This window comes from Rhinatrema bivittatum, chromosome 8 (assembly GCF_901001135.1).
Source record: "Rhinatrema bivittatum chromosome 8, aRhiBiv1.1, whole genome shotgun sequence".
Classification (NCBI taxonomy): domain Eukaryota; kingdom Metazoa; phylum Chordata; class Amphibia; order Gymnophiona; family Rhinatrematidae; genus Rhinatrema; species Rhinatrema bivittatum.
The window spans coordinates 240,500,494-240,571,898 of NC_042622.1; the positions used below are offsets into that span (position 1 = coordinate 240,500,494).

At 45.9% G+C, this 71,405-nt stretch overlaps 2 protein-coding genes across 2 annotated transcripts; one reads left to right on the forward strand and one right to left on the reverse strand.

The window, feature by feature from the left end:
* Positions 1-1,835: 1,835 nt before the first annotated feature.
* Positions 1,836-9,217, forward strand: RAX2 (retina and anterior neural fold homeobox 2). The gene is made up of 2 exons (XM_029614031.1): positions 1,836-2,078; positions 8,786-9,217. The coding sequence occupies exons 1-2, from the start codon at positions 1,836-1,838 to the stop codon at positions 9,215-9,217; spliced, it is 675 nt and encodes a 224-aa protein (XP_029469891.1).
* Positions 9,218-23,377: 14,160 nt separating this feature from the next.
* Positions 23,378-47,669, reverse strand: LOC115097622 (mucosa-associated lymphoid tissue lymphoma translocation protein 1-like). Its single transcript, XM_029613561.1, has 17 exons — positions 47,598-47,669; positions 47,191-47,404; positions 42,567-42,733; positions 41,582-41,712; positions 41,283-41,433; positions 40,681-40,859; positions 40,350-40,446; positions 40,119-40,160; positions 38,540-38,581; positions 37,387-37,590; positions 36,486-36,663; positions 35,361-35,435; positions 28,847-28,974; positions 28,601-28,750; positions 27,638-27,795; positions 26,910-27,044; positions 23,378-25,870 (listed from the first exon to the last, which is right to left on the reverse strand). The coding sequence occupies exons 2-17, from the start codon at positions 47,328-47,330 to the stop codon at positions 25,487-25,489; spliced, it is 2,361 nt and encodes a 786-aa protein (XP_029469421.1). The 5' UTR covers positions 47,331-47,404; positions 47,598-47,669; the 3' UTR covers positions 23,378-25,486.
* Between the last annotated feature and the right edge of the window lie 23,736 nt (positions 47,670-71,405).

Sequence of the window (71,405 nt, forward strand, 5' to 3'; positions counted from 1 at the left end):
AGGATGTGGCTGGAAATTTCTTTTTTTGGAATTGCAGTTTGCTTATTCTTGGTCTATAAGAAGAAAATCAGAATTTTATTTTTTTTTAGTAGAAAGACAAAGCTTTTTCTAAGAACCAATAATCAAAATAACGAAATTCTAGAGACTGGTGACGCTTCTAATGTGATAATCATCTAAGCCCCCCCCCCCCCCCCTTTTCCCTCTCCAATTATCTCTTGTAGAGAATTTCCACAATGCTCTTTGAAACCTGTAAGACTAAGCCCTGGGCATATCTGAATATTTAATCTAGTTCTGTAATTTCCTCCAGACTTGGTAGCAGTTCTCCAAACAAAATGGATTGGATTCTGTGACGTATGTAATATGTAGTAAGAGACAGCAACATGAAACATGCAATAATTAATCAAATGAAAATATTTCCATCTCTCTTAAAAAATGAATATTTTTCTTTTAAAAAGGGTGTGCAAATCCTTTCAAAAATGTCCTGGCTTGATGCATTTATATTTTTGGATAGTTTGGGTCTGAGGAGCTTTCTGTCTATGGTTTCCAGGTGTGCAGGTTTTCCTTTCTTTTACAGGGATTAATTTTTATTGGGGGGTTTTTTTTTCCTTTTCTTTCATTTCTCTTAGAAATGAAACACAAATCATTTGAAAAGGCAGCATAAATAATGACAATAAAAATCTTTCTCCGAGCCATGGAGATTTCATAATGGTGATGTAGACAGACAAGCTGATCACATTTTACTGGCCGAAAGCTCCCAAGATTAGGTATTTTGGGGGGGTGTTTAAATGTTCCTGGAGACTTCTGAAGATTAAAAAATATTTGCTAATCCTCAGATGCAAGCGGTGAATAAAAAAGCTGAACTGGGCTGCCAGGCACCAGGCTGAGAGAGGGCACTGGCCCCAACTACACACGAAAAAAGGCCACTGGCTTGCTTAAACCCTACGTCTGCCCATGGCTACGCAGTGTCCTCTGAGCCAGAGAGTCTGGTCAGCCTCACTCCATGCTCATCTGAAAGCTGCCGTCCTAGCATGCTGCCCAAAATCTGTTTGCCTTTTGTCTTCTTCTCAGGTCTCGTTTCTTCTCTTTTTTTTTTCTTGTCTTATTATTATTATTATTTTTTTTTTACAACACAGCTTTTTTTTTTTTTTGCCAAAAAGAAAAGCCGTGCATCTATTATTATGGTCACCCTTTTATTCGATTTAATTAGAAAAGTCTCCCTTCATAAACTAATTCTTCAGCTATTTTGGCTGTATTAATGCTTAGCTTTTGATGGCTTGCAAAGGGTGGATGGAGCAGCGCCTCTTTCGCTCCTTCCCACCGCCATTCTGCGCAGATTCTTCATGCTGGGAGTGAGTTAATGGGAGGCGTTTGCAAACTCTTTCGACATTTAATATCTCCTAAGAATCAATGAATATGATAAAGGGGAACTTTGATTATTTCATTTATACCCCAGCTGAATTGCTCTAAATATTGTTTGACGGTAAGCAAAACACTTGGCATGTGCAAAACAGCAAAATGGAAATTGGTGCCTGCTTGGGATCACATCCCTGTCCTGTCATTGCGCTCAGATTCGAAATGATGCAGGCATGTAGCAGTTAACATCCTCCAAGCTAATGCTGCATTTCAAAGGGAAGATGACAACTTGGTTTCCTGCAGCTAGGCTGGTTCTGCAGAGACTCAAACTAATGTTAACATGCTTTAACTAGGAAGGTGCCTGTGTATTGTCGTGAGAGAATATATTTGTGCTACATCTCTATGGAAAGGTGATTTCTACAGATCTAGGTTGGGACTGGCCTATGAGCTGTTCATTTCTTCTCCTTTGCTCAGACTCCACCATGTTTTTGAGTAAATGTGAAGGAGAACTGGACGTGCTGAAGAAGTGTGTGGGCACCGAGAGCCTCACCACTGACACGGTTGAGGAAGAACAGCCCAAGAAGAAGCACCGGAGAAACCGCACCACCTTCACCACATACCAGCTTCATGAGTTGGAGAGGGCCTTCGAGAAGTCCCATTACCCGGATGTCTACAGTCGGGAGGAACTTGCCATGAAGGTTAATCTACCAGAAGTCAGGGTGCAGGTGAGAACTAAAACTTTCTTCACCTCCATGTATCAAGATGCCCTCCTTGATTTGGGTTTATATATTTAAAATTTTTATATACCGCCTTCTGGCCAAAGACCAGTCAAAACGGTTTACATCTATTTAAAAATAACATCTAACGTATCAGGGATTGGTATATTTCCAGCTCACGACTGGGAGAGTTATGATGTTATGTTCTTAATCCAAAGAAGTGTCATGCTGGATCGAGGGACCATCGAGCCCAGCATCCTCTCTCTCGAGTGGCCAATCTAGATCTGTAGGAAGTACCTAGCAGATCCCAAAGAGATGTATTTCATATTGCCCACTCCAAGGATAAGGGGTGGCTTTTTCCAAGGCCACCTGGCTAATAATTATTTATGGACTTTTATTTCAGAAACTTGTGCAAATCCTTTTAAACTCAGCTATGCTATTTGCCTCGACCACATCCTCCAGCAAGAATTCCATAGCTTGACTGTGCATTGAGTGAAAATATATTTTCTCCAATTTATATTAATCCGCTACTAGCTAGTTTCATGGTGTGCGCCCTAGTCCTTGCAGCATCTGAAAGAATATCCCATACCTGCATGGTGTGCCTGGTAGTCGGGAGCATATAAGGGCTTGCCTTCCATGTTTTCCTCAGTTGCCAAGGGATGGCGTCTAGAGGCATTTCAGGCATACATGACTGCTCGATGTGGGCCCAATGTTTAATTTCTTGTGTATTATGCCATGTTACTAGAGGTCTCATCTGAGCAGCCACATAATACCAGAGGCAGTTAGGGACTCCAAGCCCGCCTTCCGATTTATTTTGATAAAGAATGCACCTGCGTCGTTTCCAGATAAAACTGAAGTTCCTCTTCTGCCAATTTTTTTGTGTCTTGTTCGGAATGGATATGGGAAGGGATTGAAATAGGTATAGCAACCGGGGCAAGAGTTTCATTTTTATAGTGGCTATGCAACCCAGCCAAGATATCGGTAAGTTGCACCAGTTGTCCAAATCCAAAAGAGGCTCTATGTGTTAATGGGGAATAGTTCAGGCTAAATAAGTCTTTGGGGTGTTCAGACAGATATATTCCCAAATATTTAAGTTTGTGGGTAGCCCAATGGAAGGGATGTGTGTGTCGCAACCTGTGCACCTTATTCTGTGAGCATGTAATATTGAGAATTTCCGATTTCTCCGTTTACTTTGAATCCAGAAGCTTCACTAAAAAGGCATAACTCCTGCTCTATCCCAAGTAGTGATTCATAGGGCCTCGTAACTGTAAACATGATGTCATCGGCAAATAGTGATAATTTAAACGATTCATTGCGAACATTAAAGCCTTCTAGCTGTCGAATTCACCTTATATTGATAGCCAAGGGTTCCAAAAAGAGGGCAAACAGTATGGGGGACAGGGGACAACCTTGTCTGGTATCCCTACCAATGCTGAAGCAGTCTGAATAACCCCCATTAATTTTTAGATAGGCTCTGGGTTGCTCATATAACCTAGTTAGCCATCTGCAAAAATATGGTCCAAAACCCATTTTCCTCAATATCCCAAACAGGAAGGGCCAATGCACCATGTCTAAGGCCTTTTTGGCAGCAATAGATAAAAATACAGACTCCTTTTGGTATTCATGGGCCAACCACATGAGGTTTATAAGTTTGCGGATGTTATCTCCCGCTAACCTCCCTGGAATGAACCCCGCTTGGTCTTGGTGGATCAGTGTTGTAAGGTATTTATTTACTCACCTCGCTAGGATTTTAGCCAAAATTTTAAGATTGATATTGATCAGAGCGAGAGGGCGGTAGGAGCCACATGATGTCGGGTCACGTCCTGGTTTAAGCAACACTGTTATGCCCACCAAATTGGCATTAGGTCCAAGGGAGCCCCCCATCCATAAGGGGTTGTATACTTTTTGTAGGGGTGTGACTAAATAGGGACCAAATTGTTTATAGAATTTTGCAATGAGGCCATCGGGGCCCAGGCGACTTCCCCTGCTTAAGTGATTTGATTGTATGCAGGATTTCTACTGTGGATATCTCAGCATCTAGCTCAATCTTAAATTCCTCCGTTAAGCTCGGCATGGAGACCGAGGCAAGGTAACTGTCTACCGTCTCCTGAGTGATAGTCTGGTTGGCCCCATAAAGTACAGAGTAAAAATTAAGGAATCTATTACGAATATCCGTATTGTTTGTGAGAATCAAATCCCGTTCATTCTTAATTTTGGCTATGGCGTTTTGATATTGGAGCTTCTTTAATTTGTTGGCCAAGTTTTTACCTGCCTTGTTACCCCCCCCCCCCCCCTCAAAGTATTCCTGTTTTGCTAAGTGCATCATGTGTGCCATTTTAGTGGACTCTAGATGTAAAAGGTCTTCCCTGGCTTTGGACAGTTGGAGCAAGGCCTTCCTGGAGCCTGTGCATTGATGCGTTCTAGTTAAGTTTAAAATAGTTTCCCTTAGCGTCTCGTATATTGTGCTTCTTGACAAATGTGGCCCTTGATATTAACAATCCCCGTATAAAAGCTTTTCCCTGTACGTACCCGGATCAGTTCAGACTCCTGGGTTTTGCCCCCCCTCTAGCAGATGGAGACAGAAGTTTACCAAACAAAAGCTCCGCCTCATATAGGCTGGTGCTACCTACAGTCTGGCAGTATTCTTCTGTCTCCAGCAGGTGGAGGAAGTGCAAAACCTACAGTCTGTGCTAAGGCCTAATTTGTATTTTGAGACAGGGTAGTTAGATAATAAAAAAAAAAAGAGATAACACCATATCTGTCTAGAGCACTGGAGTGCTAGGGATCACAGAGTTCGCCTGCAGGTCACAGTCTTCGCCTCCCAGGGGGTTGTGAGGTCCTGAGGGGACTATCCCCCCTGGTTTGATAGGCAGCTGAGGTACTGGGTGGACAACCCAGATTGCCAGCTTGTGGAGGTCACGGGGGGTGATACCGGGGAGCCCGGCTCAAACCCCCCCCCCCCTCCAGTTTGATCCAGGACCTGGAGGCTATTGGTCAGGTATTTTAAAAAAAACAATTTTTTTAAGTTGTTTTAACTTCAGGGCTCGACTCTCCCTTCTCTCCGATTGTGTTGGGGGTTGTTTGCACTCCATTTTGCCATTTCCTGTAGGAATAAGGATTGTTTGTTTAGTTGCAGCATGCCGCGCAGGCCTGCGTGTAGAGCCTGTGACGCCGCACGAATTGCCTTCCAGGGGGAGAGGGAGCCTCCACGACCCATGGTAGGGTCTTTCTTCGGGTCCAAACAGTGACCGGCACCTTGGGGAGCTGCAGACCCCGGCCTCTGGTCCATTCTCGCGAAGTGCGGGAACGGGCGCCATCTTGGCTCCGCTTGCACCAGCGGCTTCCGCGGCACAGACGGCACTCGGGGAGGAGGACCTTCCACCACACTTGTCACCGCAGCGCAAGATCCCTGAGGGGGACAAACCTGCGGGACCTGGCTTGCCTATTGATGTGGACCCTGATGTTGATGGGGATGATATGTCCTCTGATTCTTATTTCTCATCCGACTTCATTTTGCTTATGAATAATGCCTTTAAGGCCCGGAAGGCGGGGAAAAAAGAGGCCTCACAGTCATGTGAGGAGGAGGAATAGCCTAGTGGTTAGAGCAGTGGGCTACAAACCAGGAGACCAGGGTTTGAGTCCTGCTGTCGCTCCTTGTGACCTTGGGCAAGTCACTTTACCCTCCATTGCCTCAGCTACAAACTTAGATTGTGAGCCCTCTGGGGATAGGGAAATACTTACAGGGCTGGATTTTAAAAGGGGTACGTGCGTAAGTCCGGGGCTTGCAAAAAGGGGCAGTCGGGGGCATGGCCAGGGGGGTGCGGTTTTGGATCGAGGGCGTGTTCGGGGGCGTGTGGGCAGTCCGGGAGCATGGCCGAGTGCCCTGACACAATGGCCTGTGTCGGGGCCTGCTGCGCCGGCACGCATAAATTACTACTGCCCAGAAGCAGTAGTAACTTTTCTGATAAAGGTAGGGGGAAGGGTTAGATAGGGCCGGGAGGGTGGGTTAGGGAGGGGAAGGTGCGGGGGACTGGAAGGAAAGTTCCCTCCGAGGCTGCTCTGATTTCGGAGCAGCCTCGGAGGGAACGGGCAGCACGTGCAGGGCTCGGCGCACGCAAGTTGCACAAATGTGCACCCCCTTCCATGCGCCGACCCCGGATTTTATAAGATACGCGCGGCTACGTGCGTATCTTATAAAATCCAGCGTACTTTTGTTCGCGCCTGATGCATAAACAAAAGTACGCGCGCGCGCTCTCTTTTAAAATGTACCCCATAGTACCTGAATGTAAACCAATGTGATATCTCAGATCAAATGTCGGTATTAAATAAATAAATAAAATGACTCCCTGCCCGGGCCCCAGAAGTGAGCAAAGTCCGACCAGGACCCAGGTCCCTCAGGGGGACAGCATCCTTTTAGCTCACGGACTCCGGTGGTGGATCCGGATACCTCTTCCGACACGGATGACTAGGACGACCAAGATTTGCCTGCCCAGCCCCCGAGGGTCCTGGAGGGGGATGCCGAACACCTGCAGGGAGGCCTGCGGGATCCCATGGGGCGGATGGCGGCGACTCGAAGGTTATCCGTCTTTTTAGGGGACAGGAACTGGTTCCACTGATTCCGGCTATCCTTGGAGAATTAGTTATCCAGCTGCCCCAAGAAGAGTCTAGGTTAGGCCTGAGGGGTCCACCGTCGGCTTTCCCTTTCCACTTTTCGGCAACGGATTTACTCTTCAAGAAATGGGACACCCCGGATTTGGGTCTTAAAGTCGCAAAGGCAATGGACAAGCTTTACCCACTGCCGGAGGAGGCCTTGGAACTGTTAAGAGTTCCTAAAGTGGACACAGCGGTGGCTGCGGTCACAAAGAAGACTACCATAAAATTTCTTGATGCTAGATTACCTGCTCAGGTTCCTAATCTCGGCACTGTAGTAGAAATACCATAAGTTTCCTAAAAGTTATTACTTGTAATTGCTCAAGAGAATGCTATCTTGGTTCTTTAATTTCTTTATAACAGGGAATGTTCTTATTTAAGGAGAAAATAGGTTTAATTAACCAAAATACTTTAAATTGTTTGCTTCTAAGATTTATTAGCTTAAACTTAAATTCTCAAGTGGTAATTTTCCTCTGTTTTGCCTTCACCTATGTTTAAATGGCAAGCTGTAATTGCTGTCTGTATGTAAAAAATTATTGGCATAAATAAAAAATTAAAAAAAAAAAAGAAGACTACCATCCCAGTTACAGGGGGGACGGCACTTAAGGACTTGCAGGATCGCAAGCTGGAGGTTCAGCTCAAGAAGATCTTCAAGGTATCCACGTTGGGGATCCGTGCGGCAATGTGCAGTAATTTCTCCTTGCGCGCAGGTCTTCGCTGGGTACAACAGCTGCTAGCCAACAAGTCACTTTCACAAGAGGAAGCACTCCAGGTAGGGCGACTTGAGTCTGTGATTTGCCTACAGTGCAGATGCCTTTTATGATTTACTTCGCACATTGGCCAGATCCAAGGTGTCGGCAGTGTTGGTGAGGTGTTTATTGTGGCTTTGCAACTGGGCAGCAGTTGTTTCCTCAAAATCGCAGCTGGGATCTTTGCCATTTAAGGGCAAACTACTGTTCGGGAAAGAACTGGAGGATCTGATTCAGTCCTTAGGCGAGAATAAGGTGCATCAGTTGCCAGAAGATAGACCAAAGTCGAGAGGGTCCTTTACTTCCAGGTCTCGATTTCGAGGAGCTCGGAGGCCTCGGACTTCCAGGGGGTCAGTTTCGTCCTTTCGACACAATGCCAGCAAGCAGCAAGCGTATTCTCAATCCTTTCGAGGCAGACGATTCGGGAGACCTGGTTCCAGTCAGACTGTGTTGAGTGGTAAGCCCTCCCAATGATGTGCGGCCGGTCCATTCCTCGGTTCCAGTGGTGGGAGATAGATTGTCTCTTTTTTATGAGGAGTGGGCCAAAATCACATCAGATCAGTGAGTCCTAACGGTGATAAGACATGGTTACGCATTAGATTTTGCATGCCGACCCCACCAGTGATTTCTGGTCTCCCTTTACGGTCTTGCAACAAAACGCCGGGCAGTAAAGGAGACTCTACAGTGTCTTCTCGATCTCAGCGCCATTGTTCCGGTTCTGTCAGCGGAGCTTCGAAGAGGTCGGTATTCCATTTACTTCATGGTGCCCAAAAAAGAGGGAACTTTCCGGCCCATACTTGACTTGAAAAGGGTCAACAGATGTCTACGAGTTACTCGGTTCCGTATGGAGACGCTGCGCTCCGTAATTGCGTCGGTTGGGTAGGGTAGTTGTCCTGTCAGTTCATTTGCATGCCTGGAAATAAATGTCGGTACCTGAAAAAATTAATAGAAGGTGATCCCTTTTTATTGAACCAACTTAATACATTTCATGACTAGCTTTCAGGAGCTAAATACTCTGCTACCACTTATCACTTCTATAGCATGACCTGATGTACTATGCAGCGCTGCAGAAAAACACATAAGAGGCAGCTCCTTCTCAGTAGAGTTTACAATCTAATCAAGACAAACTTACAGGGAAAAAGAGACTTTGGGAACTTAATGAATTTGCAAGTGAAAATCATGTAACATTAACTTTGCTGATTCCACATGGCCTATAACCATGAATAGTCTATCATCCCATATTAACAAAATAATTCCTTGTGATTTTTTGGCTGCTTATAGAAACCTTTAATCATATCTGAATATATTTCATCCCAGGTATGGTTCCAGAACAGAAGAGCCAAGTGGAGGAGACAGGAGAAACTGGAAGCCAGTTCCATGAAACTACATGATACCCCCATGCTCTCCTTTAACAGGCCCCCAGTGCCAACCAGCATTGGACCGCTGGATCCTTGGCTAACATCCCCCATCTCTGGGGCGACCACAGTCCATAGCATTCCAGGTTTCATGGGACCTGCTCAAATTTTGCAGCCTACCTACACTGGCCATTCATTCCTCAACACTCTGCCTCCAATGTCTCAGGCTATGCAGCCCATGGCCAGCACCCCTTACCAGTGCACCACCACCACTACTTTTGTGGACAAGTACCCCCTGGAAGACCTGGACCAGAGATGCTCTAGCATTGCTTCCTTACGCCTGAAAGCTAAGGAGCACATTCAGACCATTGATAAAACCTGGCAACTTATATGATGGCTAGCCAGTCCTTCATGCTCTTGATCCTTGGGCTAACCAATCCAATTCTCCAGCCGCTTTGGATTCCATATCTGAAGAGGCTCAGCACGCAATGAAGGGACAATGGAATAAACATGGGGGGGCTGGGTGTGGCTGAACAGTGTCTCAGCGGAGGAGCTGTGAAATCCAAGAGTGCAGCAGGAGCTTGAGGGAGCTTGAATCCCTTCTGTGCACACATGTGGTAGGAGGATCTGTGTGTGCGCCAATCACCATCAGCAAAACAAACGCATCATGCAAAAAGCATCCATGTTGAAGCTGCTGAGATGCAAGTTATACGTCAGAACATGTTGTATACTTGTTTTCCTGTGCGCTGTGGGGGGTACTCCATTTCAGTATGCACAAACATACTTCTACATGAAAAAGCAGGCACACTTACCCACTTAATCACATCTACACTTATACAGAGGGAGTTACAAATCCACTGAGAGAGAGCCATTTAACTACGCACCTAACTAACCAAATTTCTTGACTGGTTGATACTCCCATCTCCTCACTCCCGAGCTCTAATCTTTGGATGATATTCACGAACAGTTGTTCTATTCCTCTGTGGGCTGGGGAGGATGGAATTTATTTTTAATTTTAAAATAAAGAACGTGCAGTGCTGTGCAGCACTTGCATTACTGGCCATGTCTCTTACTTGCAAAATCAAATGTGAACAGGATGATATTCTTATATAGTGAAAGGCATGGCCAATACTACTATTAACCTTGTTCATGTAAAGGTCCGCACAAATATCTATACACACCCACCACCCATACACCCATACTATAGTTAATGTGCCCTTACAAGAAAGCACACTCCTGCCCAAAGTATATCAGTGTTTATTCTGGGTTTAAGATTATCTTATTTTCCTAGTATTGGCCTTCACCTTTACTGTATCTATCAGAAAGCATCAGCAGCACACACTGTGCTGTAAAGGGTTGTCCTCCACTTTAAACCAGCCTATGGAGGAGGTGCAATGCCAGACTCTGTACACAAGCCTATCTCAATGCCTCCCTATAAAGCAGCCTTAGCCTGCAAGAGAGAGATTGCTAGGAGATAGGACTTACCTAGCCTGAGAAGGGCATACATGCAGAGAGTGAGAAAGAGATCAAGAGCTGTCTGAAAGAGATATGCAGAGAGACAGTGAGGGCTGTGAGAGAGAAACAGGGAGGGTGAGGGCTGCGAGAGAGATCAGCAGGGAGAGAGAGGGAACTGTAGGCAAGACACAGGCAGGGAGAAAGTGAAATCTGTGAGACAGGCAGGGAGAGAGTGAGAGCTGCAAGAGATAGGCAGGAAGAGAGTGAGAGCGGCAAGGAGAGAGTGAGAGCTGCAAGAAATAGGCAGGAAGAGTGAGAGTTGCAAGAAATAGGCAGGGAGAGAGTGAAATCTGTGAGAGAGGCAGGGAGAGAGTGAGAGCTGCAAGAAATAGGAAGAGAGAGAGAGCTGCAAGAATTAGGCAGGAAGAAAGAAATCTGTGATAGAGGCAGGGAGAGAGTGAAATAGGCAGGGAGAGAGTGAAATAGGCAGGGAGAGAGTGAGAGCTGCAAGAAATAGGCAGGAAGAGAGAAATCTGTGAGAGAGGCAGGGAGAGAGTTGCAAGAAATAGACAGGAAGAGAGTGAAATCTGTGGGAGCTGTAAGAAATATGCAGGAAGAGAGTGAAATCTGTGAGAGAGGCAGGGAGAGAGTGAGAGCTGCAAGAAATAGGCAGGAAGAGAGTGAAATCTGTGGGAGCTGTAAGAAATAGGCAGGAAGAGCGTGAAATCTGTGAGAGAGGCAGGGAGAGAGTGAGAGCTGCAAGAAATAGGCAGGAAGAGAATGAAATCTGTGGGAGCTGTAAGAAATAGGCAGGAAGAGAGTGAAATCTGTGAGAGAGGCAGGGAGAGAGTGAGAGCTGCAAGAAATAGGCAGGAAGAGAGTGAAATCTGTGGGAGCTGTAAGAGATAGGCAGGAAGAGAGTGAAATCTGTGAGAGAGGGCAGGGAGAGAGTGAGAGCTGCAAGAAATAGGCAGGAAGAGAGTGAAATCTGTGGGAGCTGTAAGAAATAGGCAGGAAGAGAGTGAAATCTGTGAGAGAGGCAGGGAGAGAGTGAGAGCTGCAAGAAATAGGCAGGAAGAGAGTGAAATCTGTGGGAGCTGTAAGAAATAGGCAGGAAGAGAGTGAAATCTGTGAGAGAGGCAGGGAGAGAGTGAGAGCTGCAAGAAATAGGCAGGAAGAGAGTGAAATCTGTGGGAGCTGTAAGAAATAGGCAGGAAGAGAGTGAAATCTGTGAGACAAGCAGGGACAGAGTGAGGGCAACATAGGGAGTGAGAGCTGTGAGACTGGCAGGGAGAGATAAGGGCTGTGAGAGAAAGATCCTAACCTGCTCTCCTTTATGCCTTTTCCATTTTATTGGTACAGCACTCCAACTTCTGACAAGTAGATGTGTGTGTGGTGGGGTGAGAAGGGAGGGGGATTGGGGCAGGGAGAAAAATTTAGCACTCTACCCCATAACATTGATGGCCCCCGATCTAAAGTAACCCAAGAGAGTTCACACAATGAGCGCCCTTTGTTGATGATGCTGGGAAACTCATGATACTGGAAAGGCAGTGCTTTCCTTTTACTAGTACTGAGATTTGCAAAATCATTGTATTTTAATGTAAATAAACAATCGATTTATTACATATTGGGAATGTTTTCTCTAGACCCTTTGTCATTAGACTCTCTGCAGGGTAAGGTACAGGGACTTCAGTTGCTTACCTTAGTCTAAACGTTTGTATATTCCGTTGTAAATCAGAAAACACCTCAGATCAAAATATCAACTTTCCTATTTCTCTTACTGCCTCGTTTACTCGTGTTTCTTGGTTTCCTTTGTCTTAATACATGTTCCAGTACTTCATCTGTCCCATGTCATGCAATGTCCTCTCTAGAAGAAGAGGATACAGGGCCATCCTATCCCCTTCTGCAGACTCCTTCCTTGGGCAGACGATTGACAGCTTAAGAACTTAGCTGATCCCCATGGAGTTAATATTGGCACCTGCAGTTTGCATCCCCCATCAAAGTGTGTTTTTTAAAACATGCCAAGCCCCTCCAAGCAGGTTGCCTAAGGAAGCAGACGCCAAACTGAAATAGATAATAAAATAGATAACGTACAATCACGGAGAAGCTGGAATGTAGGCTGGACACAGGTCCCTAGGCCAAAAGGCTGAGCCCCCAATAAAGACGGCTAGAAGCCGATTTCTCTGCCATCGAGGGGCGGCCCCTTATTCAAATCTCACTCAGTTCACCCGTATCTCCCCCTTACTCAGTGGGCGCTGATCCATGGCAGGAACAGACTTCCTGAAAGGGGAACCCCTCCAGGCTCTGAGAGAGGCTGAGCTGAAGCCCAGACTCCAGCGCGCCCCCCAAGCTTTGCCCCGGTCCCCTGGGGCCTTTGACTCTGCACTGGGGAACCTGAGCTGGGGGGGGGAGAGGGGCAGCTCCCCCCAGCTCCCGATTGTAAGGGACGCTCATTTGCAGTGGTGCTGCCCGGTGGGGTTCTCGCCCCCTCCTTCCCCACGCGCTGGGTGCACCCCGAGGCCTCTGCTTGCACCATAGCAGCTGGCGAGTGCTGCGCCGGCTGAAACAGCTGCAAGACGGGGGGGGGGGGGGGGGGGGGGGGGGACCTGCTGGGCCTTCTTCCTCCCCATCCCCCAAGGAGCTGTGTGAAGGAGATTACAGGGGATAAAGGGTTTGTTTTTTTTTTACCGGAGCTGAGGAGCGGCTTCAAATCAGGTTGCCAAAGCGTGAGCGGGAAACGGAAAGTCGACCTGGACACAAAGAGCTGGCACGTGAAGCAAAGATTTCAGCAAAGCACCACACAAACCTGTCTCTCTCTCTCTGTCAGAGCCCAAAATGCAGGTGAAAGACCTGGGTTATGAGGGCATAGTGCGCTGATCCGTTTCCCACCTCTCCCCCTAACCATGGAGAAGGTCTCAGTGCAGCGTCTCCCCCGCATGGTGCCCTCCCCTCCCAACCATGGCGCTTCTATGTCCCATGCATGGCTGACTCCATACGAGGCTCTCCTAGGCTCTAGCATCTCAAAACCTACCTTTTTTTTTAAGTCATGCTGCATCTATGGTGCTTGTCGAGTAGGATCTGGACCCCAAACAGTTGGAAGGCAGTGCTGGGGGGAGGGGGCTGTGCCAGGGGCCTGGCCCCCCCCTGCCTAATCGCCGTCAAGCAGTGACTACTGGAGCACATGTTGGCTATCACGAATCATGGTAATTGCTCTGCTGGGAACAGGCCAGTGTCGAAAGGGGGGGTGGGGGTGATCCACAAACAGACGAGGGACACAGAGGAGATGCCCGAGGCCAAGGGGACTGGGATTCCCAGACTGCAGCAGGTGCTCAGCCTCAGGCCCAGCTCTCCATGGGGAAAGAATGAAGTGAGCTGCTCTTAAGGTTCAGATTTTAAGAGCCGGTGCAGAGCTTCCTGACCATAAGCACGGGGAGCTGAGATTCTGAAACTAGCTAGGACAAAAGGACAAAACCTATGGGGTGGGCAGACACCACAAAAACCCACCAGAGGCGGGGGCAGCAGATGGCAGAATAGCAACTTTTAGAACCAGGGAACTGGGACTCCAGAGACCACCTGGACACGAATTCCTCTATCCACTGGGCGATCCTGGGCTACTGAGCTTGTAAGCTCTAGGCAACAGGGACATCGCACCCATTTGGATACTGATGGTGTAACCGTCTCTTTTTAGTCAGTAAGGAGGCCCAGACAACTGATCCGTAAAGATAGACTTTTATTGCCAGCAAGATGCAGCTAAGACAAAGGCTCAGTACAACTGCATGCCACGCCCCCTTAGGAGCAAACTTTTATGCACTTTACAACTCTTATCTTTCACACATGCGTTCTGGTTTTTGCTGAACAAACATTTCACAAACTGCTGAACAAGCATTAGCTAGCGTGGTCCTCTAGTAGATGTAGCTTACGATCAGACTATCGTTTCGTCATTTAATTGACGTGTTAGACATTTTACAGCGGCGTTCGTATTAATACAATATAAATTATTATTCCAAAATGGAGTTACGTTATGCTAAAGGTTAGTGCGCAACTGCGTCACTACGCATTACGTGTCATTTGCGTTGCAAACATTAGTACGTTCAAAATGGCTGTGCGTTTCACTGCTGGCATGGTTAGTCGGAAGACGTTCAGGTGTTTCATTCTTCAGGGGGTCACGAAATTGAACCCCTTCATTCCCCCCTTTGATACTTCAACTTCGGGTAGAAGGCAGAAGTATCACTCATTATCTGTGAAGTAACTGAAACGACAAACAAGAATTAATACCTGTGTCATATAACGTGAGCCCTAAGGTGTTGCTAGGTCGTTGGTTGCTTCACGGGTTTGAGACGGGTGTACCCTATTGGTGTCACCCCCCTTTGTAGCCCGACTTACACTAGCTAACAAGTGGCTCTGTGATGTTAGTTGCATAGAATCCATGAGAAATTACAAGTTAGTAGTTAGGTATTCATCATCAGAATCAGCATCAGAATCATCGGTAGTGTCGTAGTCAGATGAATCAGAGGAAGGGAAAGTGGAGACAGACACATACTTATTTATCATCATGACGTGAGCTGCTGCTCGTCGATCAGCAATCTTTTCAATCATGGAACGGAGATTCCTGAAAATAAGAGGTAGACACAAAGGAAATAGAGTACAGGTCAAAAGAAGAAATATCGAAGGAAGGAAAAGCTCTTTAAGCCCCGGTATGGAGGTCAGCCAGTTGGGCAAGGAGGCTGTCCAATCAAGTATTCCAGTCCACGTCTGTACGGGAACATGTGCAAGTCGTATCATTCGATCAGTGATCTCCTCAATGACCTTACTCTTGTCATCGACCTGTAAACAGCAATTAGAAAGATTAAATTTCCCACACACACCCCCTTCCTGTGCCAGGAGGTAGTCCAAAGCCAATCGATTTTGGTAAACAGCTGTTATGATTTTGGTGTTCTGCTTGGCTAGGATGTTGAGAGCCAAGGCAGAATCATTTGTCAGGAGTTCTAGTACTGCTTGTAGTCGGATAATACGATTTAGCATATAAATAGGGGTTCTATACCCATAAGAGCCATCCTCAGCCCATGTGGCAGGGCCGTAATATTGTACAATTCTTTCAGGAGGCCACTCCCGATCTTTCCAGTCTCCAATGGATACTTTAGAATTTCTGCGACGTTTGTTGGGTCTCATGGGACTGTACACTGGGACTCCCAAGGTTTCTCCAGCAGTAATGGGGAGTAGGAAGAAACTGGGTCGTATTGTAGCCAAGAAGCAAGTGCCATACCAGTGTGTGGGCAATTGTTCATAGGCTCGTCGCCCGCATACAAAATAGTAGCCGTCTGGGGCGTTGAAGATGGTAGTGGACACGCCCGCTGCAGTCCATGTCTTGTTTAAAGTTGGTTCAGTCCAGATGGGTGTTGGCATGGTAGAATTTTCAGTTTGCCACCATGTATGGTTAGTTAGATTGGCAGTAAGAACCCCTGTACATGGAGAATTTCCAACAGGTATAGTATAGATACGGGAATGTTGCCGAGATATACATTGTCTGCCAATCACATCAGTCTGGAGTGCCCACTCATATGGATGAGTTTTACAGTTGTAGGTTACAGTTGTATTTAACGTATTAAGATCAGATTGGAATGTCTCTTTGGCTTCCCAAGGCCATTGCTCTCCTGTATTTGTTCCTCCACATACAAAACAGTTTTTAACTTCGAGAGAGAGAGCTATATTCTCAGCCAAATTAACGAACATGTTCTTTGCTTGCTGGGAAATTGTATGTTTCTTCAATTCCTCAGTCACATGAGATATTTCATCAAAGAAAGACTGATAGCCCACTACAGTAGTCTGGTGAATAATTGGACGAGATTTGTCTCTCCGCTGTGTGATGGTAATGTAAGTCATGGGGTCTTTTCCAGTTCCGTCGATACCAAATCCCCAAGTATCTTGCCAGGGGGATCCTTCACTTCTTATAGGCCATTGTATAGAGACAGTGTTACCAGTTATTTCAGTTAGCCGGCCTATTCCGTGGCAGCCATGGTAACCTCCTCCAGTATAGTCGCAGACTAGAGCCCAGCCTGACAGCGTCAGGTCCCCTCCACATGGTATCCAACTGGATGGATTAGCGGCTCGGTTGTATGGACAGAGGTATTTGTGGTTGTAGACATAGGAATTTTTCCAGGCTTGAGACCCACAATGGAGTGCATTTGGGTGTTTATCAATGGCCTCACAGGCATCGAAGGTTATTGTGACGGTAGTCTCTCCTCCCATAAGAACTTTAGTGGAGTTGATGTAGTACAAGATGCCCTTTCCTTCTGGGATAATGCTTGATGTATAGCTCTTTGGTAGACCTGCTGTGAGGGTAATATTGTAGTACTTAGGAGTGGTTGGGGTATGACAAATGACTTTGCTACCCTCTAGACATCGATGGAAAGATTGATAGCCTTGAGTGGTATTTAAGGCACAAGCAGGTAGTGTGGCACAGGAAGCAGGAGGCTGAGATTGGTGGATGATCGTTGATACAACTTGAAATCCATCTTGAGTTGTAGTACGGATCTGCTTGATACATTCTGTACAATTCTTGCTTAGGGGCAGGAAAATAGAGGTAGTTGGCGTGCAGAAGAGTAGTAATGAAATCTGTAGAATGCTTGACAACTGAAGGTAGAAGGCAGATGCTGCATAGACCTTTGAAGTCAGTATTTGTGACATTGTTTTATGATGTAGAGAGTTGCATTCGTAAGTTATGGAGTCTGAAAAGAAGGAAAGAAATGGACACGTTAATATTCTTTAGTATTTACTGAAGTCTTTTTTACTCAGGACTAGCATTGTCCCTGCCTTGGGTGAATCTTAACTTGTGGTCCCCAATCCTGGAGACTTGCCAGTTGGATGCAGCTGGTTTAAGTCGGGTCCAATGAATCCATGAAGGGCATCCAAAGACTTTAACTGCCGTTGGAGTAGTTAGTAACACAGTGTACGGCCCTTTCCATCGTGGTTGGAGGAAATCAGACTCATCCCAGTCTTTTACCCACACTGAATTCCCGACCTGGAATGGGTGGATCGGGGTTAGCAGGACTAATGGCTCAGTATCACAGGTGTAATTTTGAATTGCAATGACTGTCTTATGTAGTCCTTTGAGTTGGTTACTGAGAGACATTTCTCCTTGTATCTGCAACGATTCAGGAAAAGATGGAAGGGGTAGAGGTCTTGCATACATCATTTCATAAGGTGTTAGACCAGACTTTCTTGGAGTACATCGGACATGTAGTAAAGCTAATGGCAGGATATCTGGCCATTTGGTTTTCGTTTCTTGACACAATTTAGCTAGTTGATTTTTTAGAGTCCTGTTAGCTCGTTCAACTGCTCTGCTGCTCTGAGGTCTCCAAGCGCAGTGCAGGTGCCATCGGACACCCAAAATTTGACTCAGTCGTCGTGTGACTTCACTGGTGAAAGCTGGTCCATTGTCGGAATTTATTTGCCGTGGTAATCCGTATCGTGGTAAGATTTTATGGAGAAGCAGAGACACTACCTCCTTGGCAGTCTCAGTTCGTGTGGGTATGGCTTCGATCCATCCAGTATAAGTACAGACAGCTACCAGCATTGCTTTGTATCCTTTTGAAGGAGTCATGTGGGTGAAGTCAATTTGGCAAACTTGGAACGGAGTAGTCCCTCGTAGTATGTGTCCAGGTGCTGGACCAGGTCCATTTCTTGGATTGTTTCTTGCACAGGTGACACATTGATTGACAGCATATTTGGTTAGCTGAATGAGTCTGTTAATGTAGTAAGTTTTTGCCAATAGGGTCGCTAATGCATCTCGACCAAGATGAGTTTTGCTGTGGGCTTCCTTGACAATGGTCCAAGCCAATGCATCGGGTATCCACACCCTATCTCCTTGCACTATCCACCAACCATTCTGCTGGTGGAATTGTTCAGTTTGTGCCCAGTCATTTTCTTCCACTGAATAAACAGGGACTTCAACCGGAAATTGTAGAAGTGGGCAAGTTTTAGTTGGGGTGTGTGGTTGATGTGCACGTGCTGCTTCTTTTGCTGTCTTATCTGCCCATTGGTTTCCTTTTGCGATGGGATCTGATTTCCCTGTGTGGGCTTTACAATGCATGACAGCTACCTTCTTTGGTGCCCACACGGCTTCTAGCAATTGATGTATTTCAGATGCATTAGCTAGTTGTTTCCCTTCAGCTGTTAGGAATCCTCGTTCTTTGTATAAAGCTCCATGTACTTGGATAGTAAGGAAAGCGTACTTTGAGTCAGTATAGATGTTAACAGTTCTGCCCTCTGCCAACTGTAGAGCCCTGGTGAGCGCAATTAGTTCTGCTTTTTGCGCCGATGTCCCTGGGGGTAGGGGCTCGGCTTCGATGATGTCATCTTCGGAGACCACAGCATACCCAGCAACCCGGACTCCATCAATAACCTGGCTGCTTCCATCAGTGAACAAAGTCCAAGCTCCCTGCCAGGGTTGATCGCGTAGATCGGGTCGGCTGGAATGTACGGTGGCCATGATTTCCTCACACTTATGAGTAACTGAAGTAGGAGTTGGGAGTAAAGTTGCAGGATTCAGATTTTTACTGTCTTGTATTTGAATTTCTGGAGTTTCACATAACAAAGCTTGATACTTTACGAGATGTGAATTAGTCATCCATTTTGGCCCATGAGTCTCTAGCAGTCCTTGGATAGTGTGGGGAGTTGTTACGTTCAGAGTTTGACCAAAAGTTAATTTGACTGCTTCTGGAATGAGTAAGCATGCAGCCGCGATGCTTCGAAGACACCCAGGCCATCCTTTTGCAACATTGTCCATTCCTTTTGACAGATATGCAACAGGTCGCTCCCATGAGCCTAAGGTTTGAGTCAATACCCCGATGGCCATTCCCTTCTTCTCATCGACGAATAAGTGGAATGGTTTCATTACATCTGGCAATCCTAGAGCAGGTGGTTCAATTAAAGCTTCTTTTAATTGACGTAAGCTTGCCAGCTCGGTTCCTTCCCATTGAAAAGGTTGGGACTCGGGTTCTTTACCCCGCAATTTGTCGTACAGGGGTTGAGCAATGACTGCATAGTTAGCAATCCACAGTCTACAGTATCCTGCAGCTCCAAGGAACGCTCGGAGTTCTTTCTTGCAAGTGGGTACAGGTTGACCTCTTATTGAACTGGTGCGAGAAATTCCCAGACAACGGGTTCCTCCACGGATCTGGAAGCCTAAATATTCTACTTCCAATTCACAGATTTGCGCTTTCTTTTTACTTGCACGATATCCTTTTGAGTACAACGTCTTTAGCAGCTGAAGAGTGGATACTGCACATTCGAGATACGTCTCTCGAAACAACAGAAGATCATCCACGTATTGTATTACTGGCCCATACTTCACTTGATACATCTTCAAGTCTTTTGCCAGTTGCTCACCGAACAGCGTAGGTGAGTGCCTAAACCCTTGAGGCAAACGAGTCCATGTGTACTGCTGCTTTATTCCAGTATGTGCATTTTCCCATGTGAAAGCAAAAATCTTTTGACATTCCTCCGCCACCGGGACGGAGAAGAAGGCATCTTTGAGATCAATGACACTGTACCACTTTGATGCAGGGGAGACTTGGGCTAGGATTGAATATGGATTTGGCACGAGGGCTACTAGATCTGCTACTTGACTGTTCACCTTCCTTAGGTCTTGTACTGGTCGATAATCATCAGATCCAGGTTTCTTTACGGGCAACAAAGGGGTGTTCCAAGCAGATCGGATTCGCCGGAGAATGCCCAAATTATACAGTCTCTGCAAGTGTATCTCAATTCCTTGCCTGGCCATATATGGAATGGGGTATTGAGGTTGATTGATCACCTGTGCATTCTGTTTCATCTCGATCCAAATAGGGGTAGCATTGATGGCTATTCCTCCTGGGTTTTGTTCGGCCCACACTTTAGGTACACTATCTATCAGCTGTCTGCGCTTTTCGTTGAGGATGGTGTTTTCTCCATATCGGTGCGCAGTGACGTGTTCAACTATGGGGAGATGCAATCTCCATTCTTCTTGGAGTGGGCAGATGAGAGAGACTGGGTTATCAGCGAAGGATGATTTGATTTCTCCAGTAGATTCGAATTGTAAAGTGGCTCTTAATTTGCAAAGGAGGTCTCTCCCTATAAGTGGGACTGGGCATCCCGGGACATAGAGGAACTGATGCGATACTAATTGTCCCCCTACTTGGACCTGTCGTTTTTGGAGAAAAGGAGCGATGAGTGGCTTTCCAGAGGCTCCGACGATGGAAATATTTTTTGAAGTGGGCGTGGTGATAGCGGTAGTCATGACTGATCTTTGTGCCCCGGTGTCTAACAGTCCTTTAAACGTCTCAGTCCCTACTTTAATTTCCACTAAGGGATCCAGGGGAAGATTTCCCCTGTCTAGTCATGTTTCACTGTCTTCGCCAGAAGTTTCTCCTACGGCCATCTGCCATTCAGCTTCTTTTGGTTTGGACGGAGTATATCCTTCCTGCTTTACTTGCAGGGATTCCGGGCACTCAGACTTCCAGTGTCCTTCTTGTCTACAGAATGCACATTGATTGGCTCCCAACGGCATCCTTCCCCCTCTAAACGATCCTCCTCTACTTGCTCGTCCTCTGGCCGGCCCCCTCAAGGGCGACCTGCCCCTTCCTCTCGGTCCAGGATATCCTTGATAGTGCCTGGACGAGTTTCCGAAATTAGTTTCTTCCAACGCTGCGGCTAACAGACTAACACTTTCTCTTAACTTTCTACTTTCTTTCTTTTCCTTCTTATCTCCGTCCGGCTCTCGGTTTACATAAACCTTGTCGGCCATAGCTTTTAATTGGCTAATAGTCATTCCCTCAAATCCTTCTGACTTCTGTAACTTCCGGCGGATATCGGGACAGGATTGTCCGACGAAACTCATCACTATCACGGACTGACTTTTGGGGTCCTCTGGATCAAACGGACTGTATTGCCGATATGCGTCCATCAATCGCTCCAGAAAGATTCCGGGGGTCTCGTCTCTCCTTTGCACCACGTCTTGGATCTTTCCCATGTTCACAACTTTCTTCTTTCCTTTCTTTAATGCTTCAAGAAATGCTTTTTGATATGCAGCAATGCGCTCGCGCCCTGCCGTGGTCTGGAAATCCCAGTGGGGATCGGCGACTGGGGCTTGTTCTTTCACTGCTTCATCTGGATTACCATCTGACCCAGCTCCCAGCCGAACTGCTTCTTCCAGATTTAATTGTATTTGTCGGCGCTCTTCGGTGGTGAAAAGGATGGAGGCGAGATGCCGAATGTCAGCCCAGTTGGGGTTATGGGCTGCAAAAATTCCCCGTAAAAAATCTATCATCTGATCTGGTTTGTCAGCGTAAGAGGGGCCAAGCTGTTTCCAGTTAAAAAGATCACTGGAAGTGAAAGGTATGTAAGTAAATAACTTTATTGTTTGCGTAGTATGATATTCGTTTTCTTCAGTCGGGACCACGGGAACTACGGTGGTCGTTTCCCTAATTGGTAGTTGCAAACTTGCGGCTTGGGTTTTACTGCGAGTGCCGCCGGCTACGGAAGACTCGCTGCCGTCTTCAACTTTTGCCGCTGCTGCTTCAAGCCGTGCTTCGGGAATCGGCACTAGCTCAGAATCGGCTTGGGCATTGGCGGGGGCTGAGGGAACTGGTGGCGCATTATACGGTTGAGGGTAACTGGGGGCATACGGTGGCAGCAGAAGATGTTCTGCGTCAGATGGTACTGCGGGCGGCAGGGGTTTAATTTTTTTTTCTTGAGTCCGTGCATTCCCTTGCACTACAAACATGGCCGCCGCAGATGACGCATGATCTTTTATTCCCAAGATGGCCGCCCTTCCCTTTCTCTTCCGGTTTGGGGACTTCCGGTCTCCCATCTTGTTCACTTGCGCCACCATTACGAGGACGGCTCCCTCCACTAACTTCTTCGCCCATGACGGAGGATTCTCAATAACTGCAATCCAAGCAGTTATGTACGGCTTATCCTCAGGGCAACCCGGATTCCCTTCTTGCGTAACTATATTCAGGACCCTCGTGGCCGTTTGGAAATTGAAAGTTCCTGCCGGAGGCCAATTTACACACAAACTGGGCCACCTGTGGGTGCATCGCTGAATCATTCCGGGTTTCGTACATTTACGTTTATCGAACACTTCACTATAGTGTTCCGTCATAGCTTTTAGTGGAGTTGAGTAGCCCCCTCCCATTAGGATAGAATCACAGACAGAGAAGGGGAGGGAAGACGGATAGGTAAGGGGTCCGTATCCGCCAGACACAAAAGGGTCACAATCGCCCCGACTAGGACGCGGTCAGCCCGGCCTAGAACTGCGAGGCCATTCACTCTCTTTCACACAACAAGAAACCTATTCCCGCTATCATATACTTTACTTATAAATTTCTTTTTATGCGCGTGGCTTTCGGAATACAATTCCTACCAAACCACGGCGTGGGGTGTGATCAAAGCCCCCTTGGTCCGCTTGGGGATGGACCGGTTATTTGCTACTCTTTTAGCTATTCTTCACTTCTCCCACCATTCCCATAATACTCGCCTGCAGGGTTCTTCCGATCGTCACGAAAGCCTTCTTCCCGGATCACCAGCCCAGAGGTCTCAGGAGAATTTCTGTGGAACGGTCCCCTCAGAAACCTGATCGCTGAACTCAGCGGTGGCCACTCACCAGGTGCGTCTGGGGGATCGCTCCGCCACCAAACTACCGGACCCACTGGGGGGCTAAAATAGCGTCCCCGGTACCTCCTGGCTGGCTCGCCAAATGTAACCGTCTCTTTTTAGTCAGTAAGGAGGCCCAGACAACTGATCCGTAAAGATAGACTTTTATTGCCAGCAAGATGCAGCTAAGACAAAGGCTCAGTACAACTGCATGCCACGCCCCCTTAGGAGCAAACTTTTATGCACTTTACAACTCCTATCTTTCACACATGCGTTCTGGTTTTTGCTGAACAAACATTTCACAAACTGCTGAAGAAGCATTAGCTAGCGTGGTCCTCTAGTAGGTGTAGCTTACGATCAGACTATCGTTTCGTCATTTAATTGACGTGTTAGACATTTTACAGCGGCGTTCGTATTAATACAATACAAATTATTATTCCAAAATGGAGTTACGTTACGCTAAAGGTTAGTGCGCAACTGCGTCACTACGCATTACGTGTCATTTGCGTTGCAAACATTAGTACGTTCAAAATGGCTGTGCGTTTCACTGCTGGCATGGTTAGTCGGAAGACGTTCAGGTGTTTCATTCTTCAGGGGGTCACGAAATTGAACCCCTTCAGTGGGGCTCTAATGTTTACTAAATATTGTCATCCTATTTAGAACCCATTAACCAAGCGCAGGATTTCTGACACGCTGCATGCCATGTTGTGCCCTGTCCGGTGCAGGAAGCTTCAGAGATTTTAAGCAAAGAAAAGGGAAGCCTTCACCGCCCCTCCACCCCACCTCGCTCCCTGCATTAGGATGGGAAATGTGTTTTCTAATGATGCAAAAACACTGCTCTGCCGATCACTCAGCATGTTAGAGAAGAGGCTGATTTTTAATACACCGTACATGAACTATCAGAGGTGTCCGGCGCTGAGCTGACAGGTCCTGCTACCGCTGTGAGTTCCTGAAAGAAAGGTGAGAGCTGCCAAGAGACAGAGACCTCATGCACACCTGAGTGAGGACATCAAAATGCCTACAAGAGCCCCTTCCTACTAATACCGTTTAACCATTTCTAAAGACGCACGCAGCGCTGTACAGACAGACACAAGGGACAGTCCCTGCTCCATGGAGCTTACAATCTGGTCAAGGCAAACACACAAGACAATCAAGCCTACGGGAAGGGTATTTATTGTAGAGAGGCGGTTAGGGTTTAAAAGCAGCTTCAGACAGGTGACATTTTCAGCTGTATCTGAATACTGCCAGGGAGGGAGCAATGATGCACGCAGGGACTCGGGAAGTCTGTTCTAAGCAAACAGTGCAGCAAGGTGGAAAGCATGAAGGGGAGGCTTGATGGTGACGGAGGAGGACACGGATAAGTGCAATTTGCTTGCTTGTTTGCATTCTTTATAGTCTGGATTTCATTAGGTTAACATATAGCCAGCCTCTCGTGGTATAAGACTAGCACGTGAGAAAGGTATTATTAACTACAACAGAAGTAAGTGCTGCAAAGTGATAAAGCTCTCCATCCGCACACACTGGCCAGGGAGGAGGCTTTTAGCGCCATCAGCACCTCCCCTCCAGCCCAGACTAGCTGAGCAAAGTGGAAACGGGGAGGCCCAAATCTCACTTCTTAATTTTCCAAACCAAATCTCGGAGGGAGAAGAGAGACTGAGGGGGGTGGTGAGGGAGGGGGTTTCCTTGGTCCACACTTCAGAGCAGGAGGCCTAAAGATTTGCCCCTGCTTCATGGGTGCTGAATCCCCTTCCCCTTTTGCCCCCACGACCCCAAGCCTGGCTGCCTTATAGCCACGCACAGCCTGAGCCCCTGCCATGCGCTGGCTGCCACCCCACACACATTCCAACCAACTAAAAAGGGAAAAGACAACAGAGGGTGGGCAACTCATTAAAAAGTCCTCAACAAACCCATTCAGTGCACAACCTGTCTGTCTTCCTCCCCCACCCCTGCTGCCGCCCTTACTGGGACAGTCTTAAATTAAGAGGCCTTCCAGGATCCTGACACGCAAGAAGAGGGCAGGCGGCTGGAATCAGTGGCGTCTCTCTGCTACCCCAGCTACCCAGTCCCACTCGGCACTACCTCCCCGTCTCTGCCAGGAGAAGCTGGTACAGGGAGGTGGTGAGACAGTGCTCCAGCTTTTTAATTTCTATTTCCCTGATAGCCCTTCCCTTCTTTCGCTTCAAAAGAAAAAAAAAAAAAGCAACAAGATAAATCAGTGTGGGATGGTGATAACTTACAGAAAGAGTGGGATGGAAGTGACTCAGCTGCTGCATGCATCTGAATTATGATGGCACACGGTGTTGTTCAGGGCTCTAATGACCTTGCTTCGTAGTGAGCCAAGGACTACGCCCTTGGGCGCCTGGCACCTGCCTATCCCCCTTACCATACCCACTCCCCAGCTGGCCCTCAGCAAATGTCACAGTAGTACAGGAGGATGGGGAGTTAGAAAGTGTTCTGGAGCTGCTCGTTAATTGAGCCTGGATGACGCCTCCTGAAGTCCACCCCCTTCAGCAGCCCGGCTTTGTCTGAGCTCTCAGCCTGGTGCGGTGTCCTGCACGGTTATAGCAGCGGGGAGTCACGGGGTCATCGCTGGGGCAGGGCTTTGCTTTTCCTCTGGCACACGGGCCTCTGGGGAGCCAGCCAACAAAGGCTCCCACTGGCTGCTCAGACAGTAACTGCCGGGATGTGAGTCAGCAGAGACATCCCTACCCAGGAGGCCAGCTGAGGTGTCCGTGCTGCTAGGGCTCTGCTGCAGCGAGTTTATTACTCCGGCCTGGCACGGGTCTGGGCTGGCCAGCGGTTGCTGAGCTCCTGAGACGCCCATTAAACTTAAGCTCTCCTCTTGAAAGCTGAGCTTTGCCACCAGTGGTTTCCCAATATTCACACTCTTGTGCTCCTCGATATATTCGTCTATCTCTCGGTATCGGTACTGGAGGAAAATGGTGAAAGCTAATTCCCTCTGCAAATGTGACAAACATTAGAATGGTTACTAATTAGTTATTGTGATACAAACCTTTCTTGAAACGCAGCAGTGGTTTGTTCCAGTTAAAAACCTCATCGCTGCCATAATCGCCCAGAATATATTCTCTTACTGATTCAACCAAGATGCAGATATTATCATAGACATCTATTAATGTAGCCCGGCATCCCATCACAGTTACCTTGATCATAGCTGTCAGCTGCCATCACAATCACCTTAATAATAAGCAACATAAAACAGCATCCATCTTAGCAAAAGCTATTACTGTAACAATCAGACTCATCTTGACAATTATCAACAGTAACCGGACTACAAATGAACTGAACAGGCCTTAGTCACCAAGCACTTCCTCAAACACCTTAACTTCATTCAGTCACCATCACAATCAATGTAATCTTACTTAACACAGCTATAAACACCATCACAACACCATAGCCAGAGTACTTGACTCAATCTTAGACACAATCACAGTCGTCTTTAACCATAGTAACCCCATCTCTATGCTCGTTAAGCCTATTCCAATGACTGATGCACACCGTCATAGTCGCCATAGGACAGATGCGTCCAGATTTTGCAGCTCTGAGTCATTAACAGTAAGCACCAATCCCTTTAAAACCACATCTCATCACCACCGTCAAGGTCAGTGGTGCCACTGCCTCCAATCTGATATAGTAACAGCAGTGTTTTCCACTGACTGTAGGCAGGTGATCATCATCTTTTTTTTTTTTGTGACCTGGACACCTGTCGTTGATTTTATCATGCATAGATGCTTGCACTCATTACTGTTGTTGGCAAGCCGCAATATGGCAGGTGTATTTTGAAACATCTCTGTGGAAGCTGCCCTGCTAGACTGTTCCAGAACTTTCTCACCTGCACTGTCAAATAGTTTCCCTGACTATCATTTGTAGAGTTTTATCATCCGTAAAGCAACGTTATCATCACTGGACCAGAAATATGATCATAATTAGGAACTGTTACCACTCCCCTTCTAAACATCACCCCGGGGAGCAATGCATACCCTCAGCTTCTGCAGACCGCATATTCTTGTATAGAGACAGTGATCCAAGACGTCGAAACTCCTGGCGGTGAAGAGGATACTGCCTGTGGCCTCAGGACTCTCCTTGTTTGTGAATTTCAGATCCATTTCTAGGTCCTATCAGGAAAGGGACATTGTCAAATGGGCAAAGTTATCCAGTGCAAGCACAAAGTGAATAAAAGGAGAGAAAGACAGAAAACGGAATGTTAACAGTTCCTGCAGAGTTTTCATTTTCTCTGATGATAAATGACGGAAGCTCATCACAGGAGCTGAGCTGGAAGTTGTCCATGGGAAGTGATAGTGCAAGCCTTCCCTACCACCGCACTGCTCTGTTCTGTTAGTTCTGTTTTCCCAGCCATTCAAACTTTAGCCCCTTATGTGGAGACTGCTGGCCTGGCCGCCATCTTGTTTTCTCCCATGTGGATGGGATACTTTCCCACCGCCAGGGGGACTGAGACCACTAAGTCAATTTCTGTAGACCTCCAAGCGGTGTTATCAGTGAGGACCAACCTGATTGGACCAGTTGCCCTACAAGTGAGCGAGACTGCGCCAATTCATTAAACGATCTGACAGCCCAGACCTGAGATTGCTACACACCAATTATGCTCCACCGACTGGTGAAACTGCTCCGCTGAGTTGGCAGAATTCAGAGCTCAGCCTCCCAGATTGCCTTTGTACAGGATACCTTGCATTATGTTTGGGACGCTCACCTCTGACAAGTCGGTTATCTTTGCTTCGCATTCCATGATCCCCACTGGTACATCCACTATCCGGGTGTAAATTATCAAGACGTTTGAGAATTCAGCAGCAAAACCTAACTGCACTTTAATCCCGCAGTCAAACTCGATATACTGCCTTTCCGGAAGAACTAGAAGTAAAGAAACAGAGGAGAATGAGACCTGAGAAACAAATAGCTACTTCATGTTCATTTGAAAAAGAATCCCCCTGCCTTGCTGGTTCACCACCAAATCATTTTTACCTGATATAGGTCAGGGGTGGCCAACTCCAGGCCTCGAGAGTCACAAGCTGGTCAGGTTTTCAGGATATCCACAATGAATATGTATCAGATATATTTGCATACAGTGGAGGCAGTGCATGCAAATCTATCTCATGCATATTCATTGTGGATATTCTGAAAACCAGGCCAGTTTGTTGCTCTTGAGGACTGGAATTGCCCAGCCCTGGTATAGGTTATTCAGAATACATTGGTTTCCAAATAGTGTAATTTGAGAAACAAATCTCCTTCATGGTGTGAGTGGTGTTTATTTTTATTTAAAAATATTTATCACCCGCCCTTCCTAAAAAGTTCAGGGCGGTGTACAATAAAACCTAACAGTACATAACCATTAAAACAAAATAACACAAGCATACACAAAGTGATGTCTACATGAGAAGGCATAGCATAGACGTACTCTCTAGTAACAACTTTGGGTTGTGGGAGCAACCATATTGCAGAGGTGCATCATGCTGGAGGTATACAGAGGTGCACCTTCAAAGAAGCGAGTTATCGGGGAATGCAAGCTGAAAAAAGAAGTGTTTCCTAATTATTTAGACAGACTCTGATGTTCTTGGCTTTCAGTCCTTGCACACTCTACCTTTTCCGTGACGCGTGTCATCCCAAGGACGTCTGGCTCACGACTTGTTTCCTCGGCTCTCCCGCTTGCGGTACTCACCATGCGCTTTGCCCCATTGGAGGTTGCGGATGGAGAACTCCTCTGAGCCTTCCAGTGTTTCAATCCTATCTGTGAGTGCTCGCCGCTCAGATAAATTACTTTTAAGCTCCAAGGCCTGCTTCCCTTTCGTAATTTTGCAGGTCCCCATGTCTAGAAAAGCAAAGCAAAGCAAAGATACATCTTAGCAACCCCCATCCAAAGCCAGCACTATTACTTTTCCACGCCTCTGGCCCTGGGATATCTCACCTTCAGCTACCTTGTCAAGAAGGACCGTGACCTTCTCATCTTGCAAAAGCCATTTCTTCAGGAAGCTGACGAAGATCCCATTGGAGAGCTCCCCTTGGCTTATTTCATAAGCTTCAGCATCTGCGCAACTAAGAGGTAGGGGTGTCCATTCGTTTTGAACACATATGTAAAACGCAACTTATATTTTTAAAAGAGAAAAAAAAGGTTTGAGGAGAAACGCATCGCGAGTTCCAACGTATTCAACATAGCTATGTTGAATACGTTGAACCTAAATAAACACTTAAACCCCCCACCCTCCTGACCCCCCCAAGACTTACCAAAACTCCCTGGTGGTCCAGCGGGGAGTCAGGAAGCCATCCCTGCATTCCTTTGCAAGGAGCACGTGACGTCAGCGTCACGTCAGAGTGACGCCGACGTCACGTGCTCCTCCGCGCCCGGACCCCCGCTGGACCCAACCGGAACTTTTGGCTAGCTTGGGGGGGGTCAGGAGGCCCCCCCAAGCTGGCCAAAAGTTCCGGTTGGGTCCAACGGGGGTCCCGGAGCGACCTCCTGCCACATGACCTACCTGTCACATGGTAGGAGCACAAGATGGCGCCGGTGACCATGTGACAGGGGCTGACCAATAGCACGGCAGCCCCTGTGACACAGGCTATCGGCGCCATGAGGAAATCGCAGACGAGTGCAGGGATGGCTTCCTAACTCCCCGCTGGACCACCAGGGAGTTTTGGTAAGTCTTGGGGGGGGATTAAGGAGGGTGAGGGGTTTAAATTTTTATTTAGGGAACCGGTGAACATATGGACAGACCCTCAACTTATGGAATTCTCCATATGTCCATATTGAACGAAATCAACACCCCACGAAAACTTTTCAACGAGTCAACGAAAACTTTTTGCCTGCACATCCCTACTAAGAGGAATAAAGACACAGGCAGGAAGGCTGGAGGTGGGTGGGGACCCATCTTCACGTGAATCTAGTATTGTACGGCAAGGCTGCCTGAAAGCTCCAGGACTGAGAGCTTCAACGTCCCGCAACCTTTGCGGATGGCGACAGGGCTTATGCAGCTCACCACCCTGGTGGTCTCAGAAAGCAAAGCATCCATCTAGCTGAACCTTGAGTTATCTCAAGGAACCTGGCATCTACCTGACCTACCCACTTGCTGGTTCAGTATCTATAAGGCTCTTGTACAGCACCTATAAACTGGCTTACCGGCCATATGAACCATCCCAGCCCAGCACGTTCCACATCTGCAGGCATGTGAAAGGTTTATTGTTTCTCTCATCTTCTTATCCATCCTCATCTGGAATATTCTGATATTCCTCCTGGAGATCTCTCTTCTTAAGGTCCCTTTCTCTGTGATTTCTCCCTTTGGTTGAAGCTGGGCACCCGTCAGACCCCTTATTACGACATTCAGGAAGGTAGGTAAGGCAGGGCACGTCTTCATGGGGGGAGAAGGGCAGGCTCGGGTTGAGTACTTTCAAAGTCAGGACCATGACCCAATGCCAGAGTTCCCAAAGCCTACAGTTTTCAGATTGAACACCCTGTAATGCCCCTTACCCCTCCAGCCGCGCTCCACTGACCCCCAGGCTCCCCCCGACATAGCTCCCAGCACCATGCTCTGACTAGGAAGTGACTGCAGCGCCTGAGCCTTTCTGGGCCCTGCATTCAGGACTTCCTGCGGGTGCCGGCTGATGACATCACCACTCTCCCTGGATGTAAGGGAGTGCAGTGCAGTGAGCCAGGACAGCTCCTTCTGCCTGCCTCTGCCTAGGTGTATTGTTGTTGCAGATCCTGCCTGATTGCCTGCCGGTCTGCTGTGTGCCTGCCTCTGTTCCAGACCTTGCCTGCTTCCTGCCTCGCTCTGTTCCTGTCTCCTTTACCTGCTCCTGCCTGCCCTGCTTTGTCCTTGCCTTCGGACTGTCCTCTTGTTGCTGAACTGCCCTGACAGTCGACACTGCTTTGCACACAAGCTCAGACTCCTGCCCAGCCAGCTGTTTCAGACATGCCTTAAGGAGATCTGCTGTAACACCAGGAAAGGTAGCTCGTGTCTTTTCCACAGCCATTTTGTCTGACTCTTCCTTGATTAAACCTGTCTCCTTCTCAGCCTCTCTTAAGACTGCCTCAGTTTCAGAAGCCAGCTCCAGTCCTGCTCCTGTGCATGTATTCGAGCCAGCCAGCTCCAGTCCTGCTCCTGTGCATGTATTCGAGCCAGCCAGCTCCAGTCCTGCTTTGGTGCCCTTTTTCCAGCCAGCAAAAGCTGTTCCAAGTCCTGATGATAATATCACATCAGACTCTGCGCTTGCCCCTTCCAAACTGAATCCGATACCAAATTCCAGGCCAGGCCCAGCTTCACACTCTGCTAACAGAGGAATCTGCTCCTGTGGAGGCCCTGGTATCCGATTCCAAGACCTGCATCTGTCTCCTGAAAGGATGTCAAACTCTGCCTCTGCCCATATGTTTAACACAGGCCCAGTTTCAAAGACTCAGGGCCAGGCTGCCCCCACATCACGTCCAAAGACTCAGGGCCAGGCTGCCCCCACCTCACGTCCAAAGACTCAGGGCCAGGCTGCCCCCTCATCACGTCCAAAGACTCAGCTCCAGGCTGCCCCCACCTCACGTCCAAAGACTCAGGCCCAGGCTGCCCCCACATCCCGTCCAAAGACTCAGGCCCAGGCTGCCCCCACCTCACGTCCAAAGACTCAGCTCCAGGCTGCCCCCACATCACGTCCAAAGACTCAGGGCCAGGCTGCCCCCACCTCACGTCCAAAGTCTCAGGCCCAGGCTGCCCCCACCTCACGTCCAAAGACTCAGGCCCAGGCTGCCCCCACCTCACGTCCAAAGACTCAGGGCCAGGCTGCCCCCACCTCACGTCCAACGTCTCAGGCCCAGGCTGCCTCACCTCACGTCCAAAGACTCAGGCCCAGGCTGCCCCCACCTCACGTCCAAAGACTCAGGCCCAGGCTGCCCCCACCTCACGTCCAAAGACTCAGGGCCAGGCTGCCCCCACCTCACGTCCAAAGACTCAGGCCCAGGCTGCCCCCACATCACGACCAAAGACTCAGGCCCAGGCTGCTGCTGCTCAAGGACCTCTCTCCAGGCTATGACCAGTGCAGCTCCATGAATCTCCTCCAGGCTGCATCTTCAGCATCCAAGTCTTCATCCCAGGCTGTGCCTGACTCAGCACCAAGGACTTTTCTCCAGACTGCTTTTTTTTTCACAGCAGCACCAGCCCTGGATTGGTCAATAAACGCCCATTGTGCCAGTGCCTAGGACAGCAAACATTTAGGGGCAGCAGACTGGCTGTCAGTTGCTGCCTTCCAGCTCTGCCGAATCGCACTCAGCAGAAAACAGCCCCCTGCTACCCTGCAACTGACCCTTACAGGAGGAGGTGGGGTGAAAGCAGCATAAGTGCCAAGGGATGGAAACATCTTAAATCTGTCCCTGAGCAGCACCAAAGTCCTTGTTATAAGCTGCTTTTCCCACAGCAGCACCGGAGACCTTGCGCCAGGCTGCGGTGCCCACCAATTCAAAGACTTTGTTCACAGTTACTCCAGCAGCCTCTGACCAGCCACCAATGAAGCTTGCAATGCCTTTGTCTGCTCCAGCTTTTCCTGCTAAAACTCAGTTCCAAGCTGAGCCGGCTCCTGCCAAGATCTCACACCAGACTGAGCCAGTTCCTGCCACGACCCCACACCACGACTGAGCCAGTTCCTGTCATGACTCTGTTACAAGCCGCTTCAATTCCGGTCCTGTGGACTTCAGTCTAGCCTTAAAGTTCGGTTTTAAGAACATAAGAAATTGCCATGCTGCGTCAAACCAAAGGTCCATCCAGCCCAGCATCCTGTTTTCAACCTGACCAATCCAGGTTACAAGTACCTGGCAGGATTCCTTAATTCAAAAAATTCCATGCTATTTATCCCAGAGACAAGCAGTGGATTCCCTCAAGTCCACTTTAATAATAGATTATGGATTTTTAAGAACATAAGAACATGCCCTACTGGGTCAGACCAAGGGTCCATCAAGCCTAGCATCCTGTTTCCAACAGAGGCCAAACCAGGCCACAAGAACCTGGCAATTACCCAAACACTAAGAAGATCCCAGGAACTTGTCCAAATCTTTTTTAAACCCATCTACATTAACAGCTTTTATCATATCCTCTGGCATGGAATTCCAGAGTTTAAATATGTGTTGAGTAAAAAATATTTTTTTCTTATTTGTCTTAAATGTATCACCTAATAACTTCATTGAATGTTCCCTATGCTTTGTACTTTTTGAAAGAGTAATTAACTGATTCAGATTTGCTCGTTCCATTCCACTTATTATTTTATAAATCTCTATCATATCTCCCCTCAGCCGTCTCTTCTCCAAGCTGAAGAGTCCTAACCTCTTCAGCCTTTCCTCATATGGGAATCATTCCATCCCCTTTATCATTTTGGTCGCCCTTCTCTGTACCTTTTCTAATTCCGCCCTATCTTTTTTTCAGATGTGGTGACCAGAACTGCACACAATACTCAAGATGAGGTTGCACCTTGGAGTGCATTATGATATTCTGTTTTATTCTTCATTCCTTTCCTAATAATTCCTAGCATTCTATTTGCTTTCTTGGCTGCTGCCATTTACTGGACAGAGGATTTCAATGTATTATCCACGGTGATGCCCAGATCTTGTTTCTGGGTGGTGACTGCCAATGTGGAACCTTGCACTGTTCAACTATAATTTGGGTTCCTCTTCCCTATGTGCATCACTTTGCACTTTTCCACATTAACTGCCACCTGCAATTTAGATAAGAACATAAGAACATAAGAAAATGCCATACTGGGTCAGACCAAGGGTCCATCAAGCCCAGTATCCTGTTTCCAACAGTGGCCAATCCAGGCCATAAGAACCTGGCAAGTACCCAAAAACTAAGTCTATTCCATGTAACCATTGCTAATGGCAGTGGCTATTCTCTAAGTGAACTTAATAGCAGGTAACGGACTTCTCCTCCAAGAACTTATCCAATCCTTTTTTAAACACAGCTATACTAACTGCACGAACCACATTCTCTGGCAACAAATTCCAGAGTTTAATTGTGCGTTGAGTAAAAAAGAACTTTCTCCGATTAGTTTTAAATGTGCCCCATGCTAACCTAGATGCCCAGTCTCCCCGTGTTGCAGGGTCCACTTGCAGTTTATGACATTCCTCTTGTGACCTTCAGTTCACCTAGCAGCTTCAGTGAATCTAGATCCTGTACCAACATCTGCAGCTCTCCAGACTCTGCTTCCAGACTTTGTTCCAGTCCCTCTTGCACTGCAGACTCCACTTCCAGATCCCGACTCTGATCCAAGCACTCCATTTCCAGACCTCAACTCTGACTCCGATCCAGGCACTCCGCTTCCAGGCTTCGACTCCGATCCAGGCACTCCGCTTCCAGGCTCCGACTCTGATCCAGGCACTCCGCTTCCAGGCTCTGACTCCGATCCAGGTATTCTGCTTCCAGGCTATAACTCTGATCCAGGCACTCCGCTTCCAGGCTCTGACTCCGATCCAGGCACTCCGCTTCCAGGTTCCAACTCCTATCCAGGAACTCTGCTTCCAGGCTCTGACTCCGATCCAGGCGTTCCACTCCTGGCACATTCTAAATCTGCTATTGACATTTTGCCCCAGCAGGATTCTGAGCCAGCCTTGGGGACCTTGTCCCAGCTTGACACTGTTCCAGGCCTTGGTCCAGCACCCTGGACCTCCCTTGCAGTTGGGACCTGGGAGGAGGAGGCACTCTGAGGAGCGTCTGGAATCTGCCCCCTTTGGCGGGGTATTGTAATGCCCCTTACCTCTCCTGTGGCACCCCCCCGACATAGTTCCCGGCACTGCTGCAGCTCCTGAGCCTTTCTGGGCCCTGCATTCAGGACTTCCTGCGGGTGCCGGCTGATGACATCACCACTCTCCCTGGATGTAAGGGAGTGCAGTGCAGTGAGCCAGGACAGCTCCTTCTGCCTGCCTCTGCCTAGGTGTATTGTTGTTCCTGATCCCGATTCCTCGTCCTGCTTGTCTGCCTGCCTGTTCACTGTGTTCCTATCTCTGTTCCAAATGTTGCCTGCATCCTGCCTCGCTCTGCTCCTGTCTCTTTTACCTGCCCTGCCCTGCTCCTGCCTGCCCTGCTTGTCCTTGCCTCGGATTGTCCTCTTGTTGCTGAACTGGCCTGACCGTCGAAGTTGCTCTGCCTGAACTCTGCCAACTCTGACTATATCCTGCCTTCATCTCTGCCTGAACTCTGCCAGCCCTGACCTTGGCCTACTCCTCTTCTCTGTCCGCCCTGACTGCAGCCTGCAACACCTCAGCTGACGCCTGTCAGAGCCTGGGCCGTGTTTGCACGAACCAGGCTGCACCACTCTGACAATGGCCCATGGGCTCACCTTTCTGAAGCGTGGCAAAACCATGCCAGCTCTGAGGGCCTACCATAGCTTAGTTGTTGTAAGACTGAGCCCCAGACAAGGCTCAGATGTGTTTACAAGGCAGAACATCTTGCTGAGGCACCTACGTGGCATAGCCGAAGACAACATTGGCTGTGACCTTCAGGGATCCCACCTGCGGTAAGATGTCGTCATTCATATTCCTGAAAGAAAACCACAGCCACCTTAATCCGCTGCGAGACAGATAAATTGTGGACAACTCAGGAGTATCGTCTGTGCCGCCCCCCCCCCCCCCCCACCCATGCTGCATCATATCCAAGTATGGACATCAAAATGCCACCCCCGCCCCAAACCAGTGTCCTTTACATTTCATTAAATTAATATATACCCTGCCCCTTATGGCATAAGATTGTTCCTGTGTTTTTAGTAATAATGATATTAGCAGCAGAAGTAATCATTTGGATTTAGACAATATTTCAGTGCAATTACAATTTCAGCACGCATTACAAGGCCTGCACCTCAGGCACAGGCAGGCAGTTGCCCCTGGGTGGATGTCACAGCAGGGGTTTCCTTGAAATATGCAGAATTACTTTCAGTTGCTGCAGCCTGTGCAGGACAGGACATTACTGGGGATGGGACGCCTGCTTGTAGTGCCCTCCATACCTTGAGGAAGAGGCCTTTAGGAAGAAAACGTTTGGAAGGGATGGATCTCAGGACCTGTGCAGCAGAGCGCAGGTCAGCCAGGAGGGCGGCTTAAACTACACGGAATGATGTTCTGATATAATAAGAGGGATCCTGCTTATTTTTCATCAAGAAATATGTGCAAATATTAGGAAAGGTTTACATTTATACCACTGATTGAGTGCAGGTTCTCTGGCAGGACCCTTGCTGGCACTGTCGTGCAGACGTCTAGTCTGAGCTAGGCCATTGGATTACCACCCTCGGTACTGGGGTGAATGCTCTTTCCTATTGAGACTGGAGGCCATTTGTCCTGTTCTTGACAGCTCCCTTCCCTATATTGCATCAGATTCATCTCTGGTAGGCTTGCCACTTCATTCCAGGTCAACCAAACAGACTGATCCAGTCCTGGTTTTGCCTCACTGAGTGCATGGATTTGTGGTTCTGATTTTCCTGTTGGTTTCCCTAAGATTTTGCTTTGGTCACACCTGGATCACAGTGGGAAAGTGTGTGTGTGTGTGTGTGTGTGTGTGTGTGTGTGTGTGTGTGTGGTGTTGGCTGTTGAGTCCCCTCACCTCTTACGGCACATGTCCAACAGGAAGACATTGAGGCCTGTCTGGCGCTCCTGCATGCTCTGCAGCATGCGCTGCACACACAGACAGTGCTCCGATGTGTACGGGTGCGGCGCATCGATGGGGACCATGAAGCTGTTCCCGAAATTCTCATACCCATGGCCTGCATAGTACAGTAAACCTGAAATGAGAAGGAGGAGGAATATCACGTCTCCCCAAAAGCATCACCAAAACCCCAACTCCCCAGAAATAGGCAATAAAGCCAGCAATATTCCACCCACTGCGTTCTTCCTTAGCCTACAAAATGACTCCCGTTTGGGCTGGTTGGTGGGATAAGCAGCTCTGTCCCACAGAGATGTCAGATGTACTCTACTGGGCATAATATTTTGTACAACTCTAAATATCAAAGATGTGAGGGCTTGGCGAGAAAGCAGTAGACATCAACAATGTGTGATTTTATTTTTAACTTTGAATTTTCTATTTCTTTTGTTATCCCCTCTCTTTGGTGTTTTTTTGTTTTTTGTCACTTCCCATGTTTGCTTTTTTTTCAGAAGTTTCTTTTTGATCTTTCAGTTTACTCTATAAATCATCTTTTCTAAACTAGAGATTCAGAGTTATTTGGGCAATTAGGCTTTTACATTACACTTCAGGTTTATAGGTTGCCCTCCTCCAAAAAAAGGACTCAGGATGGCACTGAAGTATCCAAGATGGCCCTTTAAAGGATCTGGTCTTGTTTATGAGTCAGACTTTCAGAGGAAGCGGAAAGGATTCATGAATTAAGGAAGATAAGTCCAGGGAATAATTAGCAATGACCTCTTCTCTCAGGTTCATTCTGGAATCTGCACAAGAGCTACCCCTTTCAGCGGCCAAGCCCCTGTCCTCTGTTCCCGCTCCGTTTCCCTACCATAGACTCCTTTGTCCAGCAGAAGCAGGAACTCGTTGATGGCCATCTGCATCTCATCTTTGCTCAGGTCCAGCAGGGACACCACCTTGAAGTCCAGTTGGCGCAGAAGGTTGGTAAGTTCATGGACGTCCACCATTGGCGCTTTCAGTACCTTGTGATGCAGGTAATTCATGTTCCCAATAAGCAGGCCCACCTTATCAGATGCTGTGCAAAATACAACAGAGAAACAGCTGGGGGTGAGATGTGCATACTTAATCCATAGTCGGATACCATGCGTGGTCTTCTTTATTTCGTTTTACTTTTTTTGGTAGGGTTTGAAGATATCTTGAGAATGGTGCTGGATTGATGATATTGATAACTAAAGTGTGCCATTTATCTATGAAGTAGGTGCAGATACAGTCGGTTCCACAACAAGCTCTATATCATTACAGACAGGTTAGGCAAATCCTGGTTTTATCCCCATTTCATGCATGCACTTGCAGTTCTGATTTCCTTACTCCCTGCAGCCCCATCCAACAAGTTCAGTCTGCTAGTAAAAAATATAAATGGAGTCAGCTGATAGCCCTGCTAGGGAAAGTAACATAGAAAAGAGCAACCACAATGTCCTCAGCTGTGCCAGTATTTGTCAGCTTGCAACCTTATTCCTGTAAGCACACATATCATTAGCATGCAACATTTTATTGGTTGGGGGTTCAATCATGCAACTTTAGTGTTATCTTTAAAATTAAAATATGATTTTACCTCTGTATTGGGAGCAAGACCAAGCAGACAGAAGTACACTTAGGGGAACACAAGCCTGACAGGTTCTCCTTGGACAATAGGTAAAGTTGGCAATGACCGGCTGACTCCACTAAACCACAGCTTATTTTTGTTCGGTTCCCACCTCTAAGCATTCTGGGATTGTTTGTCCTATTTCTTTTCTCAGTCAGGAGAGCAAGACTGTGCCCCCCCAGTGGCTCTGCACTAAAAGCATTGTCTCCCAAATCCCTTAGCTGCTACAGGTTCTACTCCTGCTTTGGAGAACCTGGAAAGGAGGAGAGCAAGGCTAAATGTCCCAGCATGTTTTGGAATGAAAATTTCAAAAACAGAGCAAGCCAACAACCGGTCTGACCTTCACCCCAGAGCTGAAGGGATTGGCTTTGCAGCTCCTTACCATGCAATCTGATGCTGGGATCTGTGGGCTCCAGAGGAATTCCTGTAAGGAGAAAGAAGCCCAGGTCAGTGCCATATGAGAGGAGCCTGCAGGAGTGGCGCCAGCATAGGGAGGCAGCAGAGCATTCTTGTGGGGCCAGTGGGAGGCTTGTCCGATACCACAGCACAGCTGCCCCGTGACTTGGCTTCTGGAGGGAGACCTTTTGAACTCTCCCTCCCTCCTCCTTTCTATACCCTCTCTTTTCATCTCTTACTTTCTCCTTCTCTACATCTTTAACCCTAACCCTATCCCCAATCTGTCACATCCTTTCCCTCCTCTCTCTGCACTAATCTTTGAAAAGTCATTGACAGACTCAGAGCCAATTCCTGACGTCACAGAGAGAAGACCACTGCCCAAGAGCCTTATTGTCAAGATGTCACAGGCAAAGAATGTTCCCCAAGAGATACACTGATCATAGGCCGAGGGGCCGCCTACCAAGAAGATGCAGATACAGAGCCAGTTTTCCCAGGCTACAGACACGGGACCACCTTCCTAGAGATCATAGACAGAGCATGTGCGACCATAGTCAGAGCCTGGGCACTGGACTGGTAATCACTGGACTGGTAATCACTGTGACGTAATAGTGGCATAGTATAAGTGATCCCCTGGGTTACGGGTGTAAGGCTGACTAGACTTCACCAAAGGCTAAGGCATTGAAACTTCCACCATTGGGAGGTATCATGGGTATGGAGTTACTTCTGAATGATAGTTAGGGTCTGCATCCAAATGCTATAAAAAGTAACGCCATAGGTCACAGGAAGGAGTCGTCCATGAGGGGGGCAAGGGAGAGGCAGCAAGGCCTGGTTTCCAGGAAGGGAAAGGGGTGTTTGCCTCTCCTTTCCTTTGATTACTCTCTCAAGTGGCTGGACTGATCCTACTGTCAGCGGGGATCTGAAACAGGGGTTCTTCACCCAGTCCTTGAGATACACCTAGCCAGTCAGGTTTTCAGGATATCCACCATGAATATGCATTGTATGCAAATCTCTCTCATGCATATTCATGGTGGATATCCTGAAAACCTGGCTGGCTAGGTGTGACCTGAGAACCGAGTTGAGCACCCCTGCTCTGGAAGGCATTTGTCTCTAGGACAGCTTATCTAGGAGGCTGAAGACTCCAACCAGTTGTTTGGTTAAATTTTCCAAGTGGGAGAGGAGGGTTCCCAAATTCTTGAGAGCTTTGACAGGAGAAAGAACCATGAAGGGAGCAAGAGGAGACCCAGTTGTCCTACTAATTGACTCAAGAGGCATGAGAATGTATTTTTTGTGCTTATGGACGGGTGAAATTCTTTTTTTTACTTTGGACTGCTGAAACTTCTTTGCTTTTGTCTTCAGTTACGTATATTCTTGCTTTGGCTATTTTCTTGAGAGACTGGGTGTGACTGATCCTCTTGGGTCTTGCAGCATTTCGCTGCCCTCCCTCCCCTCTATTGGAGAATCTTGAATCTGGGACTGCAACAAGTTGCTTAGTGCTCTGCAGTACTCAAAAGGGGACCCCTTGCCTGTTTCAGGAAGGACCGAGGAGAAAGGAGTTACACACGTACCTGCGTCATGCCAGGAATTCCCAATGGTGTGAAGCTGGGGACCTGTAAGCAGAAAATAAGAAAATGTCCAGACAGATCCATTCTCCTGTTGGATAGGTTTTGCCTGTTTTCCCTCATTGGAAATTCTGGATTTTTACTGAGGATTTCCCCTAGGGATACCACTTGAGCAGCAACCAAGAAACAACCAAGAGTTGATTCCTTGTTTCCAGTTCCTCCCCTGCCACCACTCACCGACCTCCACCTGCGCCTCTGAGCTCCACACTTCCCGGAAGAGGTTGTACACCCTGCAGCAGTACCGCCCACGCTCTGCTGTAGTTGCCAGTTTCACCTGCAAGAAAGCAGCAGACAACAAACAGAGACAAACTCATCTTCAGGAGGCATTTTGCCTTCTTTGGGTGAGCAGAACACAGAGCAAAACTAAGAACCCCTTTGCAAATCGAACCACATATGACAGCCCTCCCACCTTATATCCCTATCTCCAAGTCTCTTTCCCATTCCTATCTCCTTTCCCCGTTTCCTGTTCCACCTATTGCTCTCCTCTCCCAACAGCTAATAGCATTACCTTGAGACAGGAATACTTTGCCCCCTGGATCGAGGTCCCATTTCGGAACCACTGATACTGGGGGGGAGGGTTTCCAATAGCTGTGCAAGCCAGCTCCAGGGGGTCTCCCTCCTGCAGGACGCAGGACTGGGGCTGTTTCAAGATGCACAGTCCATCCATAGTAGGGCAAAATCCACCAACTGGAGAAGGCGAGAGAAAATGGATGCTGGAGATCACATGGCACTGAGCAAGCACAACGGCAGAGGAGAGAATGCCACCGCACAAGTCGCACAATCCGCAAAAGTCAGAGTCACCAACCAAGCTGAGTAGCCCTCATGATAGCCTGCTGCGGCACCATCGACCTGGCCCCTGCTTCGGGCTTCTTCAGACATCATCCCAGGGCACTCTGGTAACTGCAGTCTCCCGACTAACCAATAGACGCTTGGAAAAATTACCGTGCACTTGGAGCTGTGCATTAAGAAAGCGAGGCCTGCCAAAATTAGCTTCTTGTGAAGAGGGGACAAGCAGTCCTGCACGGCACATTCTCATCACCCCCAGTGGTGCTAAGATGTGATGAACAGACGTTTCACAGACTGCTGGCCTTGCCCCTGTGGCTATCTTACCTGTGGATGGGCTGCTGGCCTTGTTGACAATGACCTGAGCCCACTTGGAAAAGACAAAACTGGTGCTACAATGAATTCGGCAGATGTACCAGCCGCTGGCCTGCTGGGTGACTGGTTTAAACACCAGCTCGGGGCAGGTGGCATTGTGCACCTAACAAGGACAAATGGAAAGAAAGCCATCAGAGTGGAGAGAGAAACAGGAGGAGGTAAAGAAAGTAAAGGATTCAGAAAGGAAGGAAGCAAGGCCTAACGTCAGGGTGAGGATCTTCGGCCTGCTGAAATGTTTTGCACAACCTTACCTCTTGCCTTCCACAGAACCACTGATAGCCAAGCCCAGGGGGACCCACAGCCTGGCAGATTAATGAGGCTCTCTTCCCTTCCACAGCCACCTGGGACTCTGGCTGCACCATGATCCGCACGGATGCTTGAACTATAAGGTAGGAGAAGAACATGTCAAATCTACTGAGCCAGGACCACCACTTACCATCCCGCCTCTCCAGCGCTGCAGAATGACAGCAGCCGCAGTACTATATATCACATGGACTGGGTGTCATCCCGAGATCTGAGTCCAACCCTGGTTTCTGATTCTGTTCCTCATCCTGCTAAAACAAGATGCGACCAGAAGGCTTTGTTAAAACCAGTGGTGAGGGAAGCCTTTGCTATGCAGTGGTTTCAGATTGATCAAACTATTGGGACAGGACTTTGGAAAGTGAAGATTGGGCACAAAACTCTCGCGAGCACAGAGTCCAGTCTGGTAATGTTGGGATGTGCCTCTGCCATGAGCTGCTCAGTCCTTCAATTTTCTAGAAGAATAAATAGGAAAACATCCAAACACCATGGTTACAAAAGGCCCTCTCTCATACCCTGCCTGTGCCAACATCTCCTGGACTTTGGTTTTGGATGCCAAGGGCCTTCCTTCCTTTTCTCCCACATCAGAATCCTCCATCCCGCAGGCCCCCAAACCCGGTCCTTACCTGTACGCCCAGAAAAAGCAGCATGAGAAACAGGTCCAATATAAAAAGTGGACAGTATATTTAAATGCTGTAACTGTGTGAATTACATTTGTGAAAGTTACCCTGCAGTTATCTTACCCACTCATCGACCATCTTTGCCTCTCCTGCTCACTAGGTGAGTGTCTTACGGTCCAAGACATGAGATCCGGAGAGTGAATGGAAGTGTGAGATTGATCTGAGGTAGTAGGCATGGTAGAAGCAGGTCAGAGATACTGATGTTGGGGGAGATATCTGACCACACAAGTAGACACAAAGAAACAGAGAAGATTACCAATGCTGGAAAGTAGCTGGACTGCACCGAGGTGCCCCATCCTGTCAAAGCAGCAGAGGAGATGCTTGAGGCTGCAGGTCTTCTCTGACAGCAACTGCAGAAGATGCTGGCTTGGACTTCCTCCAGGCTCCAAGACCTTGAGAGCGCAAGTCTCCAACTCGTCATCGCTAGGGAGCAAGAAGAAGGTCACCTCGATAGGGTCATCAACATGAATAACTCGTCCAACGTTACCAAACGTTGAAAGTCAAGCAGCAGCAGGGAAATAATCGAGAGATCAAGCAGGATAACATGTATGAATGCTAGAAGCCTTCCCCACTCATGCAACCACCATCAGAGGACTTCATAGGAACTAAAGACTTCATGACGCCAAAGTTTATTTTAAAATGATTGTTCGGGTTAAAAGAAAGTATTATTCTGGTATCATTGACAGAACGGGCAATAATCCCAGAATAGTATTTAAATTGGTTAGATCATTATTAGGTCAGGAGGGTAAGAAATCTGAAAAGTATGAGAATTTACCAGATTGTGAAACTTTGGCAGCATATTATGAAGATAAAGTATTGAAGCAGAAACAGGAAGTGGATTCAGACCACAGTAGGGTAAGGAAGACTGTGGAAATGGGTGAGGTAGCTGTGGGAAGGAATCGGAGGGTAGAGACTTGGTTGAGGCTAATGAGGATGCTTTGAAAGAGTTTGATTATGTGTCTTTTTGCTCAGTTTAAAGAATGTTGTTAAGAAATTCAGTTTCATTTTGGATCCATGTCATCTTACTTGATCAGTGGCTTGTCTGAAAAGGCACAAATGGATTTGTGGAAGCTACTCAACTCATTTTTACGTGTCGGCTGGATTCAGGCAATTTTAAAGAAAGTGGTTATTTTTCCTATTTAAAAAAAATGCTAAATTGGATCCCAATTATAGATCAGTAACAAAAGTGTTCTATGTAGCCAAATTGTTAGAGAAATTGATCACTGTTCAGATTTATGATTTCTTTTAGAATCAAGAGAAGTTTTAGATGTAGCTCAGACAGGTTTCTGTAAAAACTGTAATACAGAGACTACAGTGGCCCTGATGGAGGAGATTTTTCTTCGCCTGGATGTGGGAGAGGTTACATTGGTTGTTAATTGGACCCCTCAAGTACTTTTGATCTGCTTGATCGCTCTATTTTAATTGCACCCTGTCAAGAGCTAGGGTTGGGGGGAAATGGTGGTGAAATGGATTCTAGCATTTTGTTTTTTTACAGGGACGAGTGCAGTCTGTGAATTTTCAAGGAGTAAGCTCTTCATTTAGGATAATAAGATATGGTGTCCCTCAGGGTTCGAGCTCTTCTTTTTATTTATTTATTTTATTTATTTTTAATTTTTATATACCGAAGTTCTTGTAGGGACTACAAATCACTCCGGTTTACATAAAAACAATGAACTGCCCAACAGAGAGCGGAGCTTTACATAGAACCGTAGAACATATGGAACAATATAACTGGATGACAATTTAACATAGTGATAAATAAATATTATAGTTTAACTGGTAATAAATAAAAAATTATATTATTTAATATAAGCAGTATAACTATTTAACGTAGAAATAAAGGCATATTAACAATGCCAAATATATATATAAAATAAAATGAATTTATGAACTCAAAGATAGTTGTCCAGTTGCAGAGTCTTAAAAGTAGGACTTGGTACGGTGTCCATAATTAGGGGATACCTAATATTTAGGATGTCTGTCCGTCTAAGTAGAATTAAGCGTCTGGGAAGGCTTGTTGGAATAGAAAGGTCTTCAGTCTTTTTTTGAATTCTTGATGACTAGGTTCTAGTCTTAGATCTGGGGGAAGCGTGTTCCACTGGTGGGGGCCTGCTGAAGATAGCGCTCGTTTGCTCAATGAAGATTTTATTTGCGGAGCATGCAGTGTTCCTCTGTATGCGCTTCTGATTGGTCTGGAAGAAGTGTGCGGTTGGAGTTGAGAGCTTAATGTGATGGGAGCTAGTTTGTTTGTCGCTTTGTGGATGATAGTGAGTACCTTATAGAGTATCCTTTGTTTAATGGGAAGCCAATGTAGGTTACGAAGGATTGGGGTGATATGATCTTTTTTGTTAGTGCTTGTTAGAATTCTAGCCGCTGAATTCTGCACCATCTGTAATGGTTTGATGGTGTTGGTGGGTATACCTAGAAGCAGGGAGTTGCAATAGTCGAGCTTAGAAAGAATGATGGATTGTAGTACTAGCCTGAAGTCGGAGAAGTAAAGGAGGGGTTTAAGTTTTTTGAGGACTTGCAGTTTGTAAAAGCAGTCCTTTGTGGTATTGTTTACGAACTTTTTTAGGTTTAGATGATTGTCAAGCCATGCTCCAAGGTCTCTGACGTCAGGTGAGAATGTGTTATTTGCGTTTGGTAGAGAGAGGCTGGAAGAGATTGTGAGTGGATCCTGGGAGACAATGAGCATTTCGGTTTTATTAGCATTCAATACTAAGTTGAGGCTTGAGAGTAAGTTTTTGATAGGCTGTAGGCATTCGTTCCAGTAAGTGATAGTTTTTTGAAGGGATTCTGTAATCGGAAGAAGGATTTCTATGTCGTCTGCATAGAGGTAATGGGTAAGCTTGAGGTTTGAGAGTAGATGGCAGAGAGGGAGGAGGTAGATATTGAAGAGGGTGGGTGAAAGTGAGGATCCTTGCGGGACTCCTTGCTCTGTAAGGATTGGATGCGATTCTTTGTTGTTTATCCTGACTTTGTAGAATCTATTTTAACATTTAACTTTGTAGAATCTTTTTAACATGCACATGGCTCCTCTAGGAAAGCTGATTCCTTCATTTGGTTTTAGTTTATTCATTTACGCAGACGGCATCCAGGTGATGGCTCCTTTGCGAGGGGATGATCAAGAAGCCCTGGAACGGTTAAATGATTGCGTGTGGGGTTTGCTTGAAAGAAAGTGGGTTAGTGTTTAATATTAAGGAAACAGATTTCACAGGCAGGACAGCTAAGACAGAAAGATCGAGGGAAGGTCTGTGGTGGCAGCTAAAGACATAAAACCTTGGGGCACAAAGCTGGATAGGGAACTGAATCTAGAAAGCCAGCTTGCTCAGGTGGCCCGAAGTCTCAAGTTGGTGGGACAATTGAAGCCATTCTTGGAATTTCGTGCTTTGAAAGCGATGACTCACACGTTGGTGCTGTCTATACGAGACAGCCTATGTGCAATAGTTTACATGGAATGCATTGTACCTGGGGCTCCCAAGTAGATCTATTAGATAATTCCAACTCCTTCAACATACGTAGCTACGATCATCCTGGGCAAATCCCGAAGAGATTCAGTGGCACAATTATTGCCGAAATAACATTGGCTACCGATTGGGTTACAATGTAAGTTTCTGAGTGCTTGGTTTGGGCTTTCAAAATCTTGCAGGGCCTTTATATGTCACAGCTTAGGAGTCGATTGAATTGGCAGTGTACAAACCGGAATCTGCGTTCTGCCGTCCGTCACTTGGTCCCGCTTACTTCAGTGCGAGCCTTTCAGCATATTAGAATTCAGAATTGCTCTTTTTTTTCAGCTACCATATCTTTGGAACGCTTACCCTTCTGAATTATGAGTGGAAAGGAAGCTAGTCAAATTCCAAAAACATTTGAAGACTTGGTTGATGATGTCAGAAATGTAAGTGGAGTTTAATGTAACGACGAGGTCCGGGTCATCAATTCACTCACTCTGTATTCTGTGCTCTTGCTCTGTTTCCTTCTTTGCTATGCATTGTTTTTGTTTTAATTGTAAGTCTCTTCATTTATACGATGCTTAAGTTATTATAAGAAGATGATTTATTCTAATCTGTAGAGCAATTCTTAAATAAATGTTTTTAAGCAAACAAAATAAGCAAATATTATTCTTATCCGGAGGTTTGCAGAAGCTGGAACCCTCACCACGCGTGCAACAATCCAGCTGCGCATCGGCACGTCGTTCAAACACGTCAGCACCCGTGATAGCACCGGGGCTTCGTACCCGCTGTGAAACTCAAATGGTCCTTGGGCAGGAGGGGAACGCTCCCTGCAGTAAAGTGCAGGACCACTGGGGCATCCTCTCTTCCCTCGGTAGGACAGCAGGGTCCCTGTTGAATTTGCTAGGAACTGGGAAAATGACAGCTGGTGCCACGGACATCAGCATGCAGCTAGAGAAGGGGGGACAAGAAAGTGATGTCTTTGTGTTTAATAAGAGGATGCAAGGGGAGGGGAAGAATAGATGGGGTATGGGAAAAGGAGGGTAGGTTCCCTTGTCAACTCTGTAACCAGTTTTCTGTGCCTTTTTTGGGGGGGAGGGAGAAAGTGAATGAATATGTATTTTCTACATGTGATATATTTGGTGTACATAAGGAACAAATGTACGCCAGATGGTTATGAAAAATGTTTTCTTTAATAGTTATGATTTTATATATATATAAACAGTTAACTGGCAATAAGAGAAAAGGAAAGGGGAACAGAGGCCCTGTCAGTGTTTTCCTTGGTTCCCAGTTCATGGAACAGGATTGATATGGCTTTTTCAAAAGCAGGAATGCTTGCCACTCAGGGGGTCCTGTGAGTGACAAAGGCCATGAGCCCTGGGATCCCTGACCTGGCCTGGAGCTCACTGCTCCTCACTCCTTCCTCTCTACCTGCACTTCAAACGTCTTTCCATGCCAGCGACTTCAGCCAGCTTCCTCCATCCTCGACTGGAGTTGTTGTCCAGGAGCTCGCTGAGTTTTGCTATGCTGGTATCCCCCAGGCTACCGACTGGTAAATTCCAGTTGGCCATGCGCCCGTGCCCTCCGCAGTGACCTTCTTCCCAAAGAGGTGCTCAGAGTACTCTGGTCTCTGGTTTCAGAACGTCTGTAAATAAAATAGCATTAAAAAAATATCTGTGATGGTGCCTTGGAAACTACAGTTTTGAAAGCTGACAAAACTTCATTTGTGTGAGTGCCAAACTGTTGTAGAATGACTGGAGGAATGAAGGGTTCTTGTGCAAGTTGGACACATTATAAAACCATGAATTTAGGAAGATATTATTAGTATCATGTTTTACCTCAGCCTATGGCGTCCTGGTGATTGAGAAAGGTTCGCGATCTTAGATAATCCTCAGGGATCTGTACTTGGAGCGGTGCTTTTCAATATATATATAAAATCTGGAAAGGAATACGATGAGTGAGGTTATCAAATTTGCAGATGATACAAAATTATTCAGAGTAGTTAAATCACAAGCAGACTGTGATACATTACAGGAGGACCTTGCGAGACTGGAAGATTGGGCATCCAAATGGCAGATGAAATTTAATGTGGATAAGTGCAAAGTGTTGCATATAGGGAAAAATAACCCTTGCTGTAGTTACATGATGTTAGGTTCCATATTAGGAGCCACCACCCAGAATATAAGGAATTATTAGGAAGGGAATGGTTAATAAAACAGAAAATATCATAATGCCTCTATATCGCTCCCTGGTGAGACCACACCTTGAATACTGTGTACAATTCTGGTCGCCGCATCTCAAAAGATATAGTTGCGATGGAGAAGGGCAACCAAAATGATAAAGGGGATGGAATAACTCCCCTATGAGGAAAGGCTGAAGAGGTTAGGGCTGTTCAGCTTGGAGAAGAGATGGCTGAGGGGGGATATGATAGAGGTCTTTAAAATCATGAGAGGTCTAGAATGGGTAAATGTGAATCGGTTATTTACACTTTCGGATAATAGAAGGACTAGGGGGCATTCCATGAAGTTAGTATGTGGCACATTTAAAACTAATCAGAGAAAGTTCTTTTTCACTCAATGCACAATAAAGCTCTGGAATTTGTTGCCAGAGGATGTGGTTAGTGCAGTTAGTGTAGCTGGATTTAAAAAAGGTTTGGATAAGCTCTTAGAGGAGAAGTCCATTAACTGCTATTAATCAAGTTGACTTAGGGACTCGACACCGCTATTACTGGCAACAGTAGAGTGGGATCATCTTAGTTTTTGGGTACTTGTCAGGTTCTTGTGGCCTGGATTGGCCTCTGTTGGAAACAGGATGCTGGGTTTGATGGACCCTTGGTCTGACCCAGAATGGCATGTTCTTATGTTCTTACATTGATGTTGCAATGAGCAATCTGTTAGGGTGGAAGGTTTTCAAGTTGATCTGGTGTAATGCGATGGAGAACATCAGGGAGAAATCTAGAAAGCACTGTCCTACAATTCTGATTCACATGGAGGAAGAAAGCTTTGCAAATCCTGCTCCTTCTCTAAGTGCATCTTATCTGGTCCAGTAATAGAAGAAGGGGTGACTTGCAAGGGTGAGCTGTGTGTGTGGTGTGGGTCTGGAATAGCAGGGGGTGCTGTGGGTCAGGAATGAAGTGCATTGGCAGAGCTGTGTGTGGTGGGGCTCAGTCAGTACTGCAAAGGCAGCAGTGCTGCAGGACAGGAGTGGGGTGCACTGGCACAGCTGAGGGTGTGGTGGTGGGAGGGGTGTCCAGTATTGGAAAAGCAGAGGGTGCAATGGCTCAGAAATGAGGTGCATTGGCAGAGCTGTGTGTGTGGGGGGTGTCTCAATAATGCAACAGCACTGGGTGCTGCAGGGCAGTGGCGAGGTGCATTGGCACAGCTGAGTTCCACCTTTAAAATACTAAATATACATTTCATATTTTAGGCTCTTTGTAATCATGTGTCCTTGGCATTTCTGGCTGTAGAACTAGAGTTTACACATGGACTGCAAACAAACTGATGACAGTTACACCACCCATAACAACCCTGGGTGTCCCCAAAAATGAGTGAGGTGAGGGAAGTGTGTGCAGGCGGTTGGGGAGGGGTGGCACATCAGCCAGTGGTGATATCTAACTGGCAGAAGACCCCCTCTGGCACTATGGAAAGCAGTGCCTTAATATATTTATTTGCACTAGCCCCTCATATTACGGGAGGTCAGCAGCTGAAGATCTCCAAGCAGCCCAGTGTATGAATCATTAAAGAGGTCGAGCCCCCAACACCATCCCCAAATCACGCCGAGGGTCCTGCTTAAGCTTGCCAGCGGATCCACCTGCAAGAGCTGGTGGGGACTTACCTAGGGAGGCAGGAGCTGGCCCAGAGACCAGGAGCACGGGACGAGTCAGGGAGCCTTTTCTCTCTCTTTGGCAAGCCACCACATGGCCAAGTAGGCGAGGGATCACCGAGCAGCACCCGAGCCTGGGAGGAAGTGAGAGCTGTACATGAACTGGTCTGGAACATGTGCCAGCCCCTCTGCTAAAACTTCTGCTTTTGTTTTCCAGCTCGCTTCCTGTCCCTTTCTCATGTGCAGCAGAGGGGTTCATGTCCTCTCTAAAAGCTGAAGGCGGAGGGGTATTTCAAAGGCTCCTTCCAGAGCTGCTAAAGCAGGAATCTGAAAATCTCTACATGCTAGACGTTTTCTACTCTCCTGGTTATTTAGTGTTGCGGAGCGTTTTGTTTTTTTTCTTTTCTTTCTTCTTTTGACTGGCTGTTCTGAAACCTTTAATTAATGAAACACTGGATCTTTTAGCACTAGCGCATCCCTAGCACCTCTTTTTTGACAGAAGCGGCGGCTGTCAGCGGGTTTGACAGCCGACGCTCAATTTTGCCGACGTCGGTTCTCAAACCCACTGACAGCCACGGGCTCGGAAACTGGACGCCGGCAAAATTGAGTGTCCAGTTTTCAACTCGCAAGCCGCGGGCCGTTTAAAATTTTTTTTTTTTTAATTTTTTAAAATTTTAAATTTTAAAATTATTTTTAACTTTTCAGACCTCCGACTTAATATCGCCATGATATTAAGTCGGAGGGTGTACAGAAAAGCAGTTTTTACTGCTTTTCTGTGCACTTCCCTGGTGCCGGCAGAAATTAGCGCCTACCTTTGGGTAGGCGCTATTTTCTGAAAGTAAAATGTGTGGCTTGGCTGCACATTTTACTTACTGAATCGCGCGGGAATAACTAATAGGGCCATCAACATGCAGTTTCATGTTGCAGGCGCTATTACTTTCGGGGGGGTTGGATGCACATTTTTGACGCACTATTACCCCTTACTGAATAAGGGGTAAAGCTAGTGTGTAGAAAAACGCACGTCCAAACGCGGGTTAACAGTGCGCTCCAGCGGAGGGCACTGTACTGTATCGGCTAGATAGGTCGTTAGCAGGACAGAAGCCTAATTCTTGCAGCTATAACATGATCTCTATATCCAGCTTTTGAGACTGCTTTAAATGTTGCCTCTTACTCTGCTGAATTATCAACATAAAAACATAGAAATGATGGCAGAAAAGGACCAAATGGCCCATCCATTCTGCCCAGCAAGCTTATGGTAGTATCTGCTGTGACATATACGTCACCCCCTATATTTATCAGTTTCCCAGATCGTCAAAGTCAGGGCCCTTGTTGGTTGCTGTTTGAGTCCAATTCCCCGTTTCCTCTTGCCATTGAAGCAGAGAGCAATGTTGGAGTTTCATCAACAGCATAAAGGCTTATTGGTTAAGGATAGTAACAGCCGCATCAGCAAGTTTCCCCCCCCCCCCCAATGCTTGTTTTCCCAGGCTGTAAAATTCAATGTCCTTGTTGGTTGCTGTCTGAATCGAATTCCCCTTTTCCTCTTTTCCTCCTGCCACTAAAGCAGAGAGCAATAATGGATTTGTATCAACAGCATGAAGGCTCATTGGTTAAGGGTAATAACCACCACACCAGCAAGTTACCCCCATGCGCTCTTTTCTTCATTTCCATCTTCTAGCCTTTATGGAACCACAATGTCTATCCCATGCCCCTTTGAAATCTTTCACTGTTTATGTCTTCACCACCTCCTTCTGAAAGGCATTCCAGGCATCCACACCCTCTCCTTGAAGAAATATTTCCTGACGTTGGTTCTGAGTTGTCCTCCCTGGAGTTTCTTTTATGACCCCTAGTTCTACTAATTTCTTTCCAATGGAGGTTTGTTGATGGTGTATCATTAAAACCTTTCAAGTATCTGAAGGTCTGTATCATATCTTCTCTGCTCCTCCTCTCCACCAGGGTATACATATTTAGGTCCTTCAACCTCTTCTCATAAGTCATTTGATGGAGACCCCCCCACCATTTTTGTCACCCTTCTCTGGACCTCCTCCATCTTGTCTCTATCCGTTTTGAAATACTGTCTCCAGAACTGAACACAGTACTCCAGGTGAGGCCTCACCAAGGACCTGCACAAGGGCGTCATCACCTCCTTTTTCTTACTGGTTATTCCTCTCTCTATGCAGTCCAGCCTTCTTCTGGCTTTAGCTATCAACTTGTCACATTGCTTTGCCATCTTCAGATCGCTAGACACTATCACCCCAAGGTCCCTCTCTTGCTCTGTGCACAACAGCCCTTCATTCCCCATCACACCCCAGATGCATGACTCTGCACTTCTTGGCATTGAATCCCAGCTGCCATATCTTTGACCACCGTTCAAGATTCCTTAAATAACGTCTCATTCTCTCTACTCCTTCCGGTGGGTCCACTCAGTTGCAGATCTTAATATCATCCCCAAATAGACAAACATTACCTTATATCCCTTCCGCAATGTCACTCACAAAGAAATTGAACAGGACCGGTCCCAACATCGATCCTTGCGGCACTCCACTTAACACTGTTCTCTCTTCAGAGTAGGTTCCATTTACCATCACATGCTGCCTTCTATCATCAACCAGTTTGTAATCCATGCCACCACCTTGCCACTCACTCCAAAGCTTCTCATTTTAGTCACAATCCTCCTGTGCAGGACCATATCAAAAGCTTTGCTGAAATCCAAGTAGATCACATCGAGCGCTCTTCCTCGATCCAATTCTTTAGTCACCCAATCAAAAAAAAATCAATCAGATTTGTCTGATAGGACCTTCCTCTGGTGAATCTATGCTGCCTGGAGTCCAGAAATCCTCCTGACTGTGGATAGTTTACTATCCTTTCATTCAGCAGAGTCTCCATTAATTTTCCCACCACTGAGATGAGGCTAACCGGCCTGTAGTTTCCAGCCTCCTCTCTGCTACCACTCTTGTGAAGCGGGCCCACCATCGCTCTTCTCCAAGCACTCAGCACCACTCCCATTTCTAGGGATCTATTGTACAGGTCTTGCAGCGGATCCGCCAGCACATCTGAGTTCCCTCAGTATCCTGGGATGAATCTCATCAGGCCCCATGGCTTTGTCCACTTTCAGTTTTCCTAGCTCTTCCCATACCTTCTCTTCTGTAAATGGAGTTTCCTGTACTCCACCCCTCTCCATAGTCTTGTCAACTAGCGACGGTCCTTCTCCAGGGTCTTCTTCAGTGAACACTGAACTGAAGTATTTGTTTAATATTTCGGCCATTTCTTCGTTTCTCTCCACCCATTGATCCTTTTCACCTTTCAATTTCACTTTACCACTTTGGACCTCTCTCCTTTCACTGATATATCTGAAAAATGTTTTGTCACCTCACTTTACCTCTTTGGCAGTCCTTTCTTCTGCCTTTTTTGCTTTCTTTATTTCTTTCTTCGTCTCCCTCAGTTCCACCAGATATTCTTCCCTGTATTCCTCTGTTTGGGATCCTTTATATTTCTTGAACGTGGTTCTTTTTGCTTTTATTTTATCAGTCACCTCCTTTGAGAACCTCTTATTTCTCTTACTTTTGTTTACTTTTCTAACATATAGATGTATTGCCTTTATAATTACTCATTTATAAGGTCATTTATCAAAATGCTATAAGGTGTTTTTGATTGCATTAAGGGCTTATCGCATACGAAAAGCACTGTTAACGCATGCGAAAATGTCCTTTAACGCATGTAATAGTACCATAATCTGAAAAAGAGGTGTTAGGGGTGAGTGAATGAGAGAGAGACTGACTGCTTAGCCATAATGCTGTAACACTAGATAGGTATTTATATCTCTATGGGAGGCCCGCCTAGTAACTCGAGGTGAGGTTTAGGTATTAGTGTAGGGGTTAGGGGCCACTTTGACATTCAAAGTGAGACGTACGAACAGAACAGTGCTCTCTTGTGAAGATTTGATGACCTTCGGAGTGAGGAAACTCACTCAAAGATGAGATTTGTGCAATGTTCTCTGAAGTCTCTCTCTCTCTCTCTCTCATAGTAAACATGGTCCCCCCTAGTGGTTGTATGTAGGAAATACCACAATTCTGGCACTTATCTCAAAATGTGAAAGAATTATCACAATTTGCGGTAACTTAGCGCTTTGCAATGGTATTAGCGCAAATTGCGATAAACTGCCTATTACCATAAAACACGCCCCCTTTTCTATCGCATGTGATATTTAGTGTATTTTGATATATCCAGGCCTTAATTTGGCCCACTGATGTTCCACCTCTCTCATTTTCTCCCAGTCTTCTAGTTCTACGTCCCCATTTCGGCAAAATCTGTATTTTTGAAATTCTAAATTCGGTTCTTTGTGTGACACTTCTCCGTAACCTATTTGCGATAACAAACTATACCGTTTGATGATCACTGGTGCTGAGGTGGGCACCCACCCGGACAATAGAGACATTATCCCCGTTAGTGAGCACTAGGTTGAGTATAGCTCCCTCCCTCGTGAGTTCCATTACCACTTGTTTGAACAGAGCCCCTTGCAGGGCATCCACTAACTTTCTACTTCTGGTAGATTCCGCAGGAGGGATTCTCCAGTCTACATCCAGCAGATTAAAATCTCCAACAATCAACACTTCCCCCTTCTTTCCCACGTTTTGGATGTCTTTGACCAGATCTCTGTCTGGTTCTTCTGTTTGAGTCGGAGGCCTGTAAATCACTCCAGTAAAAATGGATGCACCATCATCTTTTTTTTAGGACGGCCCATAATGCTTCTTCTCTACCCCATATTCCTTGCAGTTCAGTTGCTTGTTTATTGTTTTTGACATAAAGAGCTACTTTTCCCCCTTTTCTGTCCTCTGCGTCCTTCCTTAACAAGTTATAGCCCGGTGTGGCCGTATCCCAATCACGAGACTCCGTGAACCAGGTCTCCGTAACAACAACAATATTCAAGTCCACCTCCATCATTAGGGCCTGGAAGTCTGGGATTTTATTGCCCAAACTACAAGCATTTGTGCACAGAGCCCTCCAGCCTCTCTCCTTCAGGTTAGTGCTCTGCTTGGACTTCTTTTGTGCTTTATTCAGCTGACTTTTGTTATCCCTTTCACCCATTTCTTTGAGATTTGGGGGATGACATTCCCAGTTCTTCCTGCCTCTCCCGTCCTCTAGTTTAAATGCATTATGACATAGGATTTGAATTTATCACCTAGGATCCTTTTTCGGGCCACAGGCAGGAGTAACCAAAACTCAACTCACATCTTTTAGTCTATGCTCTATGTATTACACTATATATTGCCTTTGTGAAATTATTTCTTATGAAAACTGATGTTCTTTTAATACAAATTAGTCTCCAAAAAAAAGTCTCACAAATGAAGTTCTTTCCCTAATCAATCTGTAATCACAATAAAAAGTTTTTCATCACAATAAAAAAAATTTTAAGGAAAGAGTTTTGGTTTCATATTTAATTTGTATCTGTTACCACCCAGTAATCAATACCATGTTATAATTATTAACTGCCAACCACCTTCCTAATGAACAGACAGATGTAAGTCCATTACTTGTTTTAAAATGAGAAAACAAAAAATCATGGTTTTCTAAGCGTGCTAACAGTTTGACTAAACCACTGTTCGTTTTTGAAGGCTTTTTTTCCCTACTGTGTATTCATACCTCAACCGGTAGAGTAATTAAAGCAGTCTTTGGAATTGCTCATTTCTCCTACTTACTTACTCTGCCTGCGGGAGAGCTTTGGCGCAAGAAAAGTGGGGCACTCAGGACCCACCTCATGAGGCAGCTTCTAAATCCTAAAATGGGTTCTTCTTAATCAGGGCCTTGTGTTTTTTTTAGCCAAGTTCTATAGTAATCAAGTCCCTGAGCCTCACACCCACAGCTCTCAGAACATCTCCATTTGTCTGGTCTGTGTGTCTTGATTAGATTGTAAGCTCCACGGGGTGTCTATGTGTACCGGTCCAGTGCTGTGCTTCCCTTGTAGAGTTATAGAAATTAATAATAATAATAATAATAATAATAATAATAATAACAATAAAGCAATGTGCTAAGAACTTTTTATAGATATCAATGAAAGGAGAAAGTGCAGGAGAGAAATGTGAGAGGAGGTGAGGGAAAAAGCAGAAACAGTGAATGTGTGCAATGGTCACAGACGTGGCAGGTATACAAAGAAAGAGGCCGTATACCCTGAGGACGTGGAGGGCTTTCTGTAAGGGGACTGCTGTTTCATGTGATGGGCTTACCTCCATCTCGCTGTTAAAGGATAACCCCAGCTTTCCCACATTTACTTTTCAATTGGAAATGGAAGGCCAAGGGAAGGTTGGCCTCGATTCTTAGGTCAGTTGTGGGATTTATTTATTTATATTGTTTTATACACCGATATTCTGTATATCAGTCATACCGGTTTACAACACATAAATAAAGCAGGCACAAATATAAAATTTAACATTTACATCAATTAAAATTAATGAAAATAATCAAATAAAACATCCCTAGAGTTAATAAAAAAAAACACAATTAATAAGATAAGAACTTAAAATGAAATAAAATAAAGTAGATAACATCATAAAATAATGTAAGGGTTGGATAAAATTCAGATCTTTAAACTCTAACTTTGGGTTGCTGGTGGAATTGGAGGATATGTGCATGCGTGGCCAAGAGGCCCTAGTTAAATCTGAGGGAGAGAATTGGAGGAGGGCGCCCTCTAGGGCTGAAGTTGTGTTAATGCTTGCTGAAGTGGGTGGCAGTATAATTTCTTCATTCTACAAGGCAATCATCCAGATTCTGGAAGATAGGGCCCCTTTGCTGGCTGTCATTAATCAATGGACTGAGGTCGTCAGCCCCCTGTGCTGCGGCAATCAGAAAAGCAAACAGAATGTTAGAAATTATTAAGAAGGGAATGGAAAATAAAATGGAAGATGTCATAATGCCTCTGTATCACTCCATAGTGAGACCGCACCTTGAATACTGTGTGCAGTTCTGGTCACCGCATCTCAAAAAGGATATAGCTGCACTGGAGAAAGTGCAGAGAAGGGCGACCAAAATGATAAAGGGCATGGAATGGCTGCTGTATGAGGAAAGGCTAAAGAAGATAGGGCTGTTCAGTTTGGAGAAGAAGCGACTGAGGAGGGATATGATAGAAGTCTACAAAATCATGAAAGGACTTGAACAGGTTAATGTAAATCGGTTACTTATTCTCTCAGATAATAAAAGGACCAGGGGGCATTCCATGAAGTTAGCAAGTAGCTCATTTAAAACAAATCGAAGAAAACTCTTTTTCACTCAGCGCATAGTTAAAGCTCTGGAATTCATCGCCAGAGGATGTGGTTACAGCAGTTGGTGTAACTGGGTTTAAAAAAGGTTTGGATAAGTTCCTAGAGGATAAATCCATAAACTGCTATTACGGTAATTAATAAGCAATAGTAGCTTGTGATCTATCTAATGTTTGGGTAATTGCCAGGTACTTGTGACTTGGCTTGGCCACTGTTGGAAACAGGATACTGGGCTTGATGGACCCTTGGTCTCACCCAATATGGCATTTCTTATGTTCTTATGTCCTTGGGTTGAATTTGCAGCGGGTTGATTGTAATTGGATATGGAGAGCAGCCCATACTGTATTGCTTTGTAGCCATAGGGCAAAGCTAATGTATAGTAGGGATGTGAATCGTGTCCTCGATCGTCTTAACGATCGATTTCGGCTGGGAGGGGGAGGGAATCGTATTGTTGCCGTTTGGGGGGGTAAAATATCGTGAAAAATCGTTAAAAATCGTTAAAAATCGAAAAATCGAAAAATCGAAAAACCGGCACATTAAAACCCCCTAAAACCCACCCCCGACCCTTTAAATTAAATCCCCCACCCTCCCGAACCCCCCCCCCCCAATAACTTAAATAACCTGCGGGTCCAGCGGCGGTCCGGAACGGCAGCGGTCCGGAACGGGCTCCTGCTCCTGAATCTTGTCGTCTTCAGCCGGCGCCATTTTCCAAAATGGCGCCGAAAAATGGCGGCGGCCATAGACGAAAAAGATTGGACGGCAGGAGGTCCTTCCGGACCCCCGCTGGACTTTTGGCAAGTCTCGTGGGGGTCAGGAGGCCCCCCACAAGCTGGCCAAAAGTTCCTGGAGGTCCAGCGGGGGTCAGGGAGCGATTTCCCGCCGCGAATCGTTTTCGTACGGAAAATGGCGCCGGCAGGAGATCGACTGCAGGAGGTCGTTCAGCGAGGAACCCTCGCTGAACGACCTCCTGCAGTCGATCTCCTGCCGGCGCCATTTTCCGTACGAAAACGATTCGCGGCGGGAAATCGCTCCCTGACCCCCGCTGGACCTCCAGGAACTTTTGGCCAGCTTGTGGGGGGCCTCCTGACCCCCACGAGACTTGCCAAAAGTCCAGCGGGGGTCCGGAAGGACCTCCTGCCGTCCAATCTTTTTCGTCTATGGCCGCCGCCATTTTTCGGCGCCATTTTGGAAAATGGCGCCGGCTGAAGACGACAAGATTCAGGAGCAGGAGCCCGTTCCGGACCGCTGCTGTTCCGGACCGCCGCTGGACCCGCAGGTTATTTAAGTTATTGGGGGGGGGGGTTCGGGAGGGTAGGGGATTTAATTTAAAGGGTCGGGGGTGGGTTTTAGGGGGTTTTAGTGTGCCGGCTCACGATTCTAACGATTTATAACGATAAATCGTTAGAATCTGTATTGTATTGTGTTCCATAACGGTTTAAGACGATATTAAAATTATCGGACGATAATTTTAATCGTCCTAAAACGATTCACATCCCTAATGTATAGTTTGTTAAGCAGGGCATAGAGATATCTACTTTTTTACGTTAAGTTCTCTCAAGGTTTTGTGGAGAGGGTGTGGTGAGGAAGGAACCTATATTCAATGTAATGGTCTTGCCCTTTTGCGAGTTCATTCTGGTCACAGGTGTGGAAGTTAAACTGGGGATATCCTTGGGATTTCGGGAAGCTTTACCCAGGCTCCGTGCTTCTGGGATTGGGGCATCATTGTATGTTAAATAAGTATCTGCACAAATTATGTGGACAGCTGTTCTTAGCGGCTGGGTTTACAACAGCCACCTTCTGGGAAACGGTCCCAGTGCTTGCACATTGGAAGAAACGGGTGCTGAAAAGTTGAGAAATAGTAGCACTCTGTATGGAAAGATATATGGGTAAAGTTCTGGGAATTAGTTTCAAGATAACTGATATTGCGCTTTGGTGCTAGTTTGTTTTTCATTTGATTAATTGTGTGAGCGTTTCGTTCTGTGCTTTTGCCTATTGTCACAGTGCCTATGCTATTGCACTCTTGCGCTTTGTAAGAGCTCTGCTGGTTTAAATAAATAATTTATTTTTCTTTTTTTTAAAAAGAGAGGCAGTAAGCCTCAGGCCCTCTACAGAAGGGGATGCAACAGTGAGTGGACAAAGCGATGGGGCCCGACTGGACTACATCTCAGCAGAGGCCTAGCCACATGTGCTCTTCCCCCTCTCACGTTTGGATCAAGCTTCCCCCCAGAAAGCAGGCTCATGTCCCATCTGAGTCATGCCCTCAAAAGGTGCAGGAGGTAGAGGGACTGGAGGCCCTGGAATCACTGCCAGTCCATGATTCCCCCCCCCCCCCCCTTGCCTTCAAGGGGGCTAACTTGATTACCTGAACGTAATCCACTTTGAAGTGTCAAAAAGCGGAATACAAATCAAATAAATAAATAAAATGAATAGGAAATGCCACTGCCCTTGGGCAAGACATTCATTCATTATTTTTAAAAAGTTCTATTCCGCCTACATCAGCATGAGCTGTTCTACGTGGATTGCAGTTTGAAATGCATATATAATACAGAGGTAATTTTCAAGGAGTTATGCGTATACAAACGTGCATATTCGTGCATAAGTAGCCTGTTCTTGCATAATTGCTATTTTATAAAAGTCTAAAAGTATGCATGTAATTTATGTTTCGTGCACACGCATCTGTGCGTAAAAACGGGGTGGACTAGGGGTGTTCTGGGGAAGGGCCAGTGGTTGCAGGTGCTAGTTGCTATTTTAAAAGACGCATGCGTACGTTTGGCAGGTACAATTTTACACCTGCGGATTATCTGGCATAATCGATATCAAACTTGTTTATTGTAGTATTGGCTGAGCGGAGGTCAGGCGGAAGAACCAGGAGGCTCTCGATGATCTGGAGGACGGGTGGAGTGATTGGGAAAACTGGTTAATTTCAATCACATGGGCGCGTGTTAAAATATGCGTAAATCAGGTTTTACACGAGTAAGTCCTATTTTATTTTTGCGCATATATATTTTTAAAAGATAGGAAAGGTACACGCATTCAATACATTGAAATTCTCGCTTTCAACGCATTGCATGTATTCGCGTGTAAGCATACATGTGCGTGTGCGTTCAGGGATAAAGATACACATATTTTATAATATGCACGAATATGAGACATATGGGTTGTAAAAGACTATCTCAGATCTACCCGCATATATGCCGTTGCGTGTAGTTTGAAAGTTATGCTCAATATGTTCACTTTTAAAATAAGCACTTGCAAAATATATCAATAATCAATATGCAATCAAATAGATTGACAGGCAAAAAATTAAATCATAATACATACAGAAACAGTTTACATCATCTATAACTTCCAAAATCCCTTACAAAAAAAGCCTACCTAAATAAATAGGTCTTTATTTTGTTTTAAACGTTTGAGACCACTAAAGGCTTTGGTTACTTTTGGCAGGTAATTATGTATTCCCACCCTCCTCTCAGCCCCTTCAGGAATGCCTGGGTTGGATGGAAGCCTATTTACATTATTACTATTTTGCAGCTGGAGAGATTAACACTTGTATTAAGTAGTTGCCTTAAGGGCAGAGGGAGAGTGAGAAACAGCAAACACTGACCAGTGAGACAGTGAAGAGACAGATGCAGAGTTTCTACACTACCCTAAAGACCCACATCAGCAGGCCCATACAGTAAGGCACGCTCAGCTGAGCGCACTGTTAAACCCGCGGTTGGACGCGCGTCCACTACCCCTTATAGAATAAGGGGTTTAGTGCATCCAAAACGCACATCCAACCCCCCCCCCCGAAACTAATAGCACTCATCACATGCAAATGCATGATGATGAGGCTATTAGCTATTCACCCCAGATACGGAAAAAAATAAAGTGCACTTGATCTGCACATTTTACGCTCAGAAATTAATGCCTGCCCAAGAGCAGGCGTTAATTTCTGAGAAACCCAAAAAAGTGTATAGAAATGCAGAAAATACTGCTTTTCTCTTCCTCCTCCAACTTGATATCGTGGCGATATTAAGTCGGAGGAACCAAAAGGTTAAAAAAAAAAAAAGTGCCAGCGGTCAGGTTAGGAAAACAGACGCTCAATTTTAGGAGCATCCATTTTCCTAACCCGCTGACAGCCACCTCTCCTGGGCTTCCGCTGCTCAGGAGGCGCTAGGGGCTCACCATCATCCCTAGCGCCTCCTTTTTTTAGCGCAGCCTCATTTAAATACAGTATCGCAAGCCCAAAAAAGGTGGCTGGGCATGCGTTAGGAAAGCAGGAGCTCAACACTGAGCGCCCGTTTTCCGCGCAACCTTACAGTATCGGTCTGAAGATGCCGGTAAGCGGTGGAGATGGGGGAGGAGCTGGAAACAGCGTTAACCTTTGGTCCACCCAAATTCTGGCTAGGCCCCTGCGTCCCTGACAGAGATCCTGGAGGCTCCCCTGATGATCCTGCTCAATCATTCTTGGGAGACAGGAGCATTTCCAGAGGCATTTCCAGGAGCATTTCCAGAGGCACATTGTCCCTGTTCATAAAACGTGGGAAACTTTGATAAAATGAGAAAAATTGTTAGAAAAAAACTGAAAGGAGCAGCTACAAAAGTAAAAAATGTCCAAGAGGCGTGGTCATTGTTAAAAAATACCATTCTAGAAGCACAGTCCAGATGTATTCCACACATTAAGAAAGGTGGAAAGAAGGCAAAACGATTACCGGCATGGTTAAAAGGGGAGGTGAAAGAAGCTATTTTAGCCAAAAGATCTTCATTCAAAAATTGGAAGAAGGATCCAACAGAAGAAAATAGGATAAAGCATAAACATTGGCAAGTTAAATGTAAGACATTGATAAGACAGGCTAAGAGAGAATTTGAAAAGAAGTTGGCTGTAGAGGCAAAAACTCACAGTAAAAACTTTTTAAAATATATCCGAAGCAGAAAGCCTGTGAGGGAGTCAGTTGGACCGTTAGATGATCGAGGGGTTAAAGGGGCACTTAGAGAAGATAAGGCCATCGCGGAAAGATTAAATGATTTCTTTGCTTCGGTGTTTACTGAAGAGGATGTTGGGGAGGTACCCATAATGGAGAAGGTTTTCATGGGTAATGATTCAGATGGACTGAATCAAATCACGGTGAACCTAGAAGATGTGCTAGGCCTGATTGACAAACTGAAGAGTAGTAAATCACCTGGACCGGATGGTATACACCCCAGAGTTCTGAAGGAACTAAAAAATGAAATTTCAGACCTATTAGTAAAAATTTGTAACTTATCATTAAAATCATCCATTGTACCTGAAGACTGGAGGGTAGCAAATGTAACCCCAATATTTAAAAAGGGCTCCAGGGGCGATCCGGGAAACTACAGACCGGTTAGCCTGACTTCAGTGCCAGGAAAAATAGTGGAAAGTGTTCTAAACATCAAAATCACAGAACATATAGAAAGACATGGTTTAATGGAACAAAGTCAGCATGGCTTTACCCAGGGCAAGTCTTGCCTCACAAATCTGCTTCACTTTTTTGAAGGAGTTAATAAACATGTGGATAAAGGTGAACCGGTAGATATAGTATACTTGGATTTTCAGAAGGCGTTTGACAAAGTTCCTCATGAGAGGCTTCTAGGAAAAGTAAAAAGTCATGGGATAGGTGGCGATGTCCTTTCGTGGATTGCAAACTGGCTAAAAGACAGGAAACAGAGAGTAGGATTAAATGGGCAATTTTCTCAGTGGAAGGGAGTGGACAGTGGAGTGCCTCAGGGATCTGTATTGGGACCCTTACTGTTCAATATATTTATAAATGATCTGGAAAGAAATACGACGAGTGAGATAATCAAATTTGCAGATGACACAAAATTGTTCAGAGTAGTTAAATCACAAGCAGATTGTGATAAATTGCAGGAAGACCTTGTGAGACTGGAAAATTGGGCATCCAAATGGCAGATGAAATTTAATGTAGATAAGTGCAAGGTGATGCATATAGGGAAAAATAACCCATGCTATAATTACACGATGTTGGGTTCCATATTAGGTGCTACAACCCAAGAAAGAGATCTAGGTGTCATAGTGGATAACACATTGAAATCGTCGGTTCAGTGTGCTGCGGCAGTCAAAAAAGCAAACAGAATGTTGGGAATTATTAGAAAAGGAATGATGAATAAAACGGAAAATGTCATAATGCCTCTGTATCGCTCCATGGTGAGACCGCACCTTGAATACTGTGTACAATTCTGGTCGCCACATCTCAAAAAAGATATAATTGCGATGGAGAAGGTACAGAGAAGGGCTACCAAAATGATAAGGGGAATGGAACAACTCCCCTATGAGGAAAGACTAAAGAGGTTGGGACTTTTCAGCTTGGAGAGGAGACGACTGAGGGGGGATATGATAGAGGTGTTTAAAATCATGAGAGGTCTAGAACGGGTAGATGTGAATCGGTTATTTACTCTTTCGGATAGTAGAAAGACTAGGGGACACTCCATGAAGTTAGCATGGGGCACATTTAAAACTAATTGGAGAAAGTTCTTTTTTACTCAACGCACAATTAAACTCTGGAATTTGTTGCCAGAGAATGTGGTTTGTGCAGTAAGTATAGCTGTGTTTAAAAAAGGATTGGATAAGTTCTTGGAGGAGAAGTCCATTACCTGCTATTAAGTTCACTTAGAGAATAGCCACTGCCATTAGCAATGGTTACATGGAATAGACTTAGTTTTTGGGTACTTGCCAGGTTCTTATGGCCTGGATTGGCCACTGTTGGAAACAGGATGCTGGGCTTGATGGACCCTTGGTCTGACCCAGTATGGCATTTTCTTATGTTCTTATGTTCTTAACCGGAGCAGGGGGGAAAGATACTGGAGTATCTTGAAACCAACGGGTTATAGGATCTGAAGCAGTAGAGCATTACCAGAAAGTGGTCATGTCAAACAAATCAGGTGGATTTCTACTGACTGGGAGGGGGGGGGGGGGGGATCAGTGGATGAGGTGGATTTGGGTTTGAGGCCATTGACACAGGAGGCTCATTAAGAAGCTGGTGGATCCAGAGGTAGGCCAATGTGGTCCAGTGGGTGAGAAACTGGTTGAGTGATGGTCAACAGAGGCTGGTAATAAATGGAGGTCACGCCAAGGAAGAGGGCATAGGGGTGAGGAGGTTACCAGGGGAGCGGAGCAGGGATTGATGCAGTATTTGTGTATGACAGCAGATAAAGGATCCCAGGATCTTGCAGAAAGTAAGAAGTGGTGCACCCCCCTTCCTCCAAAGCACATCGAATTTGTGTCTGGGTGTTTGGACGTGTAGGTTGCAAATTTCTGCACTGGAAGTTAAGTAACAATTTTAATTTGGGTAACGTTTTGCATAGACTGTTTTATGTGCCAGCTAAAAAAAAAAAAAATGCTAGGGGGCAAAAATCTTTATTGAAATGGACCTATGATTATATTGAAGTTACTTCATCAAAAACTGTATGGTGAAGATCAGTGTAGGAAGGGCCTTCCCACAGGTGAAATAAAGGAGAGGCGAAATAAAAAGCTCTGAATTTGATTGGGAAAAGCAGGTCAATGGATGGAGCAGATAAAGAGCTCCAGGCCCATCCCATCTGACCCTTTCCCCTTCCTGCTGCAATACTGCAGTGCCCACCCAACCTCCGGCTTTACTCCTCACTCCCCACCGCTATGGATCCTCCATGACTGGTCCAGGCTTCTCCGAATCCTGATGCTGACTTTGCAGAGGAGTAAGTAGGAAAGGTGTGCTTTTTTGCAGACAATACCAAGAACCGCAAGACGATGAGCACTCCAGAGGGAGTAGAAAAGCACAGGAGAGATCTCAGAAACCCTGAGAATGTGGCCAACCTCAGCAGGTTTAATTAACCCTTCAGAACTGTGTTGCTGAAGGATCCATGCCAACGGTAACATGGAATAGACTTCGTTTTTGGGTGCTTGCTAGGTTCTTATGGCCTGGTTTGGCCTCTGTTGGGAACAGGATGCTGGGCTTGATGGACCCTTGGTCTGACCCAGTATGGGATGTTCTTATATCATGCAAAACTAAGACTAAGAAGTAGATTTGATCACAATTTTGCTTTTCTTAAAAACATAAAATAATCCTCTCTTCATCCCATTGCAAAATATTAGTAGAATGGCTGCAGCGCTCCTTGCCTTATTTTTATTTCTAAAAAACCAAGGATGAATTAAAAAAAAAAAAATCCCATTTAGCAGGAGTGAGCGAGTAAGGGATCGTTGAGACGCTGCAAACACAGAGATGCACTATGGCTGCCTCCCCCCCAGGGGAAGGGACATGCGAGGTGAGTGCACCTAGAAAACCAAAAATCAACCAAGCTCCGAATCCAGGTGGCAAAAACCCCAGGGGCAGAAAGGGCAGCCAGCCTTGGCTAGGAACCCGCTGTCTTACAGACATCACCATTATATGATGAAACAGTCCTAGACCTAAACAGATTCAGCTCCATCTCCACTGCAGTTATGCCTTCCACCCGTCACATCCTCAATCTACCATTCTCCACTGCTACCGTTCCTGCTGCCTTCAAATGTGCAGCAATCATACCAGTCCTTAAAAAGCCCTCACTGGATCCTACCTATCCCTCCAACTCTCGTCCCATCTCTCTTCCGTCTCCAAACTACTTGAACGTGCTGTTTACCACCGCTGTCTTGCCTTTCTTACATCTCAAGCCATTCTTGATCCACTCCGCCCTCTGCATTCAAATGAAACAGCCTGTTGATTATACCACCCGGGTTCAATCCCCGGCCCTTTCCACCATTGCCGAACATACTGCTGGTATGGAAAAATACCAGCAGGCCCCAGAACACAAACCTGGGACTTTGAAGGCCAGATGCCAAAGAAGAAAGCTATAAAACTTTTTTGCAGGAATTCACAGACACCAGAGACTCAACAGGATGGGGAAGGAGATATCGCAGAGGGTACGCAAATAGTCTGTGGGAAAGAATGCAGGGGGGAGAAAGATAAGGGGAGACAAATAACAGCTGCCTGTAGGCAGACAGCGTAACAATTTAGTGGTGTGAAGCATGCAAGCAGAAATCAGATAATTAGCTGACTTTGGATTTTTAACCTATATAAGCAAAGCTGGTATGTAGTAGGGCTGGCGAGGATTTTGTATCTGTTGCAGAGCCCAGCGCTGAGCTCTTTATTATGTAAGTATATATTTGCTATATTTGCTTCCTGTGTACTTTTTGCTTCCTGAGTATTGATCTGTTTTGTGGCATATGATTTCCAATAAAGAAAATTAATTAAGAGTAGAATCAGAGTTGTTCTTATAAACTATTTTACCTCTGAGGTGGACTTTTAAACAATTGGTGGAGATGCCGGGGATATTACGCATATGTTTGTGGGAGCAACTCTGATTGTTTCTAGTGAAGTGTAGAAGATTCACGTTCTTTGGTGCTTCCCCAGGGCTCGGACTGATCAGCCGTGGCCGGGAGTAATCAGTTTAAAGCCAAGGTCCTGTGTGAATCCTGCTGGACGGTGCACCTAAGAGGTTTAGATTCACGTTCCCAGCAGAGGCTGGGTCCTGAGTGATTCTTGGTGATAGTTTAGATTCACGTTCTCAGCAGAGGAGGCTGAGTCCTGTGTGAATCGTGAATTCAACAAAGGTTTTAACGCTGCAGCAATTGTTGTTTTTCTTGTGGGTACCCAGGGTTAAAATACTGCAGAAAAGATTGCAGTGATATTTTTCTTGTACTTATTGTGTGGTTTGCTATTAGCGTATATATATCTTTTGTGTCTATTTTGCATTTGTTACTGTATCCAGTTACTAGTGCGTAGGAAACGTAGGCAGGATTCCATTATGGCAGACCGGGTTTCGGATGACCAAATAGGACAATCTAGTACGCTACATACCTTATATGTTGATAGTGCTGATGCATGCACGGCTGTCCAACATGTTATTAATTTCTTTCCATTTGTTAAAGATTTGATAAATATGATTAATGAGAAATGGCTGAAATATTCATTGAAAGACTCCTTTCTCTCTCCATTACTTAACTTTCTAAACGTTAGAATAAAAGAGGGACAGTCTGAATAAACACTTACATGTGTGGAGAAACACTTACCAACTGTGGAGAAACAATCCGATATAGATGCATATGCTTAGAATTGTTTTTGATGCTTTAGAACTGTAAGAACTGTACCTTTTAATACTGAGGACTGTTTACTTTAGTGCTTAGAACTGTATATGCTTAGAATTGTATAATTAATAATAAATATAATATGGGGTACTTAACACTGTCTACCTTTAATACTTAGAATGATTAGGATAGTAAATTAGTTTACACTTACCGTATTCTCACCTACCTCACTCCTAACCTACCTCACTCCTTGTAGCTTAACAGAAATATGAAATAATTTGACTGTAATCATCTTGTTGTATGCCAGATTTTGTTTTCCAGGTCGACAGCCTTCCTGCCATGAAAGACGTGAAACTGATATCATTGAGTTTTCCAGATTTTTCCAGGTTAATTTCTTTTAAACAGAATTCTGATTTTTGTTTTACCCTGGCCAATTCAAGCATTTTCCAGTTTTTATTTTTGGTCTGACCTTACTTTGTGGTTTGATTTTTGAGCTCACAATATGTGTTAAGTGTTCTTTTGTCTGTTGTGCAATGAATAGATGTGTGACAGTTTGAATGACAGGATGTCTCAACACCTGGGTTGTTTTTGTCTGAATATTGTGTTAATTTATAGAAAAGTGGGAAACAAAGAAGGGATTAGATATTAAGTAGCTGTTTCTTTGACTTATGATAAACTTATATTGGATATCCATATGAATAGTGAATATAGGGATTATTGCATACGAGAAATTATTGATGTTTATTATAGAAGTGTCTTGTTTACTTAATTTTGATTTTATTCATTTTCTATCAGGTATTAATCCATACACACAAACATCTGAATTAGTGCTGGGAGTGCAGCAGCTGTACTTCGAGGACAGCTTCCAGAGTGCTGTGCTGCAAGACATATACACTACATTTGTCATTGACCCCATAACTTGAAGTCTTCCCAACCTTTGCCACAGAAGATACCTTGAATTTTATGGACTGAAGTGCTCAGAATTTCCTTGTTCCATGGGGGTGGCCTTACTTAGACAATGTTTTTAAGTAATATGTATATCTCTTTGAAATGTAATAACCGATAATTATGACGAAATATGATTATGATACACTCAGTAATACCTAGTCACACTGTTACTTGCAATTGTTACTATTTTGATTCTCACGTTCATGATACTGAATTGATGCAGTTTTATTGCTCTGTAGTTGCTCTTCTCTGTGTTAATGATTCAGATTTTTGTAAGAAAGACCTAGACTAGAGTTTTGAAACAGTAATTTTTGTTGCTTTCTTTTTTGGAACCACCAGGGGGTGGGGGACTATGTACTACACCTGAGTTTAACTGTTCCAGATACCTAAAAGATAATGAGATTAGCAGGCTGCAAGCTGCCAGTGGGATATGCTGTTGAGCAAGGACCTAAGACCATACTTCATCGAGGGGTGGAAAGGCACCCAGATCACTATGCAGGCTATACTGAGCGCAGTAGGCCTGATGCTGGATCATCAATGAAAGGTGGCCTATATATCTATCCTGATGAGCTGGGTGTCCCCCAGAAGTCAGAGAGGCCAACCACATACAACAGGAAGAATGGAGATCGCAATGGATGACAGAAGATTCAAGATACTGAGACCAATCACTGTGGACATTCCTGGCAGGCCACAGGCACGCCTTGCTACTGTTTTAAATTGGGCAGATCTCTGTGTCAGTTAAACTCCAGGGCCATGCAGTTTAGATGGGGCCTAGGTATTGATAAGGATATTCTGACCCATTACTCAGAAAGAGCTTTTTCTTGCCTATCTTGTTTTTCTGTTTGCTAGTCCTGAGAGGACCAGCGTTTCATGCATGTTCAATTACATATTGTTTTGACCTATGTAAATATAGATTAGCACACTGCCTCTCATTAATTACAGCACATGTTATTTGTAGCTGAACATCTTCATTCCTTAAGTCACTAATTCTTTGATGACCGCTATGGTAAATTGACTCCTACACCCTATCATACTTGTCATTTGTAATTGTCTTCTGTGTTGACCCATTATGTTTACCAATTAAGTTGACCACCCTCCTACTATAGCCTCTTCCACTACTGTGGATTGCAGGACCTGATTATTCAGAGTTGGGATGTTAGGGAAACGGCAGCATCAGCTGCAGCACTGAGACTTGGCCTGGGAAAAGACGACCTAACCCATCATTGGTGGGATATTCTCACTGAAAAAAATCACCCTCAGCTGCAAATATGTAAAGTGGCTTACTCATCCATTACTGATAACTCTATTCAGTAGCATTGCATTAAAATTGTGGAATTGTGATTTGACTTGTAAAATGTAGAAACGACCAGAATCTGTAAGGGCAAATATGATAGGCTATAGCAATATGAATCTGAGTACTGCTCGCATGATACATACCACGACTCAGGCTGGAGATAGAAGGGCTGAGGAAAGTGAGAGTAGTTAAAAGGGAGGTGTTAAGGAAAGCATCATCCCCAGACTGAGAAGAACGGCCCACGTCTCTCTGCTAGTCCCCTGTGTGAAGACCTGAATACCAATGTGAACCGGAGGCCCCTCCGGTTCAAGGGAGGATTGTTGATTATACCACCCGGGTTCAATCCCCGGCCCTTTCCACCATTGCTGAACATACTGCTGGTATGGAAAAATACCAGCAGGCCCCAGAACACAAACCTGGGACCTTGAAGGCCAGATGCCAAAGAAGAAAGCTATAAAACTGTTTTTGCAGGAATTCACAGACACCAGAGACTCAACAGGATGGGGCAGGAGATATCGCAGAGGGTACGCAAATAGTCTGTGGGAAAGAATGCAGGGGGGAGAAAGATAAGGGGAGACAAATAACAGCTGCCTGTAGGCAGACAGCGTAACAATTTAGTGGTGTGAAGCATGCAAGCAGAAATCAGATAATTAGCTGACTTTGGATTTTTAACCTATATAAGCAAAGCTGGTATGTAGTAGGGCTGGCGAGGATTTTGTATCTGTTGCAGAGCCCAGCGCTGAGCTCTTTATTATGTAAGTATATATTTGCTATATTTGCTTCCTGTGTACTTTTTGCTTCCTGAGTATTGATCTGTTTTGTGTATGAATGGCATATGATTTCCAATAAAGAAAATTAATTAAGAGTAGAATCAGAGTTGTTCTTATAAACTATTTTACCTCTGAGGTGGACTTTTAAACAAGCCCTTGCCAAAGTTTTCAATAACCTGTTCATGGATAAAGCCAAAGGCCTCTACTCTGTCCTTATCCTCCTTGACCTGTCTGCTGCTTTTGACACTGTTGTTCACCACCTTCTCCTTGATACTCGTCCTTGCTTGGATTTCAGGACTCTGTCCAGTCTTGGTTCTCTTTCTCCTCTCTCATCGCACTTTTAGCGTTTCCTCTGGTGGTTCCTCCTCTACTGCCATTCCATTATCGATTGGAGTTGTGTGCCTCAAGGTTCTGTCCTGGGCCCTCTTCTCTTCTTCCTATCCACTAATTCCCTTGGTGCTCCGATTTCCTCTCATGGCTTTCAATACCAGTTTTATGCCGACGACTCCCAGAACTACCTTTCTACACCAGAAATCAAGTCCTGGATCTCAGCCTGTTTCTCTGACCTTTGTTCCTGGATGTCCCGCCACCACCTTACACTCAACATGGCCAAGGCAGAGCTTCTTATCTTTCTCCCCAAGCCCACCTAACCTCTTCCTCCTTTCTCTATTTCTGTGGATAACACAGTCATCCTCTCAGTGCCATCAGTTCATAACCTAGAAATAATTTTCAACTCCTCTCTCTTTCTCTACGCATGTCCAAACTTTGCTAAAACGGGTGTTTCTTTCTTTATAGCATTGCCAAAATCCGTCCTTTCCTTTCTGAACACACTACCAGAACCCTTATCCAATCTCTCATCCCCTCCCGCTTAGACTATTGCCACCAGGTCTCCCGGCAAGCCACCTCTCTCCAATACAATCTGTCCTAAATTCAGCTGCACGACTTGTCTTTCACAAACTCGCTAAGCTCACATAACCCCTCTTCTGAAGTCCCTGCATTGGCTCCCTATCCACGCCCGCATGCGATTCAAGCTCCTCTTCCTCACCTACAAACACCTTCACTCTGCAGCACCTCACCACCTCTCCTCTCTTATCTCTCCACACCCCTCCCTGTGCACTCTGCTCCTCGGATAAGTCACTCTTATCTGTGTCCTTTTTCTCTACCACCAATTCCAGACTCCCTGCTTTCCACCTGGCTGCACCGTGTGCTTGGAACGGTCTTCCTGAACTGAGGCCTCATGCTCCCTCTCTCGCCCTGTTTAAATCCCATCTAAAGATCCACTTAGAAGAGGCTGCTTTTAAATCTTAGGCCTGATTGTCTGCTTTTAGTCTCATTAAGTAACTTTCTTTTTAACCATTATCTTGCTTTATGAAACACCCCAAGTCCTGTAAGTTTGTTGTATTAATTATAAATTCTATTGAGCAGGGACTATCTTTGTGTGTTATTTGTACAGAAATGTTAAGTAGTAGCAGTAGTGAGGCGCAGCACTCTAAAAATGTTTTAGTGGTAGT

What these genes read in the sequence shown, in the direction of transcription:
- RAX2 (XM_029614031.1), top strand. Translation starts at nt 1,836, where the DNA reads ATGTTTTTGAGTAAATGTGAAGGAGAACTGGACGTGCTGAAGAAGTGT. An exon ending in TACCAGAAGTCAGGGTGCAG is followed by an intron (nt 2,079 to 8,785) that starts GTGAGAACTAAA and finishes ATTTCATCCCAG; the next exon opens with GTATGGTTCCAGAACAGAAG.
- LOC115097622 (XM_029613561.1), bottom strand. Translation starts at nt 47,330, where the DNA reads ATGGCCAACTGGAATTTACCAGTCGGTAGCCTGGGGGATACCAGCATA. An exon ending in GAAAGACGTTTGAAGTGCAG is followed by an intron (nt 42,734 to 47,190) that starts GTAGAGAGGAAG and finishes CTTGCTCCCTAG; the next exon opens with CGATGACGAGTTGGAGACTT. An exon ending in GGCCAGCAGCCCATCCACAG is followed by an intron (nt 40,860 to 41,282) that starts GTAAGATAGCCA and finishes CGCCTTCTCCAG; the next exon opens with TTGGTGGATTTTGCCCTACT.